Source organism: Symphalangus syndactylus, chromosome 18, assembly GCF_028878055.3.
Source record: "Symphalangus syndactylus isolate Jambi chromosome 18, NHGRI_mSymSyn1-v2.1_pri, whole genome shotgun sequence".
NCBI classification, from domain to species: Eukaryota; Metazoa; Chordata; class Mammalia; order Primates; family Hylobatidae; genus Symphalangus; species Symphalangus syndactylus.
Window position 1 is genome coordinate 107077888 of NC_072440.2, and position 72089 is coordinate 107149976.

The window sequence follows — 72089 nt, forward strand, 5'->3', positions numbered from 1 at the left end:
GTATATTATATAACATAACCAGAGACAAAGCTAGTGCCGGCTAATTAGTTATTACTTGCTAAACATGAATGAATGAAAGTATCACATTATGATTTCAGTTCTCTGAGTAGGAAAACTATCACTGAAAATTTTTAAGAATGGAAGACAAGTTTTAATCCTTTTTGACTCACTGAAAAAAAAACACAAAAAGTACCTACAAAAGTCGGGGTCCATGTAGCATATAGTTGTTTCATTTTATAAATTATTTTGCTTTTTAGGCAACAGTGAAGATACTAATGCTTTAGAAAACCAGAATCCTTTTGAGCTCCGTTACTTCTTCTTTTTTCAATATACACTTTCACGTTTATTCACTTATTCATTCTTTCACTCATTTCAGAAATAATTGTTTAGTACGTGCTATATTGCAAGACATTGTGCTAAGTACAGAGAGTGTAACATGATTAAGACACCTCACTGTCACCTCTTAGTGTGGGACTTGAAACCTTTCCGTTCCTAATTTAAATGTTTCTTCCTTGATGAAGACTTCCCGGGTCACCAGAGCCAGAAAGTCATCTCTTCCTCTTCTAAACTTGCACGTCCATTTACACAATAGCACTCACGGAATTTTCGTGTGAAGCGAGAGCTCTTTGAGGACAGGAATTTCCCCTGCTATATCACTGTATTCTCCCACAGCTCCTAGAGGGCCTTTCACTTAACAAGCACTCAGTCAACACTGCTATGATGCACTGAAAACATGGAAAGTAAATGTATCCAGCAAGGAGGGAAACGTCTCAGGGTTTCACACGCATTGTCTTAAGCAATATTGCATTGTTTGATAGTCAAGAAGCCCTTTAGGAAGTGTATAAGATACACATTTTAAAAATGTTCAGACATCTTCATTTTAGAAATGCCTGAACACAGACTATGGAAAAAGAAAAAAAGATCTTCCAAGCCAAATGTAAAAAAAAAAAAAAAAAAAAAAAAAAAAAAAAAAATCCATGAACTCTTTCAGGATGTAGTCATATGGTTTACAGGTTACAGATAACCAGATAACTACAGGGAAGATTCATGACAGATAAATTGAAGAATAATTCTGAATTATTATTTGAAACAATAGTAAAGAATAAAAATATTCTCAATTTGAGTAATGATCTTTTTATACACTTAAGCAAAATCGAATAAGAAATCATGCCAATTCACATAAAGCTACCTTATATTATTGGTTTAAGTTAAATAAGCATGGTTAAAATATACATTACATTACAACTCATGTTTGTGATCCTGAGTTTGTCTTTCAGTAGCTTTGTGACTTTTTCAGGTTATGGAGTCTTTCGGGATGTCTGCATAATTATGTGTTAGGTGTGTGATCAGAAGAAACTGCGTAAGACTTCGCACAGAGGAGCTGGCTGAGCCTCTTTACGGAATCCTTCTACTCCAGCACTCACCAGCTCTACCTCCATCTGAACACTGCTCTGATTAATCTTCTGGAAGTTTAAACTTGCTGTCTTCATTTCTGTGTCAAATACGAAATTTGATCATATTTATAGTAATCAATCCTATCCATGCATGCTACTTTTAATGCAATGAAAGTGTTATTTTGTTTTATTTAGGTATTCTTACATTTCAAATCAATGCCCGCACTGTAAAATGTAAAAATTATTTTACTATTTATTGTGTTATTACAATGAATATTTGTTTTGCTAGCAAACAGGTATCTCCCTCACGCCAGAACTGCTGTATCCTCTGAGAAGCCAAAGCATAATGGGCTTCCAAGTAGGGAAATCATGAACGCAATGAAGGCACTATGCTTAGTTTTCATCCCATCACTATTGCTAATTAGCTACTTAGCCCTGTGCAAATCATCTGCACCTCCATCTCATCAATTCAAATGTGGAGGACTTTGCCATCCCTAATTCACAGAGCCATGATGACAATAGGTAGTAGACACAGGTGTGTCACTGTGTGAAACCGAAGGCAACAGTCTTTCCTTCAAAAACGGAAAAGGGAGAAGCACTGGGTTTCCATGTGAAGTTATGCCAATTATAAATCATAATAATCTCTATTGAAAGGATCAAATTACTGAAAGGAAAGTTAATTCTCTTTTTTCTACATAACTACCATCAAATTATTAGAAACAGCTATTAAACAGAAAGGAAGCTATGATTCAAAACTTTTGCCTGGTGTGGTGGCTCATGCCTATAATCCCAGCACTTTAGGAGGCCGAGGCAGTTGGAACACTTGAGGCTGGGAGTTCAAGACCAGCCTTGTCAACATGGTGAAACTCTGTCTCTACTAAAAATGTAAAAATTAGCTAAGCGTTTTGGCGGGTGCCTGTAATCCCAGCTACTAGGAAGGCTGAGGTGGTAGAATCACTTGAATCCAGGAGGCAGAGGTTGCAGTGAGCCGAGATTGTGCCACTGTACTCCAGGCTGGAAGACAGAGCCGGACTCTGTCTCAAGAAACAAACAAAAAAACTTTTCAATCAGTAATCTTACAAATTTAAATAAGCAAAATAGTTTCTCGATTTCTAACTTCAAGGATATCTTTATTGTTATTTGTAAAATACAGTGAAAACAGAAATGTAGATGTGCTTATATCAGTCAGTTACAATCTGATTACATTTTAAACAAGGGGAACATTTTAATTTATTGCTACGTAATTGGAAGAACAAGGAAGGATAAAAAGTTCCATAATAGTAAAAATAAATAAAAAAGAGGGCAAGAGACTTCCAAATTAATCTCTGGTGCCCCAGTTGCTCCATTTCAGTATTTTTAAAAGGATTTCCAGGGCTTGAAGAAAGTTTAATTTTTGTTGCTTTTATTGTTATTTTTTTATTGAGGGCAAGTTTCAGTCTGTGGCTTCTTAGTGGTCGGCTTTTATAATTAACTCCAGGAATAGCAATATCAGCACCATTAGATTCAAAATGTGTTTCCTTTATCAAGTGCTGATCATTTCAATCACAGGAAATAAAAACTTAAGAGCTTTCAGGATGTTGTATGAAAGTCACACAGAAACATGACCTGGTCATTCTACCTTAGGCAATCTATGGAGATACTTATTCTTTTATCTGTTTTGCAAGTCTAGTATTATAAGGTTCAGCATTAACTTCTTCAAAAGGAATAATTTAACTAAAAAAAAAATTGATTCTTTCAGTCATCTATAATCATTTATAAATCAAAACATATTTAATTTAATTTTGTCAATCTCTAACCCAGGGCTGCAAAGATGTAGTATCAACTTTTGATAAACTTCATAAGGTTTTTAGCATCTGTGGGAGAAAGAGTATAGAGGTGAGGAACATGGGGAAGAAGTGGTATTTAGGGAAGTGGGCATCTGGAGAAGTGTGGAGGGTGAGGCTTGCATGGTCACCACGGCCAGCTGACTGCTTTCAACTCTTTGTCCTTTGTATTTGTTTTTTAAAAAGTTTATTTCACATAGAAGAATTTAAACTGTTAGTAAATTAAAATCATATTAGTTTCATCCAGGTAGTTTTGAAAGTATGCAAATCAAGCTGTTTTGATCTCTATTCACGGGAAAGCACGATACTCAATGTGGTAAATAAGAATAAACCATTAAGGCTGGGCGTGGTGGCTCACACCTGAATCCCAGCACTTTGAGAAGCCGAGGCGGGTGGATCACAAGGTTAGGAGTTCGAGACCAGCCTGGCCAATATGGTGAAACCCCATCTCTACTAAAAATACACAAATTAGCTGGGCATGATGGCGTGTGCCTATAGTCCCAGCTACTCGGGAGGCTGAGGCAGGAGAATCGCTTGAACTCGGGAGGTGGAGGTTGCAGTGAGCCGAGATTGTGCCACTGCACTCCAGCCTGGGCATCAGAGTGAGACTCCATCTCAAAAAAAAAAAAAAAAAAGAAAAGAAAAGAAGAAAACATTGAAACCTCTTGGAAAAAGCAAATAAACAAAAATCAATAATCAATACAGCTGGCTATCTTAGCAGCTAATTCTTTCAAAAGGTTTATAGTTTTTAATGTTGAATTTTCTATATCAAATATTGTAATATTTAATAAATACAAGGACACTGGAGTTAAATGTAAGATTTTTCATCGTATTTTATTACCTAAGTCTGTTATTGCTGGGCTTCTCAGTTCTTTCATTTAATCTTAAAGTGAAGCTAATAATTTTCCTAAGTCAAAAATAAAATACTAAACAGAGAAAATTTGTCCACAACTTCCATCTAAATAAAAAACATGGTGTTCAAAGTTTTATAACACTTTCCTAGATTATAGATTGTAAGCATATCATGCTGATAATAACAAGTAGTACGTAATCATTTGTGAGTTGCACATTACATAGAGGGAATAACAGAATAAGGATTCTATTTGCTAAATAGCTGTTCTGTGACAGCAGCCAAAATAATAATAATAATAAAAATACATCATCTTTTACTAATCCCTTCCACCAGATTGAAGTAGCCGTTTTATCACATAATTCAAATAAGAACATTGAGGTTTAGGATGATTCCAAAATTGCCTTCCATCTATCCTTTCACCAAATACTTGGTTGAGAGAGCTGATCTCATAGAATATTGTCTGTCTCTGTCACATTGAAGAATGTAAATATATATTTTCTGAAATATATTAATCTACATTACTTCTGTGCACAGGAGATGACTTATTCTGTGCTTCCAAGTATTTATGTTGTTCTTGCATCAGGCCAATTAACTAAAATTTTGTATACTTTGATATTACTAGTCTAGTCCTTCAGAAAACACCTTCACTGAATTTCATTTCAGAAGATTGTTTTAGTAAATGGCCAGGTAGAATTCACTATTGCATTCTATGAAACAGTATTGCTGTGGACAGAGTCCAGCTTATCCCTCTGAAATACTTCTAGGAAGTTCAATGAGAAAATTATTTTGAGAGAAATTCGGAGTAAGAGAGTTGTGATTGATTGGAAACCAACATATATAATAACACAATAACATGATAGCTCAATAGCATCGTATTAATATATCAGATAATTTGTTTGGAAGATATTGCTGTGTACTAAATTTAAAATTAAATTAATTTGAGAGAATAACAGAAGTACTATATCTTCTTTTAATTTGGCACTATAATTTACAATGTACTTCTAAATGTGTTATCTCACTTTTTTCTCATAGCAACCTCAGGAGGTTGTCAGAAAAGTATAATTATGTACATTTTCCAAATTACATTACATTTTCCAAATAAGGAAGTAATTATGTACATTTCTGTATGTATATAATTACACATGTATATGAAAGGGAAGATTGGCAGTTTTCAATAACTACTTGCTTATGAGCCTGGAATTAAAGTTTGATTCCTATCTTTGAATCCAATGTTCTTTCATTATGCTAAACTACATTTCTTTCCGTTTTTAGTCCATTCCTCTTAAGACATTGATCTATCTTTAGTATTTGGTGTGGGAGGTGGCCTTTCTTAAGGGAGGGGAAAATGATGGCTTCATATCCATAGTGTTTCATTTGCATATGAGCACAGGCAGATCATCAAGGAAGAGTGAGCGCTGACACTGGAGATAATTGGTCTGAAATGTTGGGTTTACTTCTTATTAGCTGTTCGACATTGGACATTTTAAAATGCACAGCTACTAATAAGGTTATTGTAAATTTTGAAAGCAACCTTATTTTGGTGGTTGATTCAAAAAAGGTAATAAATGATGACTAATAGCAATAGGTATAGTCATTGTAATAGTTATTATATGCTGGTGTTTGCAAGGAGACAGTGAAAATAATATAAGGAAGTGATTGATTCTGCCCTTGGTACTCACAAACATATCTATATAATCCAGGAAGATGATGAGGTTCCGTTTTGTTGAGTATTGTCTCCTTAAAGTCAGTAACTATTAAAATTGAAAATGCACGTTTTTGATTCTGCAATACCATTCTCAGGAAACACTCCTATAGATATTATTGGATATAAGGATACCTGCATAACAATGTTTGTTACAGCAATATTTGTAGAGGCCTAACCTATAGCAACCTTGCTGTCTGTCACTGGGGAAATGCTTGAAGAAGTGTTCATCTCTATTAAATTTGTAGGATGGAATTGTATGCAGGTATTTGAAATTGATTATCTCTGTATTTGTTGACCTTGAGTCATAGCCATATAAACTGAGAAAGCAAATTTCAGAATAATGTGTATAGAAGAGGACTGTTTCATAAGAACAAGTGAGACAAATCCATATATTCATGTATGTATGGATATATATGTTTGAAGGAAAATAGAGACAACTATTGAATTCTATACAGTAGGATATAAGATCTGCATTCTCGAGGAAATAAGATTGGGGGTTTGGGTAGAGTTGTTTTTTTTTTTTTACCTTTTCTTTTTTTAAATCTTTGCAATATGTCATTAGTTACAGTGAACCCATGCATCAGTGAGAATGCTTTCAGTTGCATGCAGCAGATTACCTAAATGGAAATAGCTTAACCCTAACAAAATGATTAACTCCAAAGAACTTTGTTCTGACCTTTTCTGCCTGTTGACTTTCATCATCATGTTGTTCCCTCACAATTCTCGTGGTTTCAAAGTAACCACCCTCTCCAGACATCCCATCTGTGATGGTTCATAGCATGTTTCAGGTTGAGTGGTCTAAGGAATGCCCAAGTATTTGGTAAAACATAATTTGTGGGTGTGTCTGTGAGAGTGCTTCAGAAAGAGGTTAGCAGTGAGTCAGTAGACTGAATAAAATCACCCTCGCCAAAGCAGCTGGGCATCATCCAATCTGTTGACATCCCAAATCGAACGAAAAGGAAAGGAAGGGTGAATTTGCTCTCTCCAGTTGAGCTCTGATATCCATGGTTTCCTGCCTTTGGACATTGGAGCATCTGGTTCTCTGGCCTTCACATTCTAAGACTTACACCTTCCCTCCCTGTTTTCAGACGCAGAGGGAACTACACCACCAGCTTTCATGGTTCCCTAGGTTGCAGATGACAGATTGTGGGATTTCTTAGCTTCCATAATCATAGGAACCAATTTCCATAATAAATCTCCTCTTATATATCTATGTATCCTATTGGTCCTATTTCTTTGGAGAATCTTAATACACCATCCTATGTAATGATGTCCAAAGGCAGAGAGGGCGCTCTCATTCTCTTTCTCTGCTTGTCTTTCTCTTTCTCCCTCTCAAGGCTTTGACAAAAGCCAAAAACCCCTCAGCACTATTCCTTTCAGCTTTCAAACCACTTTGTCCAAGAAAGGCTGAGAAAATGAGGATGGATTTTTGCAGAGTCTGCCGTGGGAAGCAGAACTTGGCAGTGGGGAAACGAGGGTGGAGGGAGGGGAAGACTGCAGGGAAGGCAACGAGGAGAGTCTTCCACAGCCCTTTACATTTTTACTTAAAACAAATATAGTGCTTTTGCAAACTAGAAAAAAAAATAGAACGCATAAAAAGTTAAAAAAAAAAAGAACAAAAAAGATTCCAATTTAAAAGTCTATGATGTGCGCATTTGTTTAAGACATTTCCCAGAATGTTCCGTGGGCATTCCCAGCAGAGGACAGAATAGACAGAAATCTGCTCTGTTTTAGGATGAGTCCACTGGTGGGCCAGGACAGCTCTCAGAGACACACAGACACTGGGCCACGGAGGACTGGGTCAAAGCCAAGTGCACCACTGCGTGCGAGACAGCTGTTTTAGGTTTATTGAGTCTCCACTTCGGGTCACCACCTCATTGGCATAGGTGGAACAGCAACTCTCCCTGAGGGACACGGGCCCCACCTCTGGGAGGGGAGAGTCGTGCTTGTTGTCCTGCAGGATCCAGGAGGGGCAAGCTGCAGCCCTTGGTGATAATCGTGATGGTCATGGCTGATGTGGAGGTGGGAGAGCTGCCCACGCCTAAACTCACAGACTCTACATTCTGTGAAGAGTCCACTGCTGACAAACTAGTGTGTCATGCTAAGGACATGGGCCGCCTCCCTTTAGTAAGTTTTGCCATAACAACAGCTTGGTTACTGAAGGAAAAACAAAGAGACAAAGAGTTTTCTTTGTGAAGTGAAACTATTCTGTTCAGTGTTGTTTTTGTGGCTTAGGGTGACACTTGGGAAGCCGTCGATGAAAAGTGCCCAGGTGGGGCAATGCTTGCCTGCCTTACCATCTCTTCAGCATTCACCTGGCAGCCCCTCCAGGTAAAGGCTCAGAAACTGCTTGATGCAAACCTGTTTCCAAAGAAAGAACACTAACCTGGAAGGGATATGACAGACTGGTTTTGTCGCCCCCATCTACCACTTACTGACTCTGTACTGTCCACAGAGATCATTTTTGCCACATAAAAAACAATGTTCTGTTTGCTGTGCTTCAGCCAGCTCAGCTCTGATGGGCACGCCGCCCTCCACACTGGTCACCCTGGAGCCTGCATCTGCTCTGATGCCCCTGCCCAGGCACCTGCCTGCGACTCAGGTCTTGGCAATTCTGCAATTGCATTGAAGAGAAAAGGAGGATGACCTTCTTGGCTTTTCGATGTGCTTTGTAAAAGGAGCTCCCAGCAGGTTAAACTGGGCCTCCTGATATGGCACAAATTGGCAAAACAACTCTTTTAACTGTTGCACGAGGCTCTGGTCTCCACATTTAGAGTAATTTTGCTAGAATGGGCTCCAGTAACAGCCCTGACTCTAGCCCCAGAAGCAACCCCTGCCTCAACCCATAGGCCCTTCAGCTAAACCAGGCTCAGTTTACCTGCGTTTTTCACCTCTGTGCAGTCATCTCTCTCAGAAGTCCTACAGCTGACTACCACAATTGGGCTTCTGCACTCCCTCACATGTCTGTTCTTCTCCACACCAGAAGACCTCTCAGTAAACACCAAGTACATGCAAATATATTCTTACGGGAAACACTATCCCTTAGAACAATGTGCCAGGTATAATAACTAAGTCAAATACTTGGCTTGACAGAAACTCTCATGAAAAAAGCTATGCCACATGGGTCTTTTATTGCCAACTTTTTATTTGAACTGAAATTATTTTATCCAATCAGATGCCACGCAAATCCCTGAAGTTGAGTGGCACAAGGCAGGTAGGTTGTGGAGCAGCCTGGAAAGACTTGATGCAGATATGGATGAGGAAGGCTGGTCTCCACAGTGCTTAAAACCAGGAGGGATGGTCGGGCGTGGTGGCTCGCGCCTGTAATCCCAGCACTTTAGGAGGCCGAGGCTGGCGGATCACGAGGTCAGGAGATCAAGACCATCCTGGCTAACACGGTGAAACCCCGTCTCTACTAAAAATATTTAAATAAAAAGTTAGCCGGGCGTGGTGGCAGGCGCCTGTAGTCCCAGCTACTCGGGAGGTTGAGGCAGGAGAATGGTGTGAACCCAGGAGGCAGAGCTTGCAGTGAGCCAAGATCACACCACTGCACTCCAGCCTGGGAGACAGAGCGAGACTCCATCTCAAAAAAAAACCAGGAGGGATTTGTGGGCAACGCCATATACTTTCTCCACAGTTCTGAGCTCTTCTTTGGATGAATGAGAGGTAATGTATGTGCTCTGGAGTTTGTAATTTAAAACAAACATTGTGATCATACTTGATTCTAATGAGTTGGAAGAGTCCAAGGGAAGAGGGATGACAAGGCATCTTCTTGGAAGCAGAGCCCAGGCCCTCCCCAAACATCACACCTGCCAGGCCTGGATCTTGGACTTTCCCACCTCTCCTGAACTCGTGATCCACCCACCTCAGCCTCCCAAAGTGCTGGGATTACAGGCGTGAGCCACAGCACCTGGCCTCAATGATTTTTAAATATTAATGCAAATTTAATCCCCTTGGTCGTGTTGTATTACACATTTCTGTTGCAGATTATGATTTTTGTTTCTATGTTTATGATGACTATTCATTTTTTATAATAGATTTATTGGTTTTCGTGTTATCTTTATGTCATCCTAAAAAAATGGAAGCATCTGTTCTTCCTCTATTTTCTGAATAAATATTTGTAGTATAAACATTATGTTTTTCTTAAATTTACGGTAGCACTAAACATTAAGCAAATTGCACCTGGAGTTTTATTTCTGGAAACTTAAAAAAATTACAAATCTTGGCCGGGCGCGGTGGCTCACGCACTTAGGGAGGCCGAGGTGGGCGGATCACGAGGTCAGGAGATCGAGACCACGGTGAAACCCCATATCTACTAAAAATACAAAAAATTAGCCGGGCATGGTGGCAGGCGCCTGTAGTCCCAGCTACTCGGAGAGGCTGAGGCAGGAGAATGGCGTGAACCCGGGAGGCGGAGCTTGCAGTGAGCCGAGATCGCACCACTGCACTCCAGCCTGGGCGACAGAGCGAGACTCCGTCTCAAAAAAAAAAAAAAAAAAAAAATTACAAATCTTAATTCTTTTTTTAGGAAGTGGCTACTTAGAATTTTTATTTCTTCTTGAGTCAGTTCAAGTGAGTTGTGTTTTTGTCAATAATTTATCCTTTTTTATGTTATAAAACTTATTGGTTAATTATTCATAATATTCATTTGATTTAACACAATAATGCTACAGTGGACATTTTGGTACAAACATTTTATGTGCGCATATGGTAGTCAAAATAGATTCAGCAGTATATATCAAAAGTAAAATATACATATTTTTGGATCACCAGTTCTATGACTAATAATTGCCCCTATAAATATGCTAACACATTACAAAATGCCATAGAGTTAGTCTGTAATAAGGAAGACTAGAAAGAACTTAACCACGCATTAAATTAGATGAGGTCAATTTATCTGCAGATTTAAAACTAATGTAGCTTTTAAAATGAGCAGACAAGAAAACATACAGATTAAAATAAATAGGTATGGAAATATCTTCATGATAAGTTACAAAAAGAATATTCTCACTTGTGTAGAAGATCGAATTCAAGTGTATGTGCTTATATGAGCAGAGATTACCTATAAGGCTGGAAGAAAACAAAAACTATGAGACGAAGGCCACTTTTATCCCTTCTGAATTTTGTAGGGTTTGCATGTTCTTCCTACTCTAAAATAGATTTTTAAAACCCTTAAAAATAAAATAAAAAATAAACTTTAAAAAGCATGTGCACTCATTTTTAATAGATAACACTGTTTTTTTTTCAAAGCCTCTATACCAAATACAAACCCACCTACAATATATGAAAGTGATGCCTTACCAATTCTGATTTTCTGTGGAAAAATTATTTGCTTTTAATTACATTTTCATAAGAATGAGTGTTGTTTTACAACTTTCCAGGTATTTATAAGACATTTATTTTTCCTTATTTGTATGAAATACATACTTCAGTGTTTTACCACTTTTTTTTTTTTGAGTTGTGGACCTTTAGATCTTTTTTCTTACTTCTGCATTTTCTCCCCACATTATGAAAATTAAGCCTTCCCTTCATAATGTCTTTAGTTGGTGCAGTTTTTATATAGCCAAATTTATTATTATTTTTATGGGGATTTTTTTGGTCTTACTTGAACTTTCTTCAACAAGAGTATGTACAAATCCATTATTTTTCTGAAGTGTCACGAGTTTTAACGTTTTACTGTGAAAATCATTGATCTAGCTACCTTTTGTTTTTATATAAGCAGTGAGATAGCAATTAAGATTTATAACCTCTTTTTGGGCTGGTTGTCGTGTCTCAGGCCTTGAGGTCAGGAGTTCAAGATCAGCCTGGCCAACATGGTACAATCCCATCTCTAGTACAAACACAAAATTCAGCCGGGCATGGTGGCATGTGCCTGTAATCCCAGCTACTTAGGAGGCTGAGGCAGGAGAATCACTTGAACCTAGGAGGTGGAGGTTGCAGGGAGCTGAGATCTCGCCACTGCACTCCAGCCTGGGTGACAGAGTGAAACTGTCTTAAAAAAAAAAAGTATCACTTTTTCTCTTAGGTTGCTTAGATGTTCTTCTAATATCACTTCTTAACTATTATTTTTGCCTTCTGATTGAAATGCTTACTAAATCCTAATACCTATGTGGGATTGTGTCTGAACTTTCTGCTGGTCCATTGCTCTGTTTTTCTTTCCATATCCTAGTACTAAATTATTACTTGAAGAGCATTGTTTTTTAATATCTGGTGAGGCATGTGCCCAACCACACCATCATATACAATATGCTTTTGTATTTATTATGAAATTATTTCTAGTTCTGGTATTTTATGGCTATAAATTGATAAAGATTTGGCATTTTAACAGACTATCTTAAGTTCCTGAAATTTTTGTTCAAGAGTAAGAAACTATTCATCTTATTCAATGTTGGTCCCATATTACCAAGTAGTATCTAGGAGAGACACAATAAATATATTTGCAGAAAGAATAAGAAGTAATTTTCCTAATGAACCTGCAGTTGGAGACAGACCTCCATACAAATTTCTGCTCTCTGGGTCTGTTGTCAAGGTTACAGGAAGTAATATATGTGAGAAAGCATTATTCAGGATCTAGCACATAGCAGGAACCTGATATTTAATAGTTTTATCTTACTACCCTTACACTTAAATTCTTAAAAATTTTTTAACTCTGGAAACAAATCACTTTAAATAGAAAGTGTAGGAATTTAAAAATATCTAACCTGCTTTTTTTTTTCTACTTTTTCAGTAGACAAATTCATCATAAACCAAATAAGGAGAGCAAAATTAATTAAATTCACAAGATAAGTCTTAAAGACCTATATTTTTCTGGTTATCTCCATATTGTCCCTGACTAATGGAATTATATCCACTGGCTGAAAAAAAATTAGATGTCTCTGCATCTAATTACTAAGAAAATTAGGGCATTCTGCCCAGACCATACGTACATTTTCCATAACAGAAATTCCAAGCATACATTTGGGGGACTATGCCATTCTATTATTGCTTTAGATACATGGCAGGGTTCTTTTAGACTAAGCAATAGTTGAAAATTCATTTAAATTACTTTTATTCTAAAGACTTTTTTTTTCATTTATGTTGGAGAATGACTCATACCACAGAGAACCCGCTTTTTGGAATAACAGCCTCGTAGATTCACAGCATCCTATGATATTCAATATTCGAGTCAACTTTCTAGAGTAAGAGATTGTATTTCCTTTATTTTTGGACTGAGATGAAATGCATCCTTCCTTCTCTGGTGCAAGAGGGACTCACAGTCTCCTGCTTATGAATTGCATGTTTTGCTGCCAGCAACACTTTAGCTACTGAAATATTCATACAAGAGCCTGGGCTTGTGTTGCAGTGATTCACATGAGGGGAAAAGGAAAGCTGTTATTTTGAACGTAGGGGTGAACTTGAGCTCAAGTAAAGCTTTGGCACTGATTTTAACTTTGAGGAAAACCAAAGATAATGGAAGGTAGTTTTTCCTGGCTAGGGCGCTGAATTTCAAAGTTGGATTTTGGGTGAGCTGCTAAGTTGTAATTTGTGATGCAGAAGTTTCAAGAGGCAGCAGGGGAAATCAATATTCACATGAGGCTGAGTCGAAAGGATGGCCAGTCGCAATCTTCAGGTGGTCTTCCCTTTGCATAGGGGCCTGGGGGCAGCAAGGAACTGCGTCGCAAGCAGCTGTGCTGCACCTGGCATCTGACTCCAAAGATGACATTAGCCCTGACTTCATTCCCTTCCAGCCAGTCCCAGCGTTGAATGCTCACTACTGAAATTTATAAAATGTGGCATCCAAATGCCTTAAGACACTGCATGTCCGTGTTTAAAAATACCTACGCATGCCTGTGTGAATAGTGTGTGCACAACAGGGATGGGACAGCCAAACAGCTGCTTTCACTATGCTGTACAATTCCACTTGGCGTTCTATGATTTTTCTGGGAGTATTTCAGAATCAGTTTCTTCTACAGTTTCGTACTTATGCTTCAGTGCCACAGTTATTAGAAACACCTGAAGTCTAACTGAAGCATTGCTTTATTTCCCCTGCTCCCCTTTAATTGATAAAGATGTTGAGAGAAAGGGATTGTTTCTTGAAGACGAACCTGTATTCCCTGCTAATGAGCCAATTCCCTTGTCACCCCTGATAGCTAAGATGCTACTGTTGTGCACTTGCAATAGTTAAGATACTAGAGAGGGAAAAAAGTTACAGGTGATACACTGAACATCTAATAGCAGCAGACATCATACACATGTTTTGCCCTTACAGGTAGCTGGGATGTGAGTAAATGTGCATTGTTCTGGTATCACAAGACACATTTTGAAAATTTCTAGAGCTTATTGTTGATACATCCCCTTCACCAATTTAAAGACTGAACACCCTTGAGATTTTACTTTTATGCCATTTGACTTCCCCAGTCTAGACCCCAGAGAAACCTCCTGAGCACATACATCAAGATGAGCCTGGGAGTGTCACATGCAGCAACCTTTACATTAACAGTGAGTAGGCAGATGGAGGAGAACCATATTAAGCAAAACTCAGGGCTCTCTGGGGCAAAGACAAGACTGCATTCATTTTGACAGCTCTCATTTGAAGGAGGGGCTAGAGCTGCTGCTCTGCTGGTGTCTTCTAGTCTCTGGACTCCCCGGAAAACAGTTCCTGGAGCTCCTCCTATCCCCTCCCCTCCTAGCTTGTTTCTACTGACTTATATTTAAAACTACCTGGGGAGCTTTTTCTTGCAGGGCATGTGTTTCTCATTGTACATGTGGTGTGAAGATCACAGAAGAGAAATGCGAGCACCTACAATAAATACTACATGAACCCAGAGATGCACGAGGGCCCCTGGTCGTTAACAGGTGAAATGCCCATCAGTCCCTGACACGGTCAGCCTTCCACACTGGCATCCTCATGCCTCTTTGTGCTTGGATCAGATACATGCCTGGGGATGGCTCCAGGCAAGTTCTCTGGTTTAAGCGACAGGTACATCCTGGGGAGAGGCATATGTCTCCTCTGGCCATGCAAACGGAAAGACAGTGTAAAGGAGAATGGAGTTGATTAATCCAAACAATGGGAAGATGCAAGGTCTGTGTCCCTTCTGAATTTCATCGTAAGACTAGTTTTCAGCTTTCAGGGTATGGGCAATCATTGTAATGTGGTGTTTACTCTGTGTGTGTTTTAATTGCAATTATTCATGTTAAGCTGGTTAAAATGTACAGAATAAGAGTAAACAAGTACTTCTAAAGGAATAAAAAAATAAAAGCTGAGTGACTTAATGCTACTGTGTGTACATGCTGAAGTTGGCTTTCTGTTTACAGAAGGGTCAGCAGATAAGACTAATGAAACTGCAAAAACCATAAAATATCATTAAATCATTCTGTCTTGCTCTAATGTAAAGGTGGTTCAAACCCCAGAAACAGGGCTGAAGGATTCATCCATAAATTTATGATACAAAATGGGAGCTTGTGCCAAGAGAATCCAAAATCAATGAAAATCAGGAACTAAATATTATAAACATTCGCCCAGAATTATTGAAAAAAGTGTTAGTGTATTTCATTTGGGAAAAACATCAAATACTTCTAAACTGAAAGGAAATGTTAATAATTCTTTTTCATATGCCTGAGAAAAAGGGAGAAACACATTTCCAGGTAGAAAGGTAACTATTTCCAGGTAGAAAAGTAACAAAGATTATTGTTATTCATAATAAAATAACATTTTAAGAGATCTTGTAAGACATTTGGCCAAATTTGAAGTGAATTTTTAATAACACTAAACAAAGCACTAAGCACTTTTTATTTATTAATTTTTGGTAATGGCCATATTTCCCCCCATAGTAACATTGTATGATGTGTTCACTTACTTCTGTTTGATAAGGTGAGGGTAAGTGTAAAGAAAAATCATTTCTTTTTGTTTTTGCAAAATTAAAGACAGCTAGGATTTGCAATTGTACAGTAGTAAAGGCAAATACTATCATTTCTCAACTCTCTTTGCCTAAGTTCAGACACAATACTGTTGTGTCTAAAAGCAAAAATATTGTTGGGGATAAAAACATTTAATTTTTAAAATGTGCATCTGGCAGTGATTAAGACCTGTATTGTGAGTTGATTAATTTCACATAAAACTAAGAATGCTATTCCTAGTGTAAATGGTGCTTTTCCTATAAATGAGGAAAGAGAAAAGAGGTATTTCAATTTTCTTTTATGCCTAGCTTGTAATTCTTTCATTAAAACACTAATTTGTTTGTCTACACTAATTTTTCTGCAAAGCTGCTTATTTTACTATTATTTAATGGAAAGTGCTCCTTTTAATAATTTATAGAGTCTTCTCTGTGAGACATGAGAGAAATGAATTACTTGGATGAGATAATCCTCGATATTTTGCTAGAGATTCCGAACCTGGTGTTCAGTATCGAAGGTGATCTTTCCTGTGAGGGGATGGAAAGTGGAATATGTCTATTAAGGAGTTGATGAACTCTAACTGATATAAATGTGACTTGCCATGTTGGATTTTGTACAGCAGAAAAAACATGACATTCACAATTACGCATCTCTCTAACTCTTCAAATTCCTTTTAAATCAAGCTATATTACCACCAATTTAGAGTAGAAATGTTATTAGGTCATTATTTCAGTGAAGGATTCTATGAAATTATTTTCTAGATGTCAATAATTTGAAAAAGAAAAAAAGGCAAAGCGTGATCATCCATTGAAGGCACTGAAGAAAACCTTCTCAATCTGATTTTTTACAGAAGTTTGATCTCTTTCAACACATTCTGCATTATTTCTGTCCCACCATGGAACTGCTCACTTCTGCATTTCCCAGTCCTTTTTTTCTTTGTTTGAGAAAGTGTCTTCCTCTCACTCTGTTTCCCAGGGTGGAGTGCAGTGGTGCAATCTCCTGGCTCACTCCCAGGTTCAAACCATCCTCCTACCTCAGCCTCTCCAGTACCTGGAACTACAGACATGAGCCACTGTAGCTGGCTCTATTTATTTATGTATTTATTTGAGTTTAATTACACTGGAGCTGTCATCTACTCCTACTCATTTCTGCATCTCAGAGAACCAAGAATCAGAATGAGTCAGCTGGGTTAGAAAACCACAAACCACAGTTCAAAACCCCAATAGGTGTGAATTTTGACCCAAAGATCTGAAGCCATCCCAGTCAAAGGCCAGAGGGAGCCAATAAGAGAAAATATTCAAGGGAAACTGAAAGAATTTGGCTGAAGAGTTCCTGAGCCAGGGCTCAGACTATACGGGCCGTCTTGGTACTTTCTGGATGGTGGTGGGAAAATTAGCTCCTGAAAATGATGTGCTGGAGGCAGGCCGGGCAAGCCTTGGTCACTGGGACAGATCTCAACAGGGCTGGGAGCAGAATCAAGTAACTGGCTCTCTGAGAATCACCCAAGTCAATCAATAATGATCAATTATGCCTGATTTCCGGACTGCTGGCTGCTTCCTGTGTGATTCTGGGTTAGTGAGTGAGTGGGACAGCCCCAGAGATCCATTTTCCATTGCACGGCTTGTCATCTGGTGACAGAGTTTGTGTGACTCGTGTTGCAACATTATCGAACTTAGACCAGTGGTTCCTGAGCATGGGGTTTTCAGGTGCCATCTTCATGATGCATGCTCTATGGAAATTGTATGGAGCAGTGCCTCCCAATGGAAAGGCAACAGAAGCCAGTTGTGTAATCTTAAGTTTCCTAGTAGCTACATTCAAAAGTCAAACACATAAATGATTACATTTTTCAGGATATTGATTTAACCCGGTATACTGACAACATTATTACTTCACCGTGTCTCTGGCCACATTTGCAAGTACTCACTCAGCACACGTGGCTCAGGGCAACATGTTAGAAGCACAGAATATTTACTTTAATTAAACCTAATATTTTTTACTTTAAAATTTTTACTCTGAAATTTTTATGTCATCAGAAAAATCGTTAAGTTCGAGGTGATAGACATGTTTTTTCTACCATTTACCATTCCTTATCTACTAAAATGAAATAGAATATCCATTTGTATACTACTTAAACTCATTTTAGATGATACTAGTGATACACGTACAAGATATGGAAAAATCAGAAGGAACCAATTAAAGTTAGTTATAGAAAGCTCTATATCTCAGAAAGAATGTTTTTCCCTGAAATTCTTTAAAAATGATTTAAGAAGTCATAATTTCCATAATACATTCTGAAAAGTAAGAAAACTAAAGCATGAAATTAGAATGAAATTTCAGCCAGCTTGCTTTGTCCGCAGCCATTTTCCATTTTTCAATTGACTCTGCCATGTTCTAGCATTACTCGTCACAGTGTTTCAGCTCACATTTAGCCTGTGCTACATCAGAGGATCTCAGTGTTGACCCTGTTGTCATTCTAGTTTGGATAATTCCATGTTATGGAGGTCTGGTCTGTGCATTGTAAGACGTTTAGCAGCATCCCTGGTGTCTACCTACCAGATACCAGTCACACCCACGTCCAGTCGTGACAACCAAAAACATCTCTAGATATTGCCATGTCTCCCTTGGGAAGGAAATCACCCCCGGTAAAGAATAAATGGTCTGATATCTTACCTGTCAGACTGTACGTGTTATACTTTTTCTTGGTGCTGATGTCGCCTCTCCTTTAAGTTTGATTTTCACTTTTACATAGAATTACATCTGCTCCCTTCCAATACATTTAAATACACCATCTATTTCAGCCTGCCCCTCCCCTGAGATTGTATTCCAGAGGCAGACAACACGGGGGTAGGATGAGTGGTTGGGACTCAGGACAGGAACGAGAGTAAATTGCTTGGTATTGTGATAAAGCCCTGAACAGAGGCAGTGTCAGAAACTGGAAGCCAATGTGTAAATGTGCAGAATCAATAATCTTCTAGAATACACTGATTTGCAATCTCTTAGCCAGGATTTTTAAATGCTCTCCCCAGACTCTAAGTTAAACTTCATCGTATGTCTCCTTCCAACTTGCCAAAGGCATATTTACTATTTTAAAAGGAAAATAAACAGAACAGCAAGAAGAGTAAAACACTTTGTTGACTGAAAGATTTAAGACCAGCCTGACCAACATGGTGAAACCCTATCTCTACTAAAAATATACAAAAATTGTCCAGGCATGTTGGCACCCGCCTGTAATCCCAGCTACTCAGGAGGCTAAAGCAGGAGAATTGCTTGAACCCGGGAGGCAGAGGTTGCAGTGAGCTGAGATCGTGTCACTGTACTCCAGCCTAAGCGACAGCGTAAGACTCTATTTCAAAAAAAAAAAAAAAAAAGGAGAAGAAAGATTGAATAATTAGGTAGTGATTGATGTTTTTTGTAGATTCTTTTCAACTTTCTGAATACACATTTTGCCAACTGTAAATAATGAGAATTTTACCTTTCTGTGATGAAAGGCATTAATGCAGATATCCATGAAGCTCAGCACACCTGAAACAAAAGAAATATGCAGAAAACCACATCTAGGACATCACGGCCAGAATACTTACAGCCAAACATAACAAGCAATGATAAATGATAGTTGGTGTATCCTCAGAATCAACGTGGACAGCTCAATAGAAAAACCATTTTGAGAATGGTGGGATGGTGGGCACCTTGTCAGGTCTAGGGTGTGGTGATATGGTGTTCTGGAGATCGGTGATGAAAAATCAAAATATTTGAAAATATTCTTTCTTCCCCATTTATGAAAATATTGCATATTATCTTAGAACCACAGCATGGCCTTAGGAATGAATAGAACATTGTCTATGGAAGCCATAGACATGCTTGAAATCTTGTTGAAATCTTGCCCTACTCCCCGTTTTCTCCATCACCTAGTGCAAGGAGACTTAGAAATGCATTGTTATAAATTCAGCCCCTAGACTTTAGGTGTTGACATTATTTGAAGTGCAAATAGTGCCTAAAAGTAAAACCTTTAAAATTTTATTTTATTAAGTAACTAAATTCATTATGTACCCCAAACTAACAGGTTTTGATTTTAGAAAAAAATTACAAGGGCATTCGGTTGGATAGGGAACTGGGAATAAATGTACCATATTTTAGGAACACATTAACCTTTTACCTAAGTAATAATTACCTGATATGGTTTGGCTGTGTCCCTACCCAAATCTCACCTTGAATTATAATAATCTCCAAGTGTCAAGGGCGGGGCCAGGTGGAGACAGTTGAATCATGGGAGTGGTATGCTCTATACTGTTTTCATGACAGTGAATAAATGTCACGAGATCTGATGGTTTTACAAATGGAAGTTCCCCTACTGTGCACAAGCTCTCTTGCCTGCCACCATGTACGACTTGACTTTGATCCTCACTTTCCCTGACCCATGATTCTGAGGCCTCCCCAGCCATGTGGAACTATGAGTCAATTATACCTCTCTCATTTATAAATTATCCACTCTCGAGTACGTCCTTATACAGCATGAGAATGGACTAATACATTATCCCAAGTTAATATATTGCTACACATTTAAAATTATATTTTAAATTTTCCATAATGCTGATATCTATTGTTAAATGCATTGTTATTTTTATTTCTTGTATTACATTTTCACATATTTGTTCTTTGAAAGGCTATAATATTTGATTTTTCTCTATTTTTAATATTTTTTCCTAATACTGCAATATCAAGTGCAAACATTGAATGTATACCTGCTCTTCTTGCCATTCGTTTTTATTCCTATCAATCACTCTGTGACAGTGCTATTTCGTTCAGTATCAGGTAAACGCTGAGGTGCTAATCATGTATTTCAATTTCTAATTTCTTTCTTGTGTGAGTCTACTTACTAAAAGTGGTGATAGCTTAGTTTTCTTTTCCTTTTTCTTTTCTTTCATTTTTTCTTTTTTTTTTTTTTTTTTTTTTTTGAGACAGCGTCTCACTCTGTCTCCCAGGTGGAGTCCAGTGACGCGATCACAGCTCACCATAACTTTGACCCAGGCAAAAGTGATCTTCCCACCTCAGCCTCTTGAGTAGCTGGGACCACAGGTGCCTGCCACCATGCCTGGCTAATTTTTGTATATATATATATATTTTTTTGGTAGAGATGGGTTTTTGTCATGTTGCCCAGGTTGATCTGCAGCACCTGGGCTTAAATGATATTCCCATCTCAGCCTCTCAGAGTGGTGGGGTTACATATGTAAGCCACTGTGCCTGACCTGATAGTTCAGTTTTCTTAACCACATTAAAAATATAACTAGGATCTTAAACTGACACTTAAAGAAAGTTTTCATCCATTTACTCATTAATACATCAACTTATTCAATTAAAATATAGATTAAATTTATATTAAACATTAATCATTAGTTAATTTATTAGATAATCCATAACACTTTCTTTTCATGGATAAGCAGTTACCTGCCAGTGGCAGGGATGGCATTTATGTTCTGGTGTTGGGAATGGCTCACCGTATGGCATCCTGCATGCATGCTGGGAAGAAGCAGTGCGTTGGGTGAGGCCTCATCAGGAGACTGTCCCTGCTGCTCACTGCACAACCCTGGGAAAGCTGCTTAACTTTTCCAAGCCTTGGTTTCCAAAACTATTAAGAGTCCAGTGGAGCTGAGCTGTCTCAAGGCAGAGTCCATACTTAAAGGTTTCTTATTACTTGTTCCATAAGGAGTAATGGATCATTTAAAGAATAAGATCATCAGATGCTATTTCACCCTCGACCTCCTGTAAACCTTCCTCAGTAGCTTAATGTGAAATGATGAGGAAGCAGCTTCCACTGAAGATGAACTTCAAAAGATGAAAAGAAAATAAAACTAGTTTAACATTCTGCACGAGTTTTCTAATCCTGAGAAATATGAGCATGCTGTTCTGAAACCTGGGTAATCACAGAATATTTAACCATTTGTTTTTAAGACAATGGTGTGCAGAATTCAAAATGACCTCATGTATTAACTGGGGAGAATTTGCCCCCTGTGCCCCGAAGGCTCAGCCAACCTGATCATATCAGTAGGCTTGCTCAGGTCTCCTGGAGGAGCTGTAAACACACAATCTTACACCGAATGTGTCAATGCTTCGATTACTCTTTCATGTTTGTCTCATTGCCAAAGGCTTACTTTGATCTTAAAACATACAATTTTTTTCTTACAAAAAATGTTAAGACACAACCTAGTTCATCCTCTTCCATATCACAGTGCTAAGGTTCTGATTTTAATTCCTTACTTTCAAAATCCCATTCTTTCTGATTTTAATTCCCTACTTTCAAAATCCCTATATTCCAGTGATATTTTTTCCTACTATGAAAACAAAAACATCCAGGAGCTAAGTGGGAGTTTTTTTCTAAATTTCCACCATCAGTTACCTGTGAGCCACAGTGAGCATTTCTGCCTTCTTGTGACTTGCACATGGGCACAAGTGTCACTTCCGCATGGCAAACTATTCATGTAAACAGCTGTTATTGGAACTTTGCTTATGGATTGGTGAGCAAGTCATCCCTTCTAAGAGTGAAAACAATACTTTCCGTAACCTGCTTATCTAGAGCTTCCTGAATGTGCTTATCATTTCTCCTGCCTCAAAGAGTTTAAAAGTCACTCATACAGCCATGGTAGGTCATGCCATTTAAAGCAACAGTGAAAAGAGAACAACTGGGATCTTTCTGGACTCATGAGCCTTTACTGCAGCCCCCACAGCCAACACCACGATGGCAGGTCGGGAAAATTGGTGTGTGAATTGTGATGTCCACTTTTCTTGTCTGGTCTGCAATCAGTGCACGTTAAAGCTGTCAGCTCTTGTAAATACAAAGGGCTCTGACCTCTCTCTGCCTGCCTCTGAATTAAATGTCATTTTCTCTCGTACATATGAGATTGTGCTTCCTGCAGACACAATTGCAAGCATCCAGAGAAAAGCATGCTTTTAACGTATGCATCAAGCATCTTTCACATTTCCATCTTTCTAACAAGCATCCCCTTAAGAATAATGTGACCAATGTAAAAGAATAGGTTATGAAAACTGTTCACACATGAAAAGCTTGCAGGCTCATCTCACGAAACATGCCACTATATATCCCTCACATAATATACCCCCACTGAAAAGGGGAGGGCAAATGACCCGTTAAAACCTGCAAAAGAATGCCCAGAGGGAATGTCTCATCTTCTATGCTTGTCATCATCACCCTTAGGATGCTTCTAACTAGCATTAGACATTGAGAGAAAACCACAAATGAATAGTGTATGTATATATGGAAAACAGACCATGCCTTGGCCATCTTAGGTTAACCAAAGTCACTCTAGCATCTGATATCCCTCCCACATATACATTCAAAGCAAAATAAGTGTACAGGCACTGCTCCTTAGAACACATAGGCAAAGAACTCCGTGGGGTAGGGTGGGGATGGGGCTGGAAGTGCATAACTTGTAAAGCCAGAATGTACATGTATATATAGTATATACATGTATATATAGTATATACTTGTAGATATATATACTATCTATATAAACATGTGTATATATGTATATACTACGCCTCTATATATACATAGTGTGTGTATATAGTATAAACATAGTTTATATATACATGAAGTTGTGCTTTTTCTTTAATATTTACTAAAACATAAAAATGATAGACACCTTGTACTAGGAAATTGATCAGAGCTCTTGCCCATTAACCATGGACCAGATTTACATTCATCTTTGCTGTGTTCCTTTTTGTAACAGGGGCACTAAGGGCGGTAGGAGCAGGCTTGCTGGACTAGCACACTATTAGCATTCACTGCACGTCCTGTGGTTGAGATGAGCCAATGGGAATGATGTGCAACTTTTGCTAGTCATTCTTTATAGATTTACCAACATATTTGCAACATCTAAGAAAGTAAAAATCCTTGCTGTGATCATGAGCCGTTCCACGTGTTGTTTGTGCCCGTGCCTGGATTCCCCCTTGCTCTTCTGCTTCTATTCACTTGCATCTTTTTGCATCTCGAGTACCAACCTTTATCTGATCACGTTCCTGATGTAGATTCCAAGTTCCTGATGCCAAGTCTTCCTGACCTAGATTCCTGGAAACACTGTTCAATGGGTGTTGGATTTTTCCCAATTCTGGAGCACTTTCTTTCTGTCTTATTTACCAAATTGCTCTGTGTTTGTGTACACACACATGTGCATGGCTTCAGTATATTCCATAGTGACACCCTATCCATACAAGGGATTATAGTGACTTAGGGTCTTGAGTCATTGAGGAATACTTGCATTTTTCAATAGGGAATGCTGGAATATTGAAAATACTCTAACCTGTCAAAGCCTGGTAGTTCTGGAAGTTGTATTTTCGGGTCGAATAGCTTGGTGTGATTTAAGTCATTTATTTGGGCACGTGCCCAGCTAACAGGCCAGTCTATGTGGTCTATTTTTATAGGGTTTTGCTCTCACCTGGGCTTAAACTATTATCATTGCAACTGTTCTGCAGACTATAAAGCCTTGTGAGCATATAAATGGCTCTTGACTTTACATATTTACCACTTCTGTGACAATTCATGGATCTGTATTACTTATTTCAATGAAACAGTGCTAGCCTAATGATGCTCTTCTGGAATCTATGCATCCTTAAATCTCAGGAGTAGCCTTTTAACCATGATAATTAAAGCAGGAGTTGCTGTGAATTACCTGGGTCCTGAAGTACTCCCTAAAACTCAACAGTTGCCTATGGTACCCGCACAGAAAGCCCCCTTGGATTTGTGGCCCCGGCATGGTTACCTTTGGTAAGTCATATGGCAGAAAACCACAGGATGTACCATGCTGGCTGATTTGCTTTTCCTCACTAACTGTATAATCAATGTCTATTTCTGATAAGTACCAGCCAGTTATAAATCATTGTATTCCAAGTCCTTGGACACATACTTTTAATCTAGAAAACAACCTTTTTTTTTTCTTGGATTAGTTATCAGTCTTAGAAATAGCAATAATTCAATTCCTGATGCGTTGTGGCTCATGCTCATAATCCCAGCTACTTGGAAGGCTAAGGCTGGAAGATCATTGAAATCCAGGAGTTCCAGGCTGCAATGAGCTATGATCGTGCCACTGCACTCCAGCCTGGGTGATAGAGTGAGACCCCGCCGCTGAAAGAGAAATAAATAATAAACAGCAAGAATTCAGATATTGAATGTGTTGCTGTTTCTTCTCATGGAATGTTTTGAAAACTCAAGAATGTAAACGTTATGGGACACACAAGAGAGATGAGCGCAGATCAGCTTTTTCAGTGTTTGGAGTTCAGTGTGGCCATATGCAACATCTTCACCCTCCTTCATTGCTCCTGTTCTTTTCTCTTTCACCTTCTGCAGCATTCTCAAGCTCTATTAATTCCTGCAGAAGCAAGAGAGATTTAAGATCAGCCTGTTGGTGATGCCTCTTCACCTCTGAGATCTCTAGGTAGGCTTCCTTAGAAGATGTTTTAAGAAGCTCAGATACCTGCTTCCACTAATGCGGGTACCTTGATCTTTGATTTGAATTTTCTGAAACCTGTTTTTTTCTTGTACTAGTTCTGAAAAGTAAGACACATTTTTTCTGCCTTGAGAGACATCACAAGATGGACCCTCTAGAAGCTGACTTTGGGGGAGATATTAGATTTTTATTGGAGGTGATCACTGGATTTTTATTGGAGGTGATCACTGGAGAGAGGAGGCAAATTGAGCAGAGAGATAAGTTAGATGTCCCTTTGAACAAAACAAAACATTAGCTAACCTTATATGGAGTTTCTGGAGTGGAAATTACTCGTCACAGTTGTCCCAAATAGCTTGGACCATTATGAAACTCTGCGACCAGTCACTGGATGCGAGTGGCCCCTGAGACCTGCATGTTATTGCGTGAGGGTGCTCTTGTCAGCTGAGGCCAAGCCTGATGGAGCAGACAGCTGGGAAGGTGCATCTTTGATGGGGGATCTGAGAGGCATGGTGGCATGGCTCCACATCTGCCACAAAGAAGATGAGGTCCTATTGTGAAAGTACTCTGTATTTTGAAAGTAAAACATTTTTTTGATCTCTCAATAAACATTTGCTATTTTCTTTATTTTATGTCATAATATAATTAGCTAAACAGTAACGAGTAGGTAGAACATAGAGGATTTTTAGGGCAGTGAAACTATTCTGCATAATACTACACTGATGGATACATGACATTACGTATTTTCTGAAACCCATATGATGTACAACACCAAGAATGAACTCTAATGTAAACTCTGGACTTTAGTGAATAATAAGATATCAATATTGGCTTAGCCATTGTAACAAATATACCACTCTAGTGCAGGATGTTAATAGTGGGGGAGAGTTTGTTTGTTTTGAGTGTTCAGGGAGCATTTATTAGTCTGTTCTCACTCTGCTAATAAGGACATACCTGAGACTGGGTTATTTATAAAGGAAAAAAGGTTTAATTGACTCACAGTTTCACATGGCTGGGGAGGCCTCACAATCATGGCAGAAGATCAAGGGATGTCTTACTTAGCATCAGGCAAGAGACAGCAAGTGCAGGGAAACTCCCCTTTATAAAACCATCAGATCTCATGAGACATACTCACTATCACAAGAACAGCATGGGAAAGACCCGCCCCCACGATTCGATCACCTCCCAAACAGGTCCCTCCCATGGGATGTGAGAATTGTGGGAGCTACAGTTCAAGATGAGATTTGGGTAGGGACAGAGCCAAACTATATCAGAGCATATGGAAACTCTCTGCACTACCTGATCAATTTTGCTATGAGCCTGAAACTGCTCTAAAAATAAAATCTTTCAAAAAATGATTTAAAAATGGCAGGGTATATCTAAACACAACAGACTAAAAACAGCATTGGAATCATGAATTTGATTTGCTAATATGAGATACACAACTTTATGACTGGAAGGGTATGCATTAATTTAGGCATCTTTCTGATTTTGCACATAATGTTCTTTTGAACATTTGTGCAAAGGACAAGTGTGTACAACTTAAACATGATCAGACAAACAAACAAAATATACTAACCCATATATCAACTCTGTGCAAATAAGAACACTTACTTCTATGGCCAGGAGGTTTAGAAGATGGAGCTTCTTCCTGTGGGTAGGAAGCAAGTATAGCACTTGATAAACTAGGAAGTCCTGGCAGCTTTATGTAATGGACAAACTCTGCAACCATATAGGACACAGACTAAATCAAATTCACTTGGTGACTTCGGTACTTATATGATGAATTACTCAACACCAGAGCTTCTGTGGTTCTTGGTCTTCTCATAGTCAACCTCTATTCAATCTCAGCCACCCACTTTCAGTAGAGTTGAGAGTGACCAGTAGCTGGGCCATTTCTAAATGTTCACTTGAAGAATCCTGCATTGTCGATGAGAATACATAGACACATGGTGGGGGATAATACACACTGGGGCTTGTTGGAGGGTGGAGAGGGGAGGAGGTGGAACACCAGGAAGAATAGCTAATGGACACTGGGCTTAATACCTAGGTGATGAGATGACCTGTGCAGCAAACCATCATGGCACATGTTTACCTATGGAACAAACCTGCACATGTACTCCTGAAATTAAAAAACAATTAAAAAAGAGAAGAATCCTGCATTCTCTGTCTCATTTCCTACTCTTCCAGCTGGGTTTCTCCAGCTATTCATCAATCTCCAAACCACCCATTCTCTCACTTTTTACCATCTTTAGATTTGTATTGTCTTCCTGCCCCAAGTTGAGAGCTCGAGGTTTGGACATAAACCACTCCTGTGAAAGCATTTTTAACTTCCTTACTTATTTCTTTGATTATTGTGTTCACCTTCCAATGCAGAGCCCACTTAATTATCTTCTTACACCAAACAGCTGAACATTGTTGAAAAAAAACTCTCAAAATCATTTCAATTGACCTTGCTTGAAATTTATAATCAAAAATATCAAATAAGCACTTGGCATGTGCTGGATCTATCTACAATGATAGGGAAAAGACAAAAAAGGAGAGAGGAAGTGAGAGCTAAAATAAGGAAGAGACAAAGGATAAAAAGAAGAGGAAGAGAAAGAGGAAGAGGGGCAAGTTCTTTCTCCCTCCGCACTGTAAGCATTGCTTTCTGCTGGCTGAAACACTGGGCCTTTTGTTGCACTCGTCAGAATAACAGATAAGCATGAAGAAGAAAGAACACCTTTTAGATTGTGCTGGATTGATTCAATCTAGAAAAGATGATGTACTGTCACTGAAAGGAATAATAGACCATGAATGACCAGTGTGGTAGATAAAAGCAAATTTATTAGCAACATGCCAAAAAGTTTATTGTTTTGAAATGACTTCTGGAACCACTAACTTGACAGAGGGAAAACAAATGGCAGCTGTGCCATGCCCAGCGCTTGCGTTTCTTTACCTCCTCGGATTTGCTCTTGGATTCGCCATGCACTCATCCTATTTTTCACGTGTTTTGCCATCACCTGTCATATCCCCTGAGCAGTTTGCAGAAGAAATAAAACATAGACTCGGGTCAAGGGTTATGAGTCCGGAAAACATTTGTCAAACATATGGCTTAAATTATTTTTTCTGTGTCTGGAAAATTAGTAGGATTCTAACCTACACGGTACACAAAGAATATAGGAGCAAGTATTTCCTGGTAAAGTCACAGGAAACTGTTACTCCAACATCATAAAATTTATTTGTATAACAGGCTGTAGATGTGTTCAGGTATTCAGGAAAGCCTCATGTCATGGGACAACTTCTAGATAGTATGTGCCAGGAAAGTCCTCGGAACAATGCCTGCAATCAACCAAGAGGAGCCAGTGCAGATGTGAACATTCAAGAAATATTGAATGCATTCAGTGAATCAACTGCAAAAACAGAGTTGTCTCTTGCAATTAATTTGATTACAAGATTAATTGTAATGTAATTAATTGTAATGTAATTAATTTAATAATTTATCTATAGGACACTTTGGTCCAAAATCATTTTGTTATCTTACAAAGCATCATAACACATCACACAAGAGAACATTAGTTGACAATAAATAAGAAGATAAAGCAAAAGAAAATAGGAAAATAATCTCTAAAAGTTAAGAAAAAAAGAACTGTAATTTATAAATTACTGGAAAGTTTTAGATAAAGTTAGCAGCACTTTGAATATTATCTGAAATTACAAGAATTCATCGTAGATTATTTTTCTGATAATTCTTAAGTTTCTATAATTTGGTTGTTATATTTTCTGTAATCTATTCTATACAGATTCATATGAGACTGTTAAAAATAGAGTTGCAGGGGTCACAGCTCAGTACGGGAAGGAATCACCTCCGGAATTGTCTTCTAGGAAGGTCTGATTTGGGGAATAGTTTTCTTCTGTACGTCTAATTAGAACGCATGATTTTTGCTTTTTTACGAGGTCATATATTAAAATTATTTTCACCATTAAGTGTGGTCGTAATTTCTAGAAATAGTGACAGTCATCAAACAAATTCTGCTGAAAAGGTTTATGATGACAGCCAGCTGAAGAACATGCGGCTGGATTTTAAAAGCAGTGATAAAGGGTCATCATATGTAGCTAATAAGATGACTGCAACTGAAAATTTCAGAGAAAAATTCTAGAAACTTAAAAATACAAAGCAGCATCATCGGGACACAGGTATGATTTCTGCGGGTCGTCCGTTGGAAGGGGGCCTCGTGATGCACATGTGCTGCTGTGTTTACCTGAAAACGTCTCTGCCAGGAGCGGCTCTAGATTAAGGAGGAAATAAGGAGGAAGAGCCAGTGAACCCCAGACCAGGAACAAGATGTTAGAAGGACAGTGCTGGGAAAATTGATGACATTTAAAGACAGACTACGGATTGTATCCTATTATTGCATTAATATTAAGTTCCTGGTTTTTATGATAAAGTTTGTAGTTATGGATGAGGAGGGAAACCCTTGTTAGAAAATACACACTGCATTATCAGAGGGAATTAGAGACACAGGGTGAGAATGGCTTAAAGTTACCCTTAAATGGTTCAGAAATCCAACATACATAACGTGTAGCTACGTGTGTGTATATACATATATATATGTATATGCATCCGCATGTATGTATATGTGTTTATGTGTGTATAGATATATAGATACATATAATGAGATAGAGAGAAAGATGTAAATTAATGAAAACAAATATCAAACATTGGTGAATATACATAAAGGATATTTAGGATTCCTTGTTCTATTCTTGTAGCTTGTCTGTAAGTTTGAAATTATATCAAAGTAAAAGTTTTTTTGTTTTTTTTGCTTTTGTTTTTTTTTTTTTTCTGAGAAGGCTTTTGCTCTTGTTGCCCAGGCTGGAATGCAGTAATGAGATCTCGGCTCACTGCAACCTCTATCTCCCGGGTTCAAGTGATTCTCTTGCCTCAGCTTCCCAAGTAGCTGGAATTACAGGCATGTGCCACCACACTCAGCTAATTTTTGTATTTTTAGTAGAGACAGGGTTTCACCATGTTGGTCAAGCTTGTCTTGAACTCCTGACCTCAAGTGATGCACCTGCCTCAACCTCCCAAAGTGCTGGGATTACAGGCCTGAGCCACCACGTCTGACCTCAAAATAAAAATCTAAAACCCCAAATAACAAGAAAAAGTAGTCTTTGTGTGTGAATGTACATCTATGTGTGTCTATGCATACAAAACTCATGTATGCATCTAGTTTGTTAATGGAAGTCATATATACTTGCACATAAAATTGGGAAAATAAAAGCAAAATCTATCGTCTCAACATTTTATTGCTATCTAGTCACTGTTAGCACAAATTGAACATTCCAAAGCTGAAAAGGCAAAATCTGAAATGCTCTAAAACCCAACACTTTTAGAGCCTAAATATGACACTTAAAGGAGATGCTGCTCATTGAAGCATTTCAGATTTTAGATGTTCAGATCTGGGATGCTTAAATGGTATGATGCAAATATTCACGAATCTGAAAAAATCTGAACTGCCCATCTGCTCCCAAGCATTTTGGTTAAGAGATACTCAATCCATACATTAAGTAGTTTCTTCTAGAAATTATATATATGTATATGTGTGTATATATGTATATATGTATAGATGTGTATATCTGTATATATCTATACGTGTGTATATATGTATATATGTGTATATACGTGTGTGTGTGTGTGTGTATATATATATATACAGTTGTTTTGTTTTTGAGATGAGGTCTTGCTCTGGTGTCCAGGCTGGAATGCAGTGACATGATCTTGGATCACTGCAGCCTTGATGTCTCAGACTCAAGCTATCTTTCCACCTCAGCCTCACTGGTAGCTGAAACTACAGGTGCATGCCACCATGCCCAGCTGATTTTTGTATTTTCTGTGGAGATGGGTTTTTGCTATATTACCCAGGCTGTCTTGAACTCCTGGCCTCAAGCGATCTGCCTACCTCGGCCTTCCAAAGTACTGGGATTACAGACCTGAGTCACCACACCTAGCCTAGAATTTTTATAAATTATAGATATCTTAATAATTTGAGATTTTAAAAATTAATTTCATGCCCAGTATTTTTAACATTTTTCTTAAGGTTTTTATCATGTAGTTAAATATTATGCACAATTCTGTGAGCAGGCAAAGTATTCTTACTTGGGATCAGCTACATTCAGCAAGCTGCCCTACTAACACATGCTCTGGGAGGCAGGGCCATGTGGTGACAGCTTACAGCCTCTGCAGTCTGCTGACCAGTATTCTGAAGCCAACACTTCTTTGCTTTTGTGATGGTTAAATTTATTATGTGTCAACTTGGCTAGACAATGGTGTCCAGTTGTTTGGTAAAATTCCAGACTAAATGTTGATGTGAAGGTATGTCTTAGATGCAGTTAATATTTTCAATGATTAGACTATGAGTAAAGCAGACGGCCCTCCTTAATGTCAGTGAGCCTCAACCAATGAGTTAAAGGCCTTAGGAGAAAAATACTGTCTGCCCAAGTAAGAGGGGATAGTGCCTTGGGGTTCCAGCCTGCGGTTCTGCTGTGCTGATTTTGGACTTTCCAGCACCCACAATCATGTGAGCCAATTTCTTAAAATAAATCTTTCTGTCTGTGTCTCATTGTCTCTCTGTCTCTGCCTTTCTCTTTGTCTCTCTCTTTTCTCTCCATACACACAAACACACAGAAACATTATCTATTTATCTATTATGTATCTATCTATCTATCTATCTATCTATCTATCTATCTATCATCTATCTATATCATCTATCATCTATCTATCATCTATTCTTTTTTTCTGGGGAAACCTGGTTAATACAGCTGTGGAGTTCAAGTAACTAGTTAAAGATTTTTTGCCTCATTTTTAATCTATAAAATAGAAATAATGATAGTATTTACCTCACAGAGTTGATATGAGAACAAGATACATCATGCCTTTAAAGTGTTTAGAAAATATCTAACTGACCTCATAGCTCATGGGTGTGAGCTATTATTATTACAGCTATTTTAGTTCTTCGTTTCCAGTGTGGAGACTGTATTTATAACATTAGGATATGCATTATTGTGCATACATCTCCCTATTTATTTCTGTATTATTTCTTTAAAATATATACCAGTGTCTAACCAGGGTCAGTTCCAAATCCCACATGCTGTGGTTTTTACCACCTCTCTAACATCCAGCTCATTTCACTATTACTAGCTCTATTGCCATTCCTCAAAATTAGCAATGCACTTCCCCATAGAAATTTGTTATTTGTGATTCTCTCTCCTGTCCAGAAGCAAGGTATTATACACGTGCATTTACTTTAGTCACATTATAATGGCTGTTTTCTTTTAAGACCATTCTAGATACTGGATGAAACAGAAGACTCATAATTTCCCCATTCGTGGACTTTATTTTTTGTGATGATTTTGACTGACAAATCTGGATTACATCATCTGGCTTAGCTTAGAAATACAAAGACATACTCAAGTTTTCACAAATAATGGGGCTTGTCATATAAAGAGAAGCACATAACAGGACATTGTCTGCGAGCGGGGTGGCCAGACCTCGGCGGGCAGATGTGGGTATGTTGCTCAGGCAACCGTGGCCTTTGATTTTTCTACGAGGGTTTGTCTCTTGTTCTTCATGAACTCACTCGAGGATTTGGGGAATCCACATGCCTCCCTTCTCCAGTTGTCTCTGCTTATCCCTGGATCCTCCCCTACTTATCATCTGGTCTTTGGCTTCCTCACACCTTGACCCTGGGTTCTTCCCTGCGAGGGTGCTCCATGCCCTGGGAGGGTCCTCCATCTCCCATGTGGGTGCTCCAACCCCTGTGAGAGTGCTCCATTCTGTGTGGGGGGATGCTCTATCCCCTGTGAGGGTGCTCCATCTCCTGTGAGCGTGCTCCATCCCCTCTGAAGGTGCTCCATCTGCTATGAGGGTGCTCCATCCTCTCTGAGGGTGCTCCATCTCCTGTGAAGGTGCTCCATCTCCTGTGCGGATGCTCCATCCCCTGTGAGGGTGCTGCATCCCCTGCAAGGACGCTCCATCCCCTGATGCCTCCACTCTGTCCACAGAGAGGCTCCCATGGGGACTGATTGGCAAAGGATACAAAATCTCAGTTTGTCAGAAGGAATAAGTTCAAGAGATCAACATTGTACAACATAAAGACTAGGGTCAATAACAATATATCTTATTCTTGCAAATAAATGTAAACTTTAAGTATTCTCACAAAAAATAGTAAGTATATGAGGTAATGCATATGTTAATTAGCTCAATTTAGCCATTCTATGTTAAGATATTGTAGGTTCAATTCCAGACCACAGCAGTAAAGCAGATGCCTCAATATAGAAAGTCACACAATTTGTTTTGGTTTCCCAGTGCATATAAAGTTATGCTTATATTATACTGTACTCTATTAAGCATGAGATAGCATTATGTAGCATTATGATAGTACGTATGTTAAAAACAATGTACATATCTTAATTAGAAAATAATTTATTGTTAAAAATATGCTATGGTCTTCTGAGCCTTCAGTGAGTCACAGTCAAGTTGCTGGTAGAGAGTCTTGCTTTGATGTTGATGGTTGCTGACTGATTCATGGTGGTGGTGGCTGAAGTTTGAAATGGCTGTGAGAATTTCTAAAAATAAGACAACAATGAAGTTTGCTGCATCAATTGGCTCTTCCTTTTATGAAGGATTTATCTGTTGCACATAATGCTGTTTGACAACATTTTACCACAGTAGAACTTCTTTCAAAATTTGAGTTGGACCCCTTAAACCCTGCTTCATCAGCAAAGTGTATGTAATATTTTAAATCCTTTGTTGTCATTTCAACGATATTCACAGCATCTTCACCAGAAGTAGGTTTCATTTCAAGAAACTACTTTCTCTGCTCATCCATAAGAAATATGTCCTTATCCATTCACATTTTATCATGAGATTGCAGCATTTCAGTCACATCTTTAGACTCTACTTCTAATTCTAATTCTCTAGCTACCAAATCTGTAGCTCCCTCTTCTACTGAAGTCTTGAACTCCTCAAAGTCATCCATAATGGTTGGAATCAACTTCTTCCAAACTCCTGTTAATGTTAATATCTTGACTTCCTCCCATATGAATCATAAATCTTTTTAATGGCCTCTAGAATATTGAATCCATTCAAGAAGGTTTTCAATTATCTCTGCTAAGATCCATCAGAGGGATCACTAATCTATGGCAGCTACAGTCTTACAAAAGGGATTTCTTTTATAATAAGACTTGAAGGTTGAAATTTCTCCCTGACTCATGGGCTGCATCATGGAAGTTGTGTTAGCAGGTGTGAAAACAAGATCTCCTTACACATCTCCATCAGAACTCTTGGGTGACCAGGTGCATTCCCAATGAGCAGTAATATTTCAAAAAGATTTTTTTTCTGAGGAATAGGTCCCAAAAGTGGGCTTAAAATATTCAGTAAACCATGCTGTAAACAGATGTGTTATTATCTAGTCTTTATTGCTCCACTTTTAGAGAACAGGAAGATTAGATTTAGCATAATTCTTCAGGGTTCTAGGAATTTCAGAATGATAAATGAGCATTGGCTTCAACTTGAAGTCACTAGCCTGCATTAGCCAATAATAAGAGAGCAAGCCTGCTATTTGAAGCTTTGAAGCCAGACATTTGCTTCTCCTCTCTAGCTATGAATTCCTATATTGCATCTTATTTTAATAGAAGGCTGTTTCATCTACACTGAAAACCTGTTGTATACTTTAGCCACATTCATTGATGATCTTAGGCAGGTCTTCTGGATAACTTGCTGCAGCTTCTCCATCAGCATTTGCTGCTTCACCTTGCATGTTTATTTTATAGAGATGACTTCTTTCATTAAATCTCATGAACAAACCTCTGCTAGCTTCAAACTTTTTTTCTGCAGCTTTATGTCTCTCAGTCTTCGTAGAATTGTAGAAAGTTAGGGCCATGCTTAAGGGAATGAGGTGGCTGCTTTGATTTTCTGTCCAGACTATTACACTTCTCCATGTCACCAATAAGACTGTTTTGCTTTTGTATTTTTTGTGTGTTCACTGAAATAACACTTTAAATTTCCTTCAAAAACTTTTCCTTTGCATTTGCAACTGGGCTGTTTGGCACAAGAGACCTAGCTTTTATCACATATCAGCTCTCTACATGCCTTCCTCAACAAACTCACCCATTTCTAGCTTTTGATTTAAAACAAGAGGCATGCAACTCTTCCTTTCATTTCTACACTCAGAGTCCATTGTAGGGTTACTAACCGGCCTGATTTTAATATTGTTGTGCTTCGGGGATAGGGAGGCCTGAGGAAAGGGAGAGAGATGATGTATTTGTCTGTTCTCACACTGCTATAAAGGAATACCTGAGACTGGGTAATTTAGAAAGAAAAGGGTTTTAATGGCTCATGGTTCTGCAGGCTGTACAAGAAGCATGGCTGGGGAGGCCTCAGGCAACTTATAATCATGGTGGAAGACAAACAGGAAGCTGGCATGTCTTCACGTGGCAGAGCAGGAGAGAATGTGAAGAGGGAAGTGCTACATACTTTTAAACAATCAGATCTCCTGAGAACTCACTCACTATTATAAGAATATCAAGGGGAAAATCCACCCCCATGATCCAATCACCTCCCACCAGGTCCCACCTCCAACACCAGGGATTACAACTCAACATGAGATTTGGGTGGGGACACAGAGCCAAATCATATCAGCTGGAGAATAGTCAGTGAATACAACAGTCAGAACACACACGTTTATGAATGAAGTTTTCTGTGTTATGTGGGCATGGTTCATGATGACCCAAAACAATTATTATAGTAATATCAAAGACCACTGATCATAGGTCACTATAACAGATTTAACAATTATAAAACAGTTCGAAATATTACGAGACACAAAGTGAGCACATGCTGCTGGAAACATGGTGTCAATAAACTTGCTAGATGCAGGATTGTCATAGAATTTCAATTTGTAAAAAGTGCACAATCTGTGAGGAGCAATAAAGCAAGTCACAATACAGCAAAGTATGCCTGCATACAATTTTTATGTGTTAATTAAATCAGTATATTTTTCAAAGAGGACTTCTTGGAGATATTTCACAATATTAAAAGTATAAAAGTCAAAATGCCATGCAATGATGAAGAGTCAGCATTTTTCAAACTACTTAATACATTTTTAAAAAGAAATAAGACACTTTAATTGTTCTAATGCTTCATAGTATAGTGTACAAACCAAATATTAGGTTTGCTATGTTTTATATTCCTATTTGTTTATAATTTATAGTAAGACAAAATTCTAAAGGTCATAGGACAATTCTCATTATTCCCATCTGTTGTTAAGATTATTTTCCAGAGATTGTAAAGTTATTTCAATATCATGGAAAGTGAAGACTGCTTCTACTTTGTGTAAGTACCTATCAAAATAACACGCAATGTACTTTGACTGTATAAGCATCTACAGAAATAACAATAATAAGCAATGTTGAGAACATGATTTCAAACTTTTAGTCTAATGACTTCACGTGCAGGACTAGACCTTAAATTAATTATTTTACTGTTTACTTAGTTGCGCTTAACAGATTACAATATTAATCATCATCTTATTATAATTTAACAAATATTACTTCTCACACTTCATGCCCAAAAATGCTAGGACCTCAGAGCCCTTTAATCCCACTTCATTTTCTCTCACCTTTCATGTTACTGTTGCTATGCATTTTAATTCCATGTTTCTTTAAACTCTAAGCTAAGCTTGTCCAAACCCACTGCCCACCAGGTGCGTGCAACCCAGGACGGCTTTGAATGTGGCCTAACATAAGTTCATGACTTTAGTTGATTGCATCATTTAATCTTCAGAATAATCATATAAGTTATGTTTGTTTCTTTTTTTACTGTATAAGAAAAAAAGAAAGTTTAAACTTTTTTACACCCCATAGGTGAGGGAAGCCCTAGAATGAAGCATATTATGATAGAAACACAGGGAAGAGAAAGTGGACCAGGATTGGAATTGTACTGGCTGTTTTATGTTTGTTTTTCCTTTTGTTTTCTTTGTTTGGAGGGAAGGGCCACACAGTGTTAATTCTTGATTATAGGAGCTTTTGTACATTAGAAAAGTTTATATAATGATACTATTATCCCAGAAGTTAAAATCAATAAGTAACTGAATTACAACATTTCAGATGAATATATGCATTTATTTTTCTAATTTTAATTTTTTTAATTTTAATTTTATTTATTTATTTATTTTTGAGACAGAGTCTCACTATGTTGCCCAGGCTGGAGTGCAGTGGTGCAATCTCAGCTCACTGCAACCTCCACCTCCCGGGTTCAAGCGATTCTCCTGCCTCAGCCTCCCTAGTAGCTGGGATTACAGGCATGCACCATGGTACCCAGCTAATTTTTGTATTTTTAGTAGAGACGGGGTTTCACCATATTGGCCAGGCTGGTTTTGAACTCCTAACCTCATGATCCGCCCACCTCGGCCTCCCAACGTGCTGGGATTACAGTCATGAGCCACTGCACCTCATGCAATTTATGTTAATAAGATTCATCAACTTCATTAGCGTTCAGATACTCTTAATATCTTGAAGAAAAAAAGAACTGTGAATAAAAATGATGTTATTTGTTAACAAATTCTACATTCTTATTGAACAGTGCTGGAATAATAAAGTGAGATGACTGATTCCAAATGAGAAAATGAAATTCTTTCAAGTGACCTTTAAAACTAAAACTCTTTGCTAGGAAACATATTATGGATTAAGTAAAAGCAATACCACTTAGTATAAATCCTTTTGGTTTTTGGTCAATGATTTGATTTACTCTAGAGTCAACAATTTGGTGGTCCATTTTGAACTTAAAAATATATCATTAAACTTTGTTTCAACATTTCACTTATATCTTCAGATGGAATTTAAAGTGAAGGCACTCTCCCGTCTCATATACATTATATTCACCAATCTTTTTACACTGAACTGGAGTGAGTGTCATATATTGTGCCTACATACCAACCTGAAAAAGTAGATTCTATATGCTACATACCCTAAAGAAATGTCCATATTTTAATGTAGTAAGTAAGCCAGATTCTTTGTTACCTGAAACTCAGGCTGTGGACCCCCAACAGCAATATATCATTAATGTGAAAGTATGTAAAATGGAAAGCATGTAAAAAGTCACAAGATAATATAGAGAAGTGTCTGCTAATGCCAAATATGCATATATATATGGGGGATTATCTACACTAAATAAGATATCCTAGATAGAGAAAGAGTTCAGGTTTTGACTAAGATGGGAAAACATATTCTAGCCAGAAGGCTAAGTGTTTGAAAAGATGCAAAACCTTGACCCATAGCACAGGGACAAGTATGCTTTCCGAATCATATGGACTGGCTCCTACAGGTCAGTGGTCAGGAAACGTGATTCCCACACCAGCAGCAGCACTTGTCAATATACTCAAAATGCACATTCTCAGGCTTCACCCTAGATCTACTGAATCTGAGAGTAGGGAGGTGGGTCCGCTAATGTGTATGTTAACAAGCTTTCCATGTGATTTGAGAATCGCTACCATAGAGAGTGAATTTTAAATCAGGCGAGTGATGTGATAGAATCTAAATTGTTGAAAGATAATTCATCAAGGGCAGTGGGGGACTGGGGGTCTAACTGGAGATGGTAATAGTTAGAGATAGGGAACCAATCAAAAATCTATTGCAATGTCTTCTGATACACGGTAGTTACACCATAGAATAAACAAAGAAACAAGAAGCCCACAGGCTTTTTTTTTAGGATATGGATCACATTCTACTTGTATTTCTACTTTGTATTTATTTTTCTACTTCATATCAGATGGTGTCTGCTCCAATATCTGATAGACAGTTGGTCTTAATTAATGTTTGTAGAATAAATGCTGAATAGTATAGGTGATAGAAGGGAATGCTTTAACTGAGGCAGAAACTAGAAGTGGCTTAAAAATGTAAGAATTTTGTGATAAGACATGTTGCCTTATATGACTAAAATTCTCAGTTTGATTCTGGGGTGGGTGAGTTCAGTGGCCGAATAACATTTTCAGAGTTCTCCCTGTCGTCTTACTCTGCCATCCTCAATGTTTGGGCTTTTTACCCTTCAGTTTGTCCCGTCATTGCTATAAAGTGGCTGTAGCTGGGAACAAATTCTCCCACAGCAGCGCACAAAGGACACGAAGAGAGGACTGTCTCTTTCTTGTGTGTTTCCTTCAGCAGCAGCAAAATGTTTCCAGACCCTCACTTCCTCCTTCATTGTCAGAAAAATCTTCTCTTGTTTGCTTTTGACCAGAATTGCACCATATGCTCATTTCTTAAACAACCACAGGCAAGTAAGTGGAATTCCCAACATAGATTGATGCTAATTAAGATTCACCTTGGTGGCTGGGGTTACTTCCAGCCCTCTTGGAAGCACACGGCTTCTGATACTAACCTAAAGTGGCGGGGAGTGGAAGATCTTGTCCACGGGATAGGAAAGCAAGGGAATTACAGCAATCACAACTTCTTCGAGAGTTGTTGAGAGGGTATTGCATGTGAACCCTAGGCAAACATTAATTATTAATAATCGGCCTTTTTGGAGCACCTAAAGTCTACCTTATGTAGCACTAAGTGCTTTTAGGGTTGGTTTAAGAGACAGTGCATTATGCAGCAAGAATCGCAGGCACATAACCCATTCATACATATTTTCAAGGTCTGCCTTTGTAACTAATCAGCATTCTGACTTCCATCACTTAGGAAATCTGTGTTTCTTTTTATTGATGATAATACATCTGCCTTACATCCTTCTCTAGGTCACTGCGTACATAAATTTTCCCTGATAAACAGGAAATTACACTATTGATTGCATTGTCTATTATGAAAGGCCATCAGTCCCAGCTAATAAAGAGGGAGGATTCTAATCTTCTGTGACTATCTATTTAATTCGCAAGTGTTACACACACTCTCTCCTTTAATTCTTACACAGAACCCCGGAGGTAGGAGTTATTCTTCCCACTTAACAAATTAGAAGTCTGTGACCCAAAGACTCTAAAGTCCTTGATCTAATTGACCCTAACCTATAGCTTATGAGTTGGGGGAAAGGATTTGCACCCTTGGTCACTGCAACCCAAGCAGATGCTCTCTCCTCCATATGTGCTGTTTATTAGATAGGCCTGTATGGGCCAACTGAGTCAAACCTGAAGAGAAAGAGACAGCGTGGTCGGTTCAAGCATAGATTGTTCTGTTGTTTTCTCTCATGGTCCAGGACTCTCAGGAGCCATCTCTCTAACATAGGGCCACAGTCATGTTTAATAAGGGCTTACAAGAAGAAGACTGAGCTTTTAAGTTTATTTTCAAAATGAACTTTTAAACATTGGCTTTCCTTTTTACTTATTTGAAATGAATAAGACAGTCTCCCAGGTGAAGAGGGTGGGGAAATACAGGATTGTAGAATTTTGCTGGAATTTCTGGAATTAACTATGTCCTCGGGCATTCCTGTTGCCTTGAGTGTGGAGTCTTTCATGTTGGTGGGGATGTGGCTGAAGGAAGGGAGGCTGGGTGTTTTGAAAACAAAATACTTTGTATTATCCTCAGGGCCTGATTCAGTGGGCTGTGTGCAGGAGAATTAAGAGAATTTACTTTTAAAAGAAATTCTTGGTAACTGCAGGCTGTGGCAGCTCGGTTCCAGCATGCAGCACCTACTTCAAACGGTTTTGCAGAGAAATGTCAGTGTGTCTCCAGCTGCAGCTGCCGCTCCTGCATGGTTTGTGTTTTCTCTGATGCGCAGGCACCAAATGCCTTAGCCTCTGAGGACAGCAGAGAGGAGGGAACAAAACAGTCCTGTTGTCTGTGTAAATGGAAGAGCAGCCACTAACATCTAGCAGGAGAGAGTGCCTTCTAAATACATTTGAAAAAAATCCTTCTCTTTCTATTCCTTTAGCTAAATATGGTGTGTAGCACCTGAGCGCTCTCCAGCAGGACGTGTAGCTCATCTGTCTATCATCTGCCTATTGAGAGATTCTAAGGAACTGGCTCACGCGATGGTGGTGCTGAGAAGCCAGGGTAAGAACGCAAGCTGGAATCCCAGGAAGGATATGATGTTGCAGTTTGAGCCCAAAAGCCGTCTGCTTGGTGGAGTTTCCTCTTTGGGGGAAAATCATTCTTAGTTCTAGTAAGTCCTTAATGGATTGAAGGAGGCCCACCCACGCTGTGGAGGGCAGTCTGTTTACTGAAATTCCACTGGTTTAAATGGTAATTCTATCTGAAAACACCCTCCCAGAAACATTTAGAATAATGTTTGACCAAATATCTGGGTATCATGTCCCAGTCAAGTTGACACAGAAAATTAACCATTGCATGTGGCTTAGCCTGCATTTAAGTGAAGACTTTCATCATTTTTTAAAATCCCAGATCCATTGAGCACAGCAGGTCTTTTTAGCCACGTTTTTGCTGTCATGAAAGCAGGGATAAACCATCTTTATCTGCCCACGATGAGCCTTGCAAAGATTAAGAGAGTTTTTGAGCAAATAAACTCATCCTATACAGAATGTGAGCCAAATCCTCAGACAGCCAGGTGTTCACAGGTAAAATAGAGCTAATCTCAAAACATCTACTTTTTGAATGTTTTTATCTTAGCAATAAAATAATAATCCATTCACCCATGTAATTTCTTATATTTCATTTTTTAGGCAAGCAAAAAGGATGTGCTGTATAAAATATTGGCTTCAAATTGGACATTGAAATGCACAAAAGGTAAGGATTGAAATCTCACTAAATCAAATGTTTAACATCTTTAAGAACCTTGGTATGCAATACCCACTAAGGCTATTTGTGGTGTGGAAACTTTAAAATAAGCCTGCTGTTTAAACACATGCTACTTTTACAAAGAAGTTGCTGTAAATTTTACTTTGAGGAGTGTAGCTATTTTTACATAAGATCTCAATAGAATTCCTAGCCGCATGTGGCTGAGACTTGTCTGGAGATGACAAGCTTCTCCAGGTGTTGTAAAAGGATAACTTATTAAAATGCCCACCTCACTTCTCTTTTTGAGCCTCTCTCTAGCCTGGAAGGGTTTCTTATTTGATTAGGATGCTCTAGGTAGTTTGTCAGCTGAAGGAGAGCTTCATATCTTGAAGACAAAAGAGGTTACTGCACTTAGGACACTTGATTACAAAATGAATTGAAAAGTCACCATCTTCTTGTTACAGGACTGCTCAACTATGATGATTCCCTTTCTGATCCTTTACTTTAGCTATTTTCTGCCAAAGCAAAGGGTGACGCCTATTTGAGAACTCCCATTGCCTGCAGTTCCTCACCTTATCACTCACTATAAATCATTCCTGTGCCACAATGCCATCTGCAAGACAGGCTGCTGCCCTTATGGCTGCTGCTAGGGGACAACGAGGTCATTATTTTCATGGCCAGTTTTGCTGTATGTTTTAAAACAATATTCATGGTAGCCTACTACTCTGTATCTATTTATCCAGGGTAATCAACAGATGTGAGTCAGGAAAAAGATGCATCAATATCAGTGATGTTAGAGTGGTGTTCAAATATGATAGAAAGAATATGCTTGACATAAATTTCCTTAGACTATGAAAATAAATCAAAATAAAAGTAAACCAATCTGTAATTCTCATTCTTGATATGTATCTTTCTTTTACTGTCTCATAGATCTCAGAAGAGTTGGGCCACTTAGCTGAGCAAGAGGGCACTACTCTGGATCTCAAGGGTATCCACCACGTAGCGTCTTCTTAGGTCACTTGTAGACTGTGTTTTCCAATGTCTCTCCTCCAGGCATATGGATGAGTTCCTTCCTCTGCTGTCCTGGAATACCTTCTCTGAACATATATTTAGATAAGCTGATTCATACCCATCCTTGAAACTGAGCTCCAGCATCACTGCATTCAGAAAACCTTTTCTGACTCCACATTTGATTTGGACACACTTTTTATACTTGGTTTCATAGCCTCCTCTTCTTTCATCTCAATAATGTTTCATCACCAGCCTATCATCATGGTCATTGCATTGTGAACCTAGCACGGAAAGGGATGCTGAAACTGGCGGAGAGTGTAGACTTTACTATCATTTTAGCCTTCACCTCCTACTCATCATGTACACCTTCATCGTCATAGTCTTCTTCACTATCTTCTTAGTTGTCATTCATATCAGTGCTATATTTGCTTTGCATGCATTGTGTTATGTAATCTCCATGTCAACTCTATGACCTAAGTGATACTATGTATTCCTGTGCAGCATGCAAAGGCTCACAGAGATTAGAAACATGCTAAGGCTTACGCTGCGATTCATACCTGTAATTTGGCTGACTCTAGAACTCTGAGCAGAATGTCATGGAACCTCAATAACAGCAAATAATTAACATTCTTTAAGAGTACGGTCCTTCCCTTATCCTCCACAACACTTATTAGTATGTCACATACAGAGACAATATTGAAAAGCATCTGTTGATAAAACAAATTTGAATATCATGTGCTAAGAGAAGCAAAACCTGCTTATTCATGGTGAAGCCTTCTGCTTCTCAGAGTTAGAAGTACTGAATTATGGCACAAGTTCTCATCTTTCCCTGCAATATCATCAACACATAATTTCTCTAATCTTTGGGATGTCAGAGATCGGCCCCTACTTTCTATCAAAGACTGGTTACATATACCTTGACCATGTTCTTATGAGTTGAGAGTCTTGGTTAGGAAAGTGTCTATTGAATAAACCAGAGTGATTGAGTTGTAAAAGTCACACTACATCCATATGTTTAAGGCATTATTTATTCCCATAAAAATAATTTCTATATAATAAAATAAAAATCTAATTATTTGAGAAATAGATATTGTCTCTTGCACATATAATAATTTTTGTTTGCTTTTGTAGTGCTTAGGAGAAGTTACATGTATGTCTGTGGAGGTATCAAAAGATGAAAGTATATACACATGACCCTCATCTTGAAAGCTAATGAGGAAAGACTTCAGGACAGTGTCCTATTATCTGAATGACAAGTGAGGTAGAAAGAAGGATGGAAATAGCAAGTGGTGACGGTAAAGATAAAGTCTGGGAGAACAGCTCCCAGTAGAGAAGAACACTGGAAAGATCACAGTATTTGGACAGAGAGAGAGATTTGGACAGGGTTTCAAAGCCCTAACTGCCATGTCCAGACAGGTAAAAGTTGGCATGTTTCTTAAATTCTGTTTCAGGCTTTTCTTACATAAAAACTTACATCAATCTTGTTTAAAGTTGTTAGAATTCAATAGACAATAAATGTAAGAAGACAGGATCTCTCACCTAGCAGGAGGTTAAAATACATCTACTTTCCTTAACTTTTGGTATATAAACACATTTTAAATGATTTTTTTAAATAAATATACTTTGTATTCCATAAAAAGAGAAACAAACCCTCCAGCAATGTCTTTCTACATTTACAATTGTAATCTCTGATTCTGGGGTCAAAAATTCTTGGGAGCCACCAGAGCAGCTCACCACTCAGGACAGCGCAGGAGAGAAGCTCTGGACAGCTGCAGACTATCTTCCTGGAAGAATAACACTCAGAAAAGCTAATTAAAGAAAAGAAACGTTTCCCTCACTTGCTTTTGGGGGTTATAATAACAGTTACCTTACTTGTAGCATAAATCCTTTTCACAGGCATTAAAACTTTTAGTGAGTCTTTTTACCCCAACTTTTTATTTTGAAATGTTTAAACAAAGAGAAAGCTGAGGAAAGACTACAGTGAACACAAAGTAGCCTGCTTTTCATGCTCAGTATCTTTTAGCTCTTTGCTATATTTATCCATTGATCTATTTATATATATATGCATGTTTTTTCTGCTCATTTATTGAAAGCAAATTATATACATGATGACAATCCACGCATAAAAATAAAATAGTCCCCTACAGTAACCCAATACCATTTTAATCTTTGAATAATAACAATTCCTTCATAATTTATAATACCAAGACTATATTTAAATTTTTCAATTATTCAAAAATATTGTTTTTGATGGTTTTTGTATTGGACAAGAATCTGATCAAACTTTATTCATTTCATTTGAATTTTATTTCTCTTTCGCCTCTTTTAATATAGAAAATTCCCTACATTTTTTATTTATACTTATTATTGTTTTGCAAAACATTGAAATTTGAAGAACAAAGGAGTATTGTCCTGGAGAATATCTAAAGGCTGAGTGGGTCTAAGTTGTTTTGGCAGATAGTTCTGTAACCCCAGAATGTCGTGTAATCTAGACATTAGTTTATTTGGTTAGAATCAGGTTGAACCAGTTCGGCAAGAAACCATGTTATTGGTTGAATTGTGCCTCTCCACAAAAGATGAACTCACCTTCTTAGATTATGACCTTATTTGGAAATAGGGTCACTGTAGATGTAATTAGTTAAAATAAGGTCATACTGGAGTACGGTGGGCCCCTGTAAGAAAATGTGAAGACAAATCTACTCAGGGAGGACAACCTGATGACAAAGGCAGAGATGCGAGGAAAGCAGCTGCAAACCAGGGGCTGACAAGGATTGCCAGCACCCCACCAAAACCTGGGGAGACAAGGAAGACTTGCCCTACGGGTTTCGGAGGAAGCATGGCCCTGCTGATGTCTTGATTCCTGACGTGCTTAAAGTAACCCACTCTGTGACGGCACTTGGTTAAGGCAGCCTAGAAAACTAGCGTCAAAGCAAACTAAACATGGTCTGAGAAGGACTCCGTACTTCTATATTTGAGTCCTTGTAGATGGACTGTAACCTAGATTAATTGTCAGACAAAATTGAAAACCTAACTTAGTAGTGTGCACCTGTCACAACAGCTGAGTGTTGGCCAATCCAGCGGCCATACTTCAACCACCCGTAAACTGCTGAATGTTCAAAATGCATTCAAATAGGGCAAAGACCTACTTGTAACCAATCTCACTGTTTCTGTACCTCACTTCTGATTCCTGTACAACACTCGACCTTTTTTGTCTATAAATTTGTTCTGACCACGAGGCATCCCTGGAGTCTCTGTGAATCTGCTGTGATTCTGAGGTCTGCCCGAATCGCGAATCAGTCATTGCTCAATTAAACTTCTTTAAATTTAGTTCAGCTGAAGTTTTTCTTTCATCACTAGGAAGACAGGCAATGCTGTGTACGTGACGCTGAACTGCATTGGAGGCACATGGCGTCACATGCCTCATTATTTATGGTGCTAAGTCTGATAACTTGGTGAAGACTGAGAAGCTTAATTATAATGCTATGTTTGGTTTTGTTTTCCTTTCCAATTAACAAGTAGAGCTAACCTTTGGAACTGTGGAAATATCCTTCCCAACAAGTGTTCAGAAAATGACTTTAGTGTCTGTTAATAATTGATAATTCTTAACTGAATCAGTTGTCTTTTTTTTCAAGTTGAAAGAGGGTGTTTTGTAGCTTCTTCCACGTTTATGGACTAGTTTTTTTGTGAAAACAAATTTTTTCCTCAGGAACTGGAATGAACTACGATAGATAGTTCTACCTGAAATGCAAGAAAAACATTTAGTTGTCACCAATAATGATGTCAAATGATGTGCATTCTCCACCTCACCCCAACCTCACATCGCCACAAACACATGGCTTTTTATTGATTCAATGTGGCATGATAAAATACAGTGAGTATTCATTTTTGATGTTGATTTATCCCACATTTGACCAATAGAAGCAACTTTCATCTAACTCTTCTGTGCTTTAAACATACCCTCCTTGATTTTTTGTATCTTGCTGTTTTCTGGAACAAGACATTCCAGGATAACTCTGTCCTCTGTCTTAGAATTTCTCCAAGTGTTTTTCAGCTCCTTTATTGGAAAATGGTATTTAGAAACAATGATTTAGATACTGGTGATTCTGACGACTTTTAATGTTTATTTCTTTTAGGATCTTTCAGCAAAGAGAGCCAGGAGTTATTTTTAATAAAAGATCCTTAGCACATAGTCATGTTTCCACTTTAAATTTAACCTTTCGGGGTATTTTCTTAACTTCTTATGTGCTATTATATCAGTATCTGTTTTTCTTTCTGACACTGGAAATCTCAGTTTCTTGTATAACTTTAACATATATTCTTATATGTTATATGAGAAACCTTGTCATTTGTTTTAACGTATTTTTGTCTTTTTTTCAGGAGTATTCCAATGTTTCTATCATAATTTTACAAATTTATGTTTATTCTTATTTTAAATTTTGTTTTATTGCTACTATAAATGATCTATTTTCTTATAGTTTCTACCTTGTAATAAGGAGATCTATTTTAAGAGTGCAGACAAGCTTAGTATGAAATCTTCTTGTGTTGTTGAAACTATTATCATTAGAAAACATTCCTGTTTAACCCCATTGATATTTTCTGCTGCCTGGTATAAAACAGCTGCTTTATTTTGGTTGTCTGTTTGTTATGGTTGGCATTTGCCCGCCATAAATTTAATTGCTTCTTTCTTTAGATTTAAGTATGTCTACCAAAATTTTCCTATATTTATTTATTATTTACTTATTTTATTTATTTTTTTGAGACGGAGTCTTGCCCTGTCTCCCAGGCTGGAGTGCGGTGGTGTGGTCTTGACTCACTGCAACCTCTGCCTCCCAGGTTCAAGCGATTCTCCTTCCTCAGCCTCCCAAGTAGCTGGGATTATAGTCACATGCCACTGTGCCCAGCTAAATTTTGTATTTTTAGTAGAGATGGGGTTTCACCATATTGGCTAGGCTGGTCTTGAACTCCTGACCTCAGGTTATCTGCCTGAGACCTCGGCCTCCCAAAGCGGGATTAGCTACCGTAATCCCGAGTAACTGGGATTACAGGTGTGAGCCACCATGCCCTGCCTCAAATTTTCCCTTTAACAGGATGATTTCGTCCATTCATATCCATCATAATTACTTAATGAATTTCTCTTATCTCATTCTTTTTCTTTTTATCCTGTTTTTCTTCCTGCTTTATGTCTCACCTTCTCTTAGAATGACTTTTTTCCCCTTCATTCCATTTCCTTTATTGATTTCTGTGCTCTGTGCACTGATTTTCTCTTTCTGTTGGCTATTAAACTAATCTTAAACATTTCTACTTAACTTGTAGAAATCTAAATTAAATCAATAGTTTTGTCTTTTTATTTGAAAATAAAAGAAGCTTTTGGTCATTTATACTACAAAATTAAAAAGCTTTTACTCTACTATATTATAATTTAAAAATTAATGTCAGGTTCCTTCTAATAGATTATTCCTGAGCCAAAGTAAAAACACATTTCTATATCGCTCTCTTAATTTGCAAAATTAATGATTTGAAATACCCCTGCTTAACAGTCAGTAATTCAGGTCTTTATGACTTATGTGAAAATGTCTCTCATTATCACAAAAGGTTTATATCTTGAAGATCATAATTTTATAGCTTCTTGTTACAAATTTTTGAGCGTTCTGATTCTGGACACAATTATTGTTTAGGGCATAAAAATTGCATTTGGGCTGTGATTAAGTTCACTTAAGCTGAAGGCTAGTCTGTTTTAAACTGATAACAGCCAGAGTTAAGACCTCAGTATTTGGCAAGGAGTTTTCTTCAAGATTCATCAATCAGGAAAATTGTGGATGATCATGTTTAAATTTGCCTTTTTGTAGAAAAGACTAAATAATTCATTATAGTTTGCTGCTTTGAGGCACATGAAGATACCGTTGGAAACTGTGCAAGGATATGTGCTCAGTGACCGTTAGTGGCACAGTGACAACCAGGATGGCACAGCCCAGGTCCCACAGAATGCGCTCAGCCAAAACATTGAACCAGCGTGGAGCCAGGCCTAACACATCGTCTAACCCTTCAAACAAACTTGCTGGTGGTTTGCAGATATGCTGCCTTCTTTCATCGGCAATCCAAATGACCTTTGATCTCAGATCGAGAAGTGAAGACAATTGGTTTCTGCTGAAGGAAAAACACTGTTGTTCTGCCTTTTTGGTGCCGTAGGAGAGAAAGAGAGCAATGATATTTAAAAGTAATAAGCTGTGTGTGCAAAGAAAATGACTTCGCTCCCTGTGGTGTATTCAGAGCATTACATAGTAAACTTTCATTTGCAGAAAACATATTACCTTTTATACCAAATGTCAGAATCTCAAGTGGTAGTTATTGAACATTATTTTATAAGCTTTTCACTTCGACATTTCTTGGCTTCAGCTTAGAGGACTGGTTTATCAGTGACACATCATGGCGAATTAATAGGTACAGACAAAACCTTCCATAAATATTCATTACATCTCATTACTGCAAATTAATGAGATACATTAAAATTAAGCTTAGTCACATTTGGTATTGAGGATCTTGTTTTAATATTGATGCTCAGAGATAAATTATAATCTTGAAAAGGATTGATTTCATCATGAAAAACTTTTAGATAGGCATTGTAGTAACAATTTAGATAAGGACTAAGGACTATTATACCTGATTTTAGAAATGATGAGAAATTCTCTTTATATCTCTGTACTTCTAAACCACTTGAATAACATTTTAACTGTTTTCATATAATATTGCAAAGCAAATAACTTCATATGTAGGATATCGTAATGCATTTCAACAATTCAGAAAATATATCTGTACTTAAAAGTGCCTGCCACAATAAATAAAATTTAATAGTAAATACGATTATTTTTTCGCACAGATAATGATTTGGCTTGGTTTTTTTTATCTGCTTTAAGAACCTGAGCAACTATTCCAGGATTTTTTAGGAAAATAAATGCATATAGGATAAATTTCATAAACCAGTGAGAATGGGTTTCACCTTCTTAGTGAATTTTGCAGTTCTCTAAGTGGTGACTAAGTGGTAACTATGCATCTACGAAGGCCTCAGGTTCTATTCTAGTGAGTAACACAATGAAGGCCATCCCTGTCCTGCTGAGACCTGAGAAGATCACGCAGATTGCATTTGAATTGGGTTATTTGTATGTAACTTGGTTCTCACACACTCTCTTCAGACACATATCCTTTTAAAAATTGATTTTTAAGAGACAGATCTCCCTATGCTGTCCAGACTGGAGTGCAGTGGCTGTTTACAGGCACGTTCATAGAACCTCAAATTTCTATGCTCAGATGATCTTCCTACCCCAGCCTCCTGAGTAGCTGGGACTCTAGGTGCACATTGCCGTGCCTGGCTAGCTATAGCTCATCAGAAAACCTCACTTTTGCTGTTTCTTGACTTATTTCAAGAAGACTGTAGTATTCTTGTTTTTCTGATATAAATGCTCCAACATAAAGGAAGAGCCTTTTGTTAGCACCTCTTGATGGGCACATTTGACGGTCTTCTTTCAGTCAGGCACGCGAGAGGCACTGCGGCCTCACATGGGAATCAGATCAACCATCCTATGCACACCGATAATGGAATTCAACCCTTCATGCAAGATTTCGTTATCTAACTGTATTCATCATCTAAGTTCTTTCCTCCAAAAAATACATTTTAGTCCAAATGAAAAAATACCCAGAGTCAAATGGGTTCATTTAAGTTCATTCCTCCAAAAAATAAATTTTAGTCCAAATGAAAAAATACCCAGAGTCAAATGCGCTAAAACAAAACAAATCCTCTTGAGCTCTCTGAGCCTTTTTTTCCCTCATCTGAAAATGGAAGTTACCTGATTATATAATATATGAGCTAATTTCTAGCTTTAATATTCTATTATTCTAATTATATTTAATGTTAATAGTGTTAGGAAGCATAGTTTTTATATGTTTTATTACATTTACTTGTCTGATATCTTCTAGAGCAAAATAATTTTTACTCTTTGGCATTTAAATCCGTATCCCTTCATTCATTAAATGTTTACATAAGTAGCACCTCTAGAACATAAGTTCACGAAGAGAAGCTTTACATGTCTTGTTGACTTTTGTGTCCCCAGGACTCAGAAAGAGGCCAAGCATGCAGGAGGCATTTCCAGAACAGAGGGTGAGTGAGTGCGAGTCTTCTATAAAAGATTCAGAGATAATTACATTTGGTCTTTTCTCATGAAGCATTTATAATCAAGTAGAAACGGTAAGAAAGATACAAAAACAGCCATTATACAAGAGATTGCATAGTGGATGTTGTGAAGTCATTGAGACAGAATACAGAGAAAGTAGAAAGCTACCCACCATCCCCCAAGCAAAAACTCTGAAGAAGATAATTTGGGTTTGTAAGGCATGAACTCTTGAACTCCAGGATAAGGAGTTTGAAATCCAGAGAAATATCTTGCCTATTGTTAACTTCTGTTGCTTTGTTTTAGAATCAGCTTACTTGATACCATCAAACACAAACAAACCCCCCTCGAAAAACAAACAAAAAACAATCAGAGTACTTGTGGAATGCAGTAGAATACACAGGTCAATTTGGGGAAAAACTGGTATATCTCTCATATTATGTCTCTTTACGCATAAGCATGTTTTACCTTTTAATTTATATGGACTTCCTTTAACATGTTCAATATAAAGTTTCATTCTTCTCTGTAGTATATTTACACATGCATTTTAAAAATATATTGTTAGTTACAAATACATTTTTCTATTGTAAATGACAAACTTGTGATATGTTTGCTATTTCAGTGTAAAAATCCTATTACTTTAAGTGTTAATCTTATAGTGTGTAACCTAGCATAATTTCCAATATTCTAGAGACTTGTCTGTAGAAGGTTTTGGGACTGCTACCTAAACAATCATATTGTGTGTGAATAATGACCATTGTGTATTTTCCCTTTTCGATTCTCACACATTTTGTATGGTTTTTTTTTCCTTTCCTTACTAGAAGACCCATATATATTTTTAAGAGGTGTGGTGAAACTGGGAAACTGGTATTGTTTCTGACTATATTAATAATTTTGTTTTATTATTTCATATGCTTTCGGTAATTCCTTCTACAGATTATTGAAGTGCTCTTCTTGTAGTTTTCTGAAAGCTTTTTATTATGGGTTGTCTTCTAATACTTGAATCGGTTTTGGAGATTCATACTTTTCAAGAAAATTTTCTGTGTTTCCTAGGTTTTAAAATGCTCTGGCACATTTTTTCATAATAATCTGTTATCGTATTAGTCTTTATTACGTGCAGTGATAATTCCCATTTTCATTTCTAGCATTGGTTATTTGCACATTTTCTCTTTATTTTTACTTTGACCATCATTGCCAGAGGTTTGTCTGTCTTATTACACTTTCACAACAAAGAATCTGGCACTGTGAATGATCTCAATTGTATCTTTGTTTTCTATTTTATGAATCTCTGCTTTCATACTTATTACTTCCTTTTTCCTGCATCTTTGAGTTTATTCCGCATCTATTTTGCTTACTTCCTGTACCGGATGCCTGACTCATTAATTTTTAGTCATTCTTATTTACCCACATAACTGTGTTTGTTTTAAATATACGCTTAAGGCACTCTTTAGTTGTATCCCCGCTTTTTCGGTGTGTAGCACTTTTATTATTATGTGCCTTAAAGTATATTTCACTTCAGTTGTTTTACATATAATATATGATATTTGGAAGCATGTTTTTAAATTTGTGAGTGCGTATTTAAGAGCTATGGTTCTTAAAACGTGCCCCCTTGATTAGCAACATAAGCATCATCTGAGAACTTTCTAGAAATGAAAATATGGGCCTCACCTTACACTTCCTAAGGCAGAAATTTGGTTGGGTCCAAAAAATGTGTTTCAAAAAGCCATTCATTGGACTTTGATATACAGTAAAGCATCAGATTATTTGTTTTAAAAATAGATACTTGAAAGCAGAGAGTATGCACTGAATAATATTGACTTTAAAAAGTCATTTTATATCTTGGTAAGTAGCCCCTTTTTATAAATGTCCTTTGTGTGCTTCTGAAGAATATGCACCTTCCAATCATTAGAAGTGTAGTATATATTTATTGTGCCAAGCAGGTTAATTGTGTTGTTTCAAACCTACTACATCTGAATGTTTTTCTCTCCATCCATTCTATCAATTAATGAGAGAGTGAATAAAAACCTCTGACATGATGGATTTTCCAATTTCTCCTTTTTACTTGTCATGTTTTATCTCACATATTTTGAAGGTGCATTATTATATGGGTTTTTACTTTTCTTTTAAAAAACAATTATGTTGAGATATAATTTTCATATTATGAGATTAGCCTATTTACAGTTTACAATACAATAGTTTAACATAGACAGTTATGTAACCATTACAATAATATCATTTAAAACAACTTCACCAGCTTTAAAACTTTGGGCAATCACTTTCTATTTGTTCCTCCAGCAAAACTAGTTAACGATTAATCAAGTATTTATCCCTAAAGATTTGTCTATTTTGGATATTTCATATAAATTAAATCATATGAAATGTGGGATTTTATGTCTGGCTTCTTTCACTTAACAGAATGTTTTCAAGGTTCTGATGCAGGATGCATCAGTGCTTAATTCCTTTTCATTGTCAAATAATGCTCTATTGTATAGATTTACCATATTTTGTTTATTCACTTATGGGTAGATAGATATTTGGATTATTTTCACTTATTGACTTTATGAATAATGATGCTAACACTAGTTGTGTGCAAGTTTTTGTGCGGACAAACGTTTACATATCTCTTGGTCTAACAGTGCAACTTCTGGGTAATATAGTAACTCTGTGTTAAGCATTTTGAGGAACTACCACAGTGTTTTTCTAAGTGCACCATTGAGCAGTGCATGAGGGTTTCAGCTTCCTTACGCCCTGACCCACACTTGGTTTTGGTCATTGGTTTTTATTACAGCCTTGCTAGATCATGTGAAGTGGCATGTCATTGTGCTCTTGATTTGCATTGCTCTGATGACTGAAGATGTTGAGCATCTTTTCATATGCTTATTAGCCAATTCGTGTTTTTGGTGAAATGCCTATCAAAAGTCTGGCTCATTTTTAAATTGGGTTCATTACTGAGTTGTATATGGTCTTTATATGTCCTGGATTCAAATCAATTATCAGGTATATGATTTGTCAATATTTTCACCCATTCTGTGAAGGTGTCTTTAATTTCTTGATAGTGTCCTTTAAACAGAAACATCTTTAATTTATATAAAGTCCAATTTATCAATTTTTTCTTTTGTTGTTAGTACTTTTGGTGTCAAATATAATAATTAATTGCTGAATCTGAGATTATGAAGACTGATGTCTATGTTTTCTAATAGTTTGATAGCTCAATAACTATTAAATTATTAAGAATGATTAATGATGTAATTACTAATAAGGCTTCTGTTTGCAGTGTTCTCTACATTTCAACTGGATCAAGTTCATAAATCATATCATTTATATTTTCTATATTCTTAATGATAATTTTGAATACTTATTAAATTAGCTCCTAAGACCGTATGATATACTCTTTGACTTGTGAATATGTTTACATCAATTTTAGTTATTTAAATTTTGCTTTATATATTTTGAAGCTATATTATTAGTTACCTATAAGTTTAGATTTATTATAGATTTCTTATCGGATATATTTTCATCATTATGAATTGCTTCTTGCCCTAAAGTCTACTCATCTATTACTTTAATTATATCTCCTTTTAATGATTAGTATCTCGTATAACCTTTCGATCTTATCTGCAATCTTTTGAGGTCATTCTGTTTAATTTTTGTTCTAAAAGCAATATAAAGTTTTTCTTTTAATACAGCCTATCAGTCATTGACTTTTTAAAGTATTTAATGCATTTATAGTTAATATAATTGCTGACAATTTGAATTACCCCTAATGCTATCATGCGTTTTCATACCTTTATTAAGGAACAGACTTCAAAGTGAAAATCTCCTTGTAGTCTTTACATTAGCATGGGTTTATTAGCAATGAAATCTTTCACTTCCCTTTCTCTGGAAATGTTTTCGTCTTCATTTTTGAAGAGTATTTTCACCAGGTGTAGAATTCCAGATCATCAGTTATTTTCTTTCGGAACTATACATTTGTCATTTCTTTGTCATTATGCTTTCTTCATTCTGTGGAGAGTTAACCATAGGACATATTGTTTCTTTGCAGGCAAAGGCTTTTTAAATATTGTTTCTGCTTCATTCTTGTTATATTCTAACATTCCAATATTACAAAATATTAGGCTTTTTCACAAAGCCTTATATATATTTAGTCGTTTTTTCCCCCTGTATTTCTTCCTCCCCCTTTTTACTGTCTCTCTATAGTTGATTTTGACATTTTCTACTAACTTTCTTCAGGATAGTCAAACATGCTAATAGCCCCATATGCATGGTTCTACTTTCGATTTATGATATGCTTTTGTTTTTGAATATACATTTGTTTCTCTTTAATAATCCCAGAGGTCTAGTGGAATTCTTCATGGTTTCCTGAAACATTTTGATCATGACTACTTTTAAGTCTCTGGTAACACTAATAACTGGATCACTGATAGCTTTACTATTGCTCTTGTCTCTCAGGGAATCACATAATTTTTGACAGAATCTTTCATCTTTTCTATTAAAAACTATAAAAGTCCAGATTTTTTTTTTTCAGAAAGCGTTTTGCTAACTTTACGCCAGATAAATTAAGTGCAGATCATCTTAATTCTGTCAGGGATTAAGTTGCCTAGAGGTTGGGTTTTTGTGTAGCGCTTGGTCTACTTACCATTCACCCTTAGTTCTAGAGTCCATTCTTTGGGAAGTTTCAACTAAACCCTCCAGTGTTCATCGGGGCTACTCTAGGCTGATAAGACCTGAGTCAAATTTTTATTTCCAGCATCATAAAATTCCCGGTATCTCTGGTTGGATTGTCAGCCTCTAATTGGTCATTTTCTTGTAATATAATCTACCCCTTGGACTACTCTGAAGTTTCATATGTCATGAGTGGCAAAACAAGTTGTACAGAAGTACTAGGTTTATTTCACCATATTTCCCTTTTCTTTTGTCTCTTGGCTCAAGTCCTGACTGCCTTTGTAGTTATTTGATGATTTCAAACAGATATTTCTGTGCATTTTGTGAAGGATTTTTTTATTTTCCTGGAACAACTTTAATCTGTTACAGATTATTTCTTATTGCTTAAAATTAAATTCTCTATTTTGTTATTTATGTTAATTATGAAAATTTACAGATGCTTTTGGAGTTTTTTGTATCATATTAATTTCTGTTTGTCTCCATTTTTAATTTTTGCATTTCTTTTGCTTGCATTTAGATTTAGTGTTTATAAAAATATTACATTTTACCTTTTTATTGTTTGGAAGTTTTAATATTTGATCATTATTCCTTCAGCTTTTACCTTAAAAATGTATAGATATTTACATTAGTGAAACATAAAATTAATACATACCTTCTTCTGTATATTTTAAGATTAAAAATATTATCATATTCCTTTGGACTTATAAACAATTATTGTCCAGTACTTCAGTATAAAATGTATATTTAAATCTATAAGTGAAGTATTATTATTGTACATTGTTGTTTAAATAATAGAGGATAATGCCTTAGAGTCCCCTTTTAAATAATTCTTTTTTTTAATTTTTTCTGACATTTCTTTTAAAACATATTTTGAGTAAGGGTCCATTAAAAAACCTTTCTGCTTATCTGAATTTGTCTTGTCTTTAGTGCTACTTATAAAAAGATTTTTATGGTGTACAAATTCTTAGGTCATAACTTTCACTGAAAGTTTTATTTGTGAAAATGTTTTCGGCTGTCATTGTTAATCTTGAAAACCAGTTTGTTATTATACAGGTTAGCTGTTTCAAACAAAATAGTTTTCTTGTTTTTGTTTGGTTTATATACTTTTTGAATAATATTTTATATATCATGTTTAAGACGTTCAATTCTTCGATTTTAAAATTAATTCTGAATAATATTCTTCCATATGTCTTTACATATTGCCTCTTTTTCATTCTCTTGTCTCCCCTCCTGGAATTTGAATTATGTTATACATTTTCTTATTCTCTATGTCTATTATATTTTATATTATTAATTTCCTTTCTACTATGTAAGTTAGAGAACTTACATACATACTATGTAAGTTAGAGAACTTACATACATACTATGTAAGTTAGAGAACTTACATACATACTATGTATGTTAGAGAACTTACATACATACTATGTATGTTAGAGATACTGCATTAGTCTGTTCTCATGCTGCTAATAAAGACATACCCAAGACTGGGTAATTTATTAAGGAAAGAGGTTTAATTGACTCACAGTTCAGCATGTTTGGGGAGGCCTCAGGAAACTTACAATCATGGTGGACGGGGAAGCAAACATATCATTCATCACATGGCAGTAGCAAGGAGAAATACTGGGCAAAAGGGGGGAAAACCCTTTGTAAAACCATCAGATCTTGTGAGAACTCACTATCATGAGAATAACAGCATGGAGGTAACCATCCTCATGATTCAATTACCTCCCACCGGATCCCTCCGACAACAAGTGGGGATTATGAAAAGTACAATTCAAGATGAGATTTGGTTGGGACCACAGCCAAACCATATCATTCTGCCCTTGGCCCCTCCCAAATCTCATCCTCACATGTCAAAACACAATCATGCAATCACACCCTTCCAAAAGTCCGCCAAAGTCTTAACTCATTTCAGCATTAACCCAAAAGTCCACAGTCCAAAGTGTCATCTGAGACAAGTCAAGTTCCTTCTGCCTATGAGTCTATAAAATCAAAATTAAGTTAGTTACTTCCTAGATGCAATGGGGGTACAGGCATTGGATAAATACACCCATTTCAAATGAAAGCAATTGACCAAAACAGAGGGGCTATAGGCCCCATGCAAGTCCAAAATCCAATAGGGCAGTCATTAAACCTTAAAATTCCAAAATAATCTCCTTTGACTTCATGTCTCACATCCAGGTCATGTTGATGCAAGAGGTGAGCTCCCATGGCCTGATGCAGCTCTACCCCTGTGGCTTTGCAGGGTACAGCCTACTCCAGGCTGCCTTCCTGTCTGGCGTTGAGTGCCTGAATCTTTTCCATGTGCACAGTGCAAGTTGTTGGTGGAACTACTATTCTGAAGTCTAGAGGACAATGGCCCTCTTCTCACAGATCCACTAGGCGGTGCTCCAGTGGGAATTCTGTATGGAAGCTCCAACCCTATACTTTGCTTCTGCACTGCTGTAGCAGAGATTCTCCATGAGGGTCCTGCCTCTGCAGCAAACTTCTGCCTATACATCCAGGCATTTCCATACATTCTCTGAAATTTAGGCAGAGGTTCCCAAACCTCAATTCTTGACTTCTGTACATCAGCAGACTCATCATCACATGAAAGCTGTCAAGACTTGGGGCTTGCACCCTCCGAAGCAATGGTCTGAGCTGTATGTTAGCCCCTTTTAGCTACAGCTGGAGGGGCTAGCATGCAGGGCACCAAGTCCCAAGGCTGCACACAACAAAAGGTTGCCTTGAGCCTGGCAACCATTTTTCCCTCCTAGGTCTCCATGCCTGTGATAGGAGGGGCTGCTGTGAATTTCTCTGACATGACTTGGAGATATTTTTCCCATTGTCTTGATGATTAACACTTGGCTTCATGTTGCTTATGCAAATTTCTGCAACTGGCTTGAATTTCTCCCCAGAAAAGGAGTTTTCTTTTCTATCACATTGTCAGGCAGCAAATTTTCCAAACTTTTATGCTCCACTTCCTCTTGAATGCTTTGCTGCTTAGAAATTTCTTCCACCAGATACCCTAAATCATCTCTCTCAAGTTCAAAGTGCCACAGATCTCTAGGGCAGGCGTAAACTGCTACCAGTCACTTTGCATAGCAAGAGGGACCTTTACTCCAGTTCCCAACAAGTTCCTCATCTTCATCTGAGATGACCTCAGCCTGGACCTTATTGTCCATATTATCATCAGCATTTTGGTCAAAGCCATTCATCAAAGTCTCTAGGAAGTTCCAAACTTTCCCACATTTTTGTTTCTTCTTCTGAGCCTTCCAAACTGTTCCACCCTCTGCCTGTTACCCAGTTCCAAAGTTGCTTCCACATTTTCGGTTACCTTAACAGCAGTGCCCCACAACCCTGTATCAATTTACTATATTAGTCTGTTCTCATGTTGCTAATAATGACATACCTGAGACTGGGCAATTTATAAAGGAAAGAGGTTTAATTGACTTATAGTTCAGCATGGCAGGCGAGGCGTCAGGAAACTTACAATTATGGTGGAAGGGGAAACAAACACGTCTTTCTTCACATCGTGGCATTAAGGAAAAGTGCTGAGCAAAAAGAGGAAAAGCCCACCAGATCTCATCAGAGCTCACTCACTATCATGAGAACAGCAGCGTGGGGGTAACCAGCCCCATGATTCAATTACCTTTCGCTAGGTCCCTCCTATGACACATGGGGATTATGGGAACTACAATTCAAGATGATGTTTGAGTGAGAACACAGACAAACCATATCACTGTACTAACCTATTTTCAATCTCAACAATTGTTTTATCAGCTGATTAACTCTTGCATTGATTAACAATTTTACCTAATACATTTTATCTCAAAAATTCCATTTTCCGTAGAAAAATAGAATTCTAATTTATTTATCAAAACTCTATTTTCTGTAGAAAACAGAATTCTAATTTCTCTATCAAATTGGCCTGTTTATTTTATTTCCCAGTGAAAAGTTTTGGCACCCTCCTCAGTTTGTTTAAACATATTAAACCTACCTATTTTATATTGTGGGGACTATCATATTTTCTTGCTTTGTGGATCTGATTCTAAAACTTTTTTTTCTTATTTGACTTGCTTATTGTACTTTTTGCTTTAGTGGTTTGTGATTTTAAGACAGTGTGATTGTATTAATTGGAACTTTATCTTTGGGAATCATTTAAGAACTGGCTATAAAAACGTGTTCCTCTAGAGAAAAAGTGTTACCTCTGCCAGATATCTGTTATCTCAGGGACACTTTATTACTTTGATTTTTTTTTAGGACAATACATTAGAAGCAATTATATCTCCAAATAAATATGAAAGTCTTGTTAACAAGTCCTAGTGATTGTTTTTCTTTTTTTTTTTTCTCTTCTAAAGGTCAAGTTCAAGACAGTCTTGCATCTCCATCTCTGATATGGTTTAGATATTTGCCCCCATTAAATCTCATGTTGAAGTGTTATTCCAGTGTGGGAAGTAGGGCTTAGTGGAAGGTATTGGGTCATGGCAGTGGATCTTTCATCAATGGTTTAGTACCATCCCTTTGGTGATGAGTGAATTCTTGCTCTGGTAGTCCATGAGAAATCTAGTTGTTTAAAAGAGTGTGACACCTCCCACATTCTCTCTTTTCTTCCTGCTCTTGCTATATGATGCACCTGCTGCCCCTTCACCTTCCACCACAATTGGAAACTTCCCGAGGCCTCAGCAGGAGCAGATGCTGGAGCCATGCCTGTATAGCCTGCAGAACCGTAAGCCAACTAAACCTGTTTTCTTCACAAACTGCCCAGTCTTAGGTGTTTTTTAATAGCAATGCAATAATAAACTAATACAATCTCCCTCTTCATTTTAAAAGGATTGTAGATTTATGCAGATTCTTCTATCTTATCTTCTGTATTTCTGGAATATCAGATGTTTATTTCTATACCTCGAACATGCAGTTTCTTAAAGCCCAAGGAAAAGATAAAGTATCCACGGAAAAGGCAATTTCAGTGGTTATGTGACCTTACTGGAATCATAATTTTATATCATTTCTGACTCTGATCTTGTGAAAATAATGTAACCCTTAAGATGGGGTATGGATTTTCATGCATCACAGCCATCTTACATACTTGTCATTTCATCAGGTTATCCCAATCCTGTGAATTAGGTAGTAAGAATATCACTTTTAAAGGAAGAAAAACAAATATTTAAATAAATTAAATCCTTTTCAAGGTCAATGTCATATTAATTAGAATAATGATTTTAAAGTCAGCTTCTAAAAAGCAATTAAATGCATATTTTAAAAATTTAGAACTTCTTGTTTCTGTTTGTATTATGGCCAAAGTTGCAGTATCTAGAATAGTGCTTTGAGCATATTAGAAACTCAAAACATTTATCAGATATAAAGTGATTAATGGGAATACTTATTAAGATAATCCAAATAGCTTTTCCTGAATTCAAATAAATTTACATAAATAATACAGAAATCAAACTTTTTTTACAGATTATGAAGTTTTAGATAAATAATATCATGGAAACTATAAAAGTTGTATGTATATGACATTTAATGATGGGTATTGCTTTATATTATTTGTGGGCAGGGAAGTAAGAAATGGTTGAAATTACATCTGTTATAGTTGAATTGTGCATCTCCAAATCCACATATTGAAATTCCAACCATCATTATGTAATTATAAGATGTTTGAAGAAGTTTCTAATTTAAATGAGGCTGTCGGAGTGTGGCTTTAATCCAATATGACTGGTGTCTTTATTAGAAAAAAGAGACCACAGTTATGTGCATACACAGAGAAATGACCAGGTAAGGATATAGCTAAGAGGTATATTTACAAGCCAAGGAGCGAAGTCTCTGGAGAACTAACCCTGCCAACACTTTGATCTTGAACTTCCAACCTCTAGAACTGTAAAAAAAAAAAGTTGTTGTTTAAGTCATTCTGTCACATTTTATTAGATTACTTGGAGATGGGGCCTTTTGGAGGTACTTGGGTTTAGATGAAGTCCTGAGGCAGAGTCATCATGATGAGTTCAGTGTCTTTACAAAAAGAGACACAAGAGGTTTTGTTTCTTCTCTCTTTAACTCATGAGAATACAGAAAGAAGGCAAGTGTCTGCAAGCCAGGGACAGAGCCCTCACCAGGAAAACAAATCAGCCAGCAGCTTCGTTTTGGACTTTCCAGCCTTGAGAGCTGTGAGAAATAAATTCCTGTTACTTAAACAACAGTATTTTTTTAATGCAAGTATTTTGTTATGGCAACCTGAGATACTGTAAACAAGTAAACCCTGACCAAACCTAACATCTCTTCATTTAGAGAGTTTTCAAGTGTAGGTTCAGTGATTTATTTAAAATATTTGTTAAGTGCCTACTCTATAAGGATATAATATTGAACACAACAGATACTGTGATTTTTCTTGTAGAATGTACAATGCGTTAATAAATATATCCCTATATAAATTGTTAATTACTTTAACTTACTTACAAAATTGTTATCACTATGATTGGATTTTGTAATTATTATATATTCTCATCGACTTCTTTCTCTTTTTTTTCTTTCTCTTTTTTTTTTTTTTTTTGAGATGGAGTCTTGCTTTGTCACACAGTCTGGAGTGCAGTGATGTGATCTAGGCTCACTGCACCTCCACCTCCTGGGTTCCAGCGATTCTCCTGCCTCAGCCTCCCAAGTAGCTAAGATTACAGGCATGTGCCACCACACCCAGCTAATTTTTGTATTTTTAGTAGAGACGTGGTTTTACCATAGTGGCCAGGCTGGTCTCAAACTCCTGACCTTGGGTGACCTGCCCACCTCTGCCTCCCAAAGTGCTGGGATTACAGGCATGAGCCACCGCACCCGGCCAATTCCCATCAGCTTCTAATGAGCAGATGCACAATGACCTCACAGATTGGCTTGGTTGAAAGTCTTTTGCATACTACAAAACTTCATTTGTCTCTCTATCCAGCGTGCCATAGAGATTACCAAAATGAAACAAATTTTATTAAAATAATTGTATTAATAACAACCAGATTATCCAATGCAAGGCCACACATCCTGTATCAGGTACTTAACTAGGCTCTTTATAGGGATTACTTATGTTAAATCCTCATCATAATCCAAGAGTTAGTATTTGTATAATCTCCACTTTACAAATGATAAAACTACTTAGATAAATCAAATAATTGCCTAAGTTTGCATGGGTCGTAAATGGTGACTCTGGAATTCAAACTGGAGCAGTCAGATCCAGAGCTTATGATCTTAAGAATTCTATTATCCCTAAATTTATGAACACTTAGTTGTTCATAAACAAAGAAACTAAAATATTGTTGGTGAATTCAAGATCATGAATATAAATTGTTCTATCCATAGTATTCTAGAAGCAATGTAAATGTCAATATTCTCTTTATTTGATATCTTGTATTTAAGATTTATTGTGGTAATTATACAATTTATATGAGGTTTATTTTATTTCCTTTCATTTTGGAAAGCCATCCTCCCTTTTCTTCCCGAAATATCATGTTTCTCAAATACAATTTATCTACCTTGAGGTTCTGAACATAATACTCTGGGAATTAAATATCATAGGAGAACGTTGTGATGTCCAGATTTGGTCAGCTGAGCTCATACAGAAACAGTCATAGCAATTTGCTGACAGGCAAAACACTATTACCTTAATTCAGTGTTATTGGTTTAGGCAGTTCAGATTATTTGCATGAAATTTTAAATCCTTGGAGACACAGGAGTGCCTTTAGAAAATACTGTTTAATCAATTCTTTTGGAGAGAAGTTTTCAAATTTTTTTTTCTAACTTCTTCACATGCTTCTGAGCTCTGCAAAACATCCTAATAGAGTCTAAGATAACTTTGTTTCACCATTAATGGAAGGCTTTCTATCTGACAAGCTTAAAATAAATTTCAATATGGCGACATTCCATTTGAAAACTTGGAATGAAGTAGGTAGTGGACAATACACTGGACTTAGAATCAGAAAACTGAGGTTCTGGCAAAACCTGACTGTTAACTACCAGGTTACACTAGTCCTTAACTAGTCATGTGCACTAGTATTAGATGGGCCAGGACCAGGAGTCAGGGTGGCTGTGGGGGCCTCATGTTGAGTATTGTGCTTGGTGCCACCTCCCAGCCACTCTGCTTACTTTCCCCCGGCCTGCTCAGGTATGCATTTACCCTTCCCCTCGTGCCTTAGCTTTCAGAGGGTCCACGCAATTCTCTTGTAATGTATTTTTCTTCACTATTATTTGGAATAGCAATAGTATAAATAATAGATTTAGAATATTTGGATTTCAGAGTAGTTTTTATGTATGTCAATTTAATTTTCTTAAAATTAATTCACAGATGCTTAGAATCAGGATCAATATCAGAATCCACTCATGGATTGACATCTGCTGGGTGTACAGGTGAATCAGAATTGTTCAGGAGATAGGAAAGTATTTTTGTTGTTGTTGTTTGCCTGGTTGGAATTTTATTTATTTTTATTTTTTTTTAGATTTAGAGACCTCCACTTACACTCCTACCTGAAATGAAATATTTTCTGTTCATCCTAGGAAACAATAACAGAAAATGTTCTTCAAGTTTTAAAGGATGAATGATTGGCTGGAGATGAGGAATGAGAAAACATTTGTATAAGCTTCCCTGCTTGTATACCGTGTTTGGTATAATAAGAATATTTTGTCAGACTAGCAGTGACAATTGTGCATGCTGAGTAGGTGTGGAGATGTAGATTACTTCATGCTCCATACATGACTTCAAAAGTCGCTTTTCAAATTACTCTCAGTTGTAACCTTGGCTAAATAAAGATTGTGACTCATATAGACAGCTTCCTGCTAATGTAAAGTTTTAAACAGTAGAAACTTCTTGCTATTAAAATACTTTTCATTTTTCTAAAGTTATTATGCTAGATCTCCTGCTTTCCCTTGCTGTTTATAAGTCCATTAAGGTTTAAAGCAGAGTTGGACTAGTTTGTAACTAATTCAAAAAGTTCAGGCTTGGCATCTCTGACAAAAGGCGTAGTATTCTTTCCTGTTCCTTTGGTTCAGCAGATAATGCTTAAAGATGAAACAATCTTGCAATGAAAATAAATATACAACTCAATGTATCAAGCAGTCCCTACAAAAATGCTGGTTAATGCTTTAAATGTAAATCAAACAGAAACATAAAATTTTCCTTAAGGCCGGGCGCGGTGGCTCAAGCCTGTAATCCCAGCACTTTGGGAGGCCGAGGCGGGCGGATCACGAGGTCAGGAGATCGAGACCATCCTGGCTAACACGGTGAAACCCTGTCTCTACTAAAAATACAAAAAATTAGCCGGGCGTGTTGGCGGGCGCCTGTAATCCCAGCTCCTCGGGAGGCTGAGGCAGGAGAATGGCCTGAACCCGGGAGGCGGAGCTTGCAGTGAGCCGAGATCGCGCCACTGCACTCCAGCCTGGGTGACACAGCAAGACTCCGTCTCAAAAAAAAAAAAAAAATTTTCCTTAAAATACAGATTTCTGAATTACAGAAGCAGAAGTTTTGCAAAATGCTTGACAGCCTTTGAAAGCCATTTTCAGCACTTGCTAAACAGTTAATTTTTTTCATATGCAGTAATAAATTATAACAAAATTTTGACATATCTGATTTGTGAAGAAAGAAAAAAATGAAAAGGAAAAGAAAACCTACAGGCTGGGAGAGAGTAAAGGAGAAGGCAATTCCAACCTCAAAAAGAGCTTGGCCCCATTTGGTAAAATTTAGTGATTGAGTTTATTTTATTTCTCTAAAAGAAGGGTAGGAAGAGACTGTTCGTTGAAAGACCATGACAAATCTACATCCTTTTCTTAATGACTACTTCCACATTATGTTGCTTTATTTCCCAAACTTACTGCCATTGCCTGATTTAATGTGGTCTAACTAGCAGTTATGGCAATCAATATGACTTTTGACCAACATTTTCTGAAATGAGGGTTTAGTAATACACCAACATGGTAGATATTTGAAAAAATAAATAAAACAAGGGAAAATATGGCAATTTCATTTCTTTGAATGCAGAGCTGTGGTCATAAAACCTTTCAAGAAAGTACAAACAGTGATAAAATATAACCAAAATAAAAATATTCTGGAAGACAGAGGAGTGTGGTGAAAATACCGAATTTTGTTAATCCATGTGAACTCCAGCAATTCATTTTCAGTGTTTTCTTTTTGCCTTGGGTCGTGCAGGGCTTCCGGAGCCCCAGGCGGTTTGCTAGGTGTTATTATGGCTTTGCATGCTGGGTTTGGTAAGTTGTAGGAGCAAGCTCTTTGGACATCCCATAGAGTTTATGTATTTGGCCAACACAAACCATGACCAATGTTTCCAACAGATCTTCTTTAAAAATTTCTTTAAAAACTTCTTTAAAAAGCATGTGGACACTGCTTACGAAGCATTCTTTAAAACTTAGTATTTAGTTCATCTTTTTTACTTCCAGTATTTTAAGTGTGTAGATCTGTTTCAGATTCAACTGGGATTGCTATTAGTACATTCAAGTCATGAGTATTGAGGTCAGAGATATCTGTGTTTACAACCTGGCTCAGCTGATTACCAACTGTGTGGAAAGTTTCTTAATCCTTGTCAGTCACATGCACCTGCCTATATAACAATATTTATTTTTGCATTGCTGTTACTACTAATAGATAACAATGAAATTTTCTTTGCATAGTTGTCATTAGGGTTAAAAGTCATTTCATTTATGGAAGCACTTCTCACCATGACTGATTTGTGCGAATATTTCCACATACAGAAGCTATTTGTTTTATTCCAGAATCTTGATTAAAAGTGAAAGCAATGATTAAGCCATCAAAGGGGAAGGTTTTTGTTCATGCTACCAAACTGCAGAAAGGAAGTATCAAGGGAATTTCTGAGGACTCTGAACCTGTGGGTGAGATGATTTATTTTGAGTTTTCTGCCCCTTGGCTGTCAGTCATGCTGCATGAGGGTGGAAGACTGTTTGCATGGCAGTAAGCACAGCCACAGATGCTGTGGTTTCTCACCTTCTAGCTTCATGAGTGAAGATAAAAATGGATCTACTCCACCGGTTCTAGTTTGAAAAACTCTCTAGAAGACCTCCAATGACACTTAGTCTTAGACCATGTTAGGCCACTGAAAGACGTCATAATCTAGATCATACATCCAGCCCTGCGGCCAAGAAGCTTATGATTGTTACCAGAGTAAGGAACACGAGGAGGGTACCGGGTGAACTCGAACAACCACCACTGTGCTCTTTTAATGAAACCTGATGATCATGCCATTCTTATTCCAACATCTCTTGTTTGTTCAATCAGAAACTCTTGGGGTTACACAATTGGAGAAGAGGATATGCACTAGCAATGATAACACTATCAGAAGTTCCCTAATGTGAAAACAACGCTGAACTTAGGATGGTTTTTAGTTTGCTCAGCTACTTTCCCACTCAGGATTTTCTCATTCCTCTAAGTCCCTAAATCTTTAAAATGAGGATAATTGTCCTTGGACCATCTCACATGATTATTACAAAGATAGAAAAACAAATATGATGGAGCTTTAAAGGTATCTGGTGCTATATAACAAATCACTTTAAAATTATGCGACTTCAAATGATGTGACTGTGGTTCATGCTACCAAACCACAGAAAGGAAGTACTGAGGGAATTTCTGAGGGCTCTGAACCGGGGGATGAGATTATTTATTTTGAGTTTGCTGCCCCTTGTCTGTTAGTCACATTCCATGAAGTTGGAAAGCTGTACCATATGTGCAACTATACCACACAAGCAGCTTAACTGCACACATGCAGGTTTAGCAGACATGCGGCTATACCTGACATACAGCTATACCACACATATGACAGAAATAATGTATTGTCTTTGACATGTTCTATAGGCCAGGAATTTGATGGGGCGTGGCCAGGCATTTCTGGCTTCAGATCTCCCATGAGGATACAGGCAGACCATGTGGTGCAAGGGTGCTGTCATCTTGAAATCTTCCTCACTCCCATTGCTAGGGCTTGGACTGGGGGACTGTCATGTTATGTGTATTTTACTGCAGTTAATAAAATAAAAATGTATGTACTATTATTTGAATGTTTGTTCCTTCCAAAACTCATGGTGAAATCTGATTGCCATTGTGATGGTATTAAGAGGTGGAACCTTTCAGAGGTGGCTAAACCATGGGGACCCTGTGGATGGGATTGGTGCAGTTATAAAAGTGTGAGCTTGGGCCTTCTTGCCGTCTCTTACCCTTTGCCAGATGCTGACAACTTGATCTTGGACTTTCCAGGCTCCAGAATTGTGAGTCAATAGATTTCTGTTCATTATAAATTACCCAGTTTCAGGTATTTTGCGGTAACACCACAAAACAAACTGGAAGAGTGCATTAGAAATTTTACTCATGCAGAATTGTTAGATTAATAGAGTTATTTAGGAAAGGGAGATCATAGTGCAATACTAAAAACGAGGGATCTGAAGACCTGAAGTCAGAGACCCTAAAATTTGACTTCCAGGCTTACTATTTACTTTGTGAATTTAGAAAAAAAAGTAATATATCCAAACAATATTTCCTATTCTGTAACATGAAGATGCTGTTACCTAACTCTGAGAGAGAGAGAGAGGATTAAATGAGATAGTACACTATAAAATGCTTAAAATAGCATTTCACACATATTAAGTACTCAATATATTCTGTATATTTTTGTCAGAAAATAATAGCAGTATCTTTAAATGGGCATGATAGACCTTCTGTATTGCAGGTGATTTATTTAAGAAAAAAATTAAGTCAAGAAGTCTGTGACATTGGAATTTGTTCATTTAAGAATAAGAGCACTTTGAGCTCATTTTATTATATTTATTTTTCAAATGTGCTGACTTTTATTTTTAACATGATCCTTTGTCTATTTACTTTTTGCTTCCTCAGCTTTGTAGCATGAGCAGACACAAACGCCTGAGGTGGCAACATCTATACTGCACATGCAGCTGTGCCATACATGCAGCTGTATCACACATGCAGCTTGACTGAACGCATGCAGGTATACCAGACATGTAGCTGTACCACACATACAGCTGCATCACACATGCAGCTTAACTGCACAAACCCAGGTATACCAGACATGCAGCTGTACCACACATGCACCCATATCACACATGCAGCTTAACTGCACACATGCAGGTATACCAGACATGCAGCTGTGCCATACATGCACCCATATCACACATGCAGCTTAACTGCACACATGCAGGTGTACCAGACATGCAGCTGTGCCATACATGCAGCTATGCCACACATGCAGCTATACCACACATGCAGCTTAACTGCACAAATGCAAGTATGCCAGACATGCCGCTGTACCCCACATGCTGCTATGCCACACATGCAGCTTAACTGTACACATGGAGGTATACCAGACATGCAGCTGTACGACACATGCAGCTATACCATACATGCAGATTCCTTCACAGCAGGAAGTCAGAACACTTTAGGAAGCATTATGCTGTATTTTGTTAGCATGCTGGCCTTCTGTTTTCAAAAGTGTCTATTTTTTATATTATAAATACAATAGACCCATCCAATTAATTCCATACAGCTTCCTGAAATGCACCTGGTTAAACTTTTACTATTAGACCTTCTTACCTCTAAATTTCTTTGTAATTTTTATCATAAATATTTACTATTGTCACCTGAAATTTACTAATAGTTGTTTAAGGTGATGGTGATGTCCTATTTTACAGTTTTGATATTTTAATTTTTAGCCAAATATAGACAGCATTATATTATCTCCAAAAGAAAAATAGTACTGATTTAGCAAACATTAACCCCCTTCTAACACTGCAATGCTATTATTGATTTTCTTCTATATTTTTATTACCAAAAAAGACCAAAATATAATTGTGGAATATTTAATGTATATCACCAAACCATCAGGCATTATTGAATGGAAGATCTTTTAAGAAAATATATAAACATGCCATTTTCAAAATAATGATTCTATGAGGAATAATAAGGACAAACTTTTCTAAGTCAAATAGTCTTCATGTGATGTTCTGAATGGAAATGCTGGTTTGTTAATCATGTTGGAACACAATAGGAGAAAGGTGAGGAACTTCGCTTTTTAAATTTTTAATCCTCAAATCTATTTTAACCTAGAATGTGTTGATTACATAAAGTGCCAAGCTATAATTACAATAGTAGTCTTAGTTAAATATATCTTTTAAATCCTCAAAATATCTCTAAAAGTTTTTTAGGGGTCTCAAAGATTAATTACGTGAGAATTACATAGCATGTGGGATCTTTATTAAGAAAGATTTATTGTTTATGTCCTGTCTCTGGGAGCACGGTATCTTTTAACTAAACAATATTCCTTGATTTTGCTGAAATTAGACTTTCTAAATATAGTGATCATTCTTTATAAATCTAAATTCCAGTTTGTCTTTGGATCCTAAGCTTACAACTCATTATTTAATACTGAGCTTCTTAATGCTACATTTGAAATAAGCAAGAGATTCTCCTGTAGAGAAATTATATGTCCCCTACAGAAAATTAACTCATCAGGTGGAGTAGAATGTCTCTTAAGGCCATGGAGTGAGGAAGGGAGATAGGTGAAAAGGGTGATAGGAGATATTATTTTTAGCTATTTTGGAACAATTTTAAAATTATATCTTCCAATACTTTAAAGCAATTTTTATCTAAGCTTCAGAAGCATATAAAAACATTTCATATTTCAATAAAAGGCCAACATTTATATGGTGATTTCTGAAATGTAATATAAAATGCATTTCTTTAACATGGCATTTTGACATAAGGGAACTTGCAAAAATATAAAGCAAAGCTGTCTAGCAAATATTAATTTTAGATCCTACTTTACCTTCTCCGAGCACTCTTGATAGATATGATCAATTGAAGGCTGTATCAGCCTAACTTGGTGATTTGCATCTACTGTGACACTTTCATGTTTTATTCATCTGCTTCAAATTGAATTATTTTTGCTAAAATTGTTTTGCTGCTCTATGTTTTTCTAGTGTTCTGAGATATAATAGATACAGTTCCACAGGCCTCTGAAAATAATGGATAAAATAGCATGTTACATAGAGTTCATTATAAGCAATAAGTGGTAAATAAATACTTTCAAAACAGATAAATGAAACACTCTTAGCGAAGACTTCCAAGGACTAGATTTTTGTTTAAATGCCATATGATTTTGAGCCTTTTTAGTTTAGTTTGTGCACATATAATAGTGTGTTTGTGGAGTTTAGAGATCAACTTGTCCAATGCTCATTCCACAAATGTGGTGAGTGAGTTGGGTGCTGCATGCCAAGAGAAGTTGATTTCACAACATCATTATACCATGTGTGTGCAGCTCTAGGCATTGAATAAAAACAAGTGGGAAACTGAAAATTGGACAAACTCAATTAAATCGATTTAGACAATTCAGAGTACCCTTAACATCCACTCTCAATGATTATCCCTTGCTAGTGGAAGCCAACTCTCTTTCTCTGTCTAATGAATTCTCTCATATTACTTGGAGGCCATATAATGAGGCCATATATACCTCACCTGGGGTAATTATCATGAAAAGAGTAACAATTCTCTTTTTGCAATATCTTTTTCTCCTCTTTTTTTGCTCCACATTTATAAATACTGTCAGATCTCAGCATGACCCTAGAAAATATACACAACTTCTGACCCAGAAAGGAAGAAAGCTAAAACCAAGTCTTCCTCTCTCTCTCTCTCTCCCTCTGTCATAAAATATTATATGATACCAGTACCAATGTTTCCTTCTATGTAAAACAGACACACACACACACACACACACACACATGCACACACACACACAGAGGAACTTGGGGAATATGTATACCAGTGGGCTCCAAGTGTTCTATACCAATGAAGAAGAAACATGATTTCAGATTAGGTGAATTTATAAACAAAGATGTTTTTATTACAGACAAGAGTTTCAATGTGCAAGTTCAAACATGTTCTCACTTTTTGGTTGAAATCTAGACTCTCAGGTGACACATTTTTGTGAGGTTGAGATGTCAGATATCCTTGCTTTATTGTGGAGTAATAAACACAAAGGTTTCAGGAAATAGGTGAGATTCTGCATGCACCCAGTAACTATGGCCCTAGGGGATACACGCAGCATTTCTTTCACAAAGGTAGTAAGAAATACATCTGTGAGTAGAAAAGCAGTGCCCTCGGAAGCACCACAGTATTCATCTTCTGTAGGTCCTAAGCCACTCACAGTATTGCTATTGAAATAGCCTCCCTAATTCCAGTGAGGACAATGTTACCTACAAGTCTCAGAGAATAAGTCCTCAACTGCCTCAGACAAAATCCAACTGACATTATGAAGGAGAGAGAGCTAAAGACATAATTGTTTGATTTAGGTGTGGGTATTTAATCTATGCAGCCTTTTAGAACTGAAATAGATGAGTAGACTTGAGTCATCCTGGTTTCTCAGCGATTTCCAGACTTACTGCCCTGCCTCTGCTACACTAGGACCTCTCCCTCAATCCATACTAG